The sequence below is a fragment of the Ictalurus punctatus genome, chromosome 5 (genome assembly GCF_001660625.3).
Source record: "Ictalurus punctatus breed USDA103 chromosome 5, Coco_2.0, whole genome shotgun sequence".
NCBI classification, from domain to species: domain Eukaryota; kingdom Metazoa; phylum Chordata; class Actinopteri; order Siluriformes; family Ictaluridae; genus Ictalurus; species Ictalurus punctatus.
The window spans coordinates 24,279,957-24,352,045 of NC_030420.2; the positions used below are offsets into that span (position 1 = coordinate 24,279,957).

The window sequence follows — 72,089 nt, forward strand, 5'->3', positions numbered from 1 at the left end:
GCAGGAAGTCCTCCTTTTAGTTGGCAACAGTTTTTTAAAATTCCCTTCTCATTACTGATCAGGTGAAATGCTATAAACCTCTTCTCACAAAAATGTGTGAGATTACTCTAACGCAGGGGTTCCCAAACTTTTCCAGGGCAAGGCCCCCCAAATGGCATTAACATTTGACCGAGGCCCCCCTTTTTCAAGATGTCTTTATAACACATTAAAAATACAGACTTCTGAATACATCCCCCTTTTTTAAACTAATAATTACATCTTACATCTTTACATTAGGAATTGATTGTGTGTGTGTGTGTGGTTGTCTGAGAGTGAGAAAGAGAAAACATACTAGACGGAGGGATGGGCACACCAAATTGTTGAGCCCCCCGGGCGCCCCATGGCAGCCCCCACGTTGAAAACCACTGCTCTAACGTAAAACCAAAGTGAATCTGGCGTGTGTCGTGTCTAAATGCAGGTTATACGCGACTGAAGCTCACAGCACAGCCAGAGAGGAAGTTGGTGTGGATCGAGCCGCTCTAACACACCGAGGAGCCGCACACACACTCTGAGTCTAACACAATCACACGGGTTTACCATCTCATACAGCGACGAACCAAAATAAAACCGAAATCTTCTTTACGGTGTCGGTTCGGTTGCATTTATAAGACCTTTGAAACGCGAATTTAAGACATTGTAATGCTATTCAAGTCATACATTACAGAATTAAGGAATTTAAGACTTTTCAAGGGCCCATGGAAACGCTGATTTAATGTAAAGTTAATTAGACGTAATGGAACAATACCTAGATTTTGAAGTTGTTAGCACTTAAAAGTATTGATCTAAATGAGCTTGAAATGCATACTGGGGTACAAAAAACAAACCAACCACACAGTATTTCAAGTAAAAATTTTGCTGGGGAAAATCATAAATTTGGGCATTTACAACCAAAGTATTTTAGGTCATATTGCTTAATCTTGCACTATATTTGTAAATAAATGCAGCACTTTTGTTTTGTTTTTTTTACATGATAATGCTGTAAGTTTTTGTTCTGTAATATATTCTTTGTCATGATGTTTTAATATAAAATTTACATTTGCTTTCTATCTAATAATTCATTTGTAATCTTATAACATGATTAATACGTTTTCAATTTAAAAAACAAACAAACATGCCATCTCATTTTAGAATAAATTCAAGTGCTGCTGAGTATAAAAAGAGGTAATAAACATAAGGAAATGTTTCAGTTTAGACTGTATTTGGGTCCAAAGATTGATGGATACAAACCAGTGAATGTGTTTCTTATGATTTTCATGCGTTTTTATTTTATTAACTTTTGTCATTTTATTTTTGTGAGGATTACAAATGCACTTTTTGCAAAGGCAGGTGACTCGTGACTAATTTAAACATCTAATGAATGATTTAGTTTTATCTTTTGCGATCTATGTGTACAGTACTACTTTGTTCTTATCTTTATAAACCTTTTGAGTCTTCAACAAATTAATAGTTTAAATACTTCTAAACCTCAACACCAAGGAACACTTTCTTTTGTTGATTGGGTCTGATGGTGTTTCTGTATTCAGTCTGTGGTCAGCAAGGATTTCTTGAATAAAACAAATCAAGAAGAACTCTTTGCCGTGGTCCACTCTTATTTAGTCCCACATTTCTTTGTTGATTACAACAGGTCTTAAATGATATGTTTAAAATGGGAATTGCAGTCTATGGAGGTATACAGTTGCACTGAATTACAGCAGACACTGGGCACTGCTAGTTCATTAATAGATAGATAGCTACAATAGTAATAAAAGTGGTTGTAGTGCAGGTGATCATAAGGTGAATGGAGGTGTGGTTTCGTATCCCACTTCTGACACCAGATTTTTAGAGACAAAGGAATCTCAGATTATGTCCTCCAGTCCTCTGTCAGCCTTTTATTTCTCTTAACTCTTAGTTCTGTGCTATGAGCAAGAAAATGTGATTTACCACAGAGTATTCAGGCCTGGGATGTCTCTGTGAACAGCATTGTGTCGGTGTGTGTTCATTTAGACCCCCCAGGCCTGAATACTCTGTGGTAAATCACACTCGAAACACGATTCCACTGTGCTACTGTCTATCTCAGATGAGACCAAGCCCAGAGAAGTCAGCCGTGCTTCAGGACAGTGTTGATGTATGGCTTCTGCTTTGCATAAACTTGTATGTCTTGTCTTGTCTTAACTTGTATCTATAGATGCAGCGTGAATGGAGTTGACTTACAAAGGTTTACCAAAGTACTCCCGAGCCCATGTCAGGATATCCATTACAGACTCATGACGGTTTTTAAGACAGTGACGTCTGAGGGATCGGAGGTCACGTGCATTCAGAAGTGGTTTTCGGCCTTGCCCTTTATGCACTGAGATTTGACCGGATTCCTTCGGATAATCTTTTAATTATATTGTGCACTGTAGAAGGTGAAATGCCCCAAAGCCTACCGAACCTCGACCCATCCTTGCTCTTGAAGGACTAGACCTTTTTTGGAGGCTCCTTATATACTATGATTATATACTATACTATATACTATAGTATACTTATATACCATGACTACAATTGCCTCACCTGTTTCACATCACCTTTCTATTTCAACTTGTCATATTGCTATTAGTCCTAAATTGCCCCTGTCCCAACTTTTTTGGAACGTGTTGCGTGCATCAATTTCATAAATGTTTACCCTCAAAAACTATGTAGTTGATTAGGTAAAACATCAAATACCCTGTCTTTATATGTTTTTTGTTTAAATACAAATCACCCCTCTTCATTTTTATTAGCATTTTCCATACTGTCTCAACTTTTTCATTATTGGGGTACGTAGCATAAGCATGAAAGTTGAAGCGTTTGAGCGTACAAATGCAGAGATGAGACAGCTGGACTGAATAAAGGACTAAAGCACTGCTGCACAGTGGTCTCTTTAGGTACGAAGTACAGACTAAATCCCACTGGCACCACAATCAGCAGTCAGTAGAACTGCACGTTGATGTGGATGACAGAAGTTTAAAATAAACAAAAGTCCACCTAGGATTTCATTCCAAATTAAAATCTTGTACGCAACTGAAGATTCGTTGAAGATTAATTGCAAAGATTAACATGAAGGGTGGATTTTTCCTTTAATATACTGTAGGATAAAATCACATTAGGTTCGCTTGTTTATTGCAGTATAAAAGGAATACACTGAAAGCCAGGCTTTGAATGTTATCTTTATCATCCCAATTAAAAATGTGAAACAGGGAACATTTTACAACCATAATTACATGTACAGTAGCCAGTGGACCCTCATGTGTCTGTGACAAATAAATAAACAAGTATTTTGGTTCGACTTCAATATTGAAAGAAAACATTTCCATAGTGTGGTATCTTACCATTTCATATTCATATACAATGAAAACATGCTGGTTTTCATATATGTAAAACGTTTGCCCATGGCTGATGCAATATTTGAATCTCATAATCAGGAAATGACAAGTAACCACATCTAACACATATTTTAAGGCTAGGGTTACACACTATAAGTGACACAAAGCACCAACAGGGTTTTCATTCTAGAAAATAAACTAAATTAATTGATCATTATGAAGCATCATGTAAAAACTCTTTCTTAGTAAACTGTACCACCCTTAGCTACCAGGTCAAACACACAAGAAAACGGCAATTTTCTTTACTTTGATGTAAAATTATATGTTTTCCAAAACATATACCCCCTTTTTTTATTATTAAAATGACTTATGAGCCCTTTTACCATCATTTAGATCCCATCCCTGATCATTTTGCTAAATCTCAGTATTATAGTGCTTCTTTTTCATTACTGGCTGGAAACTGTTAGTTAGTTATCTACATAATGTAAAATCATTAACTGTGCAGGCTGCAGAAGTACAGAATATAAAGGTTGGACAGATCAGATCAGATTTTCAGCACTAAGAAGTCAAGTGCTTGAAAAAACATTTCACAGCATGACTGAGGTCAAAGCCTGAATTTCAGCCTTCGGTGATGAGGAAATATGAAACACAAATACATTTCATTGATGAACTTAGTAGCAAGCTAAAAATCTAGGCATGAGGTACACTGTGATTCAGATCATGAGGTGCTATTTGGTGCTCTTGCGTGCATGAACGAGGTATCCCTTGGCTTTGATGATGCCTCGGCTCTTGACAATGACGGAGTAGCGCAAGACCCAGTCGAGCAGCCAGTCTGCCACCTGCAGGTCCTTGTAGCTCTCCTGCATGGCCTCCTGAAAGCCTGCTGAACTGAGGAGCTCTACACACAGCCAGGAACAACCTTAGTTAGTGTTATACTGTAGAAGATACAGGACACTAAAGGCATAATGACATTTTAAAATTAGTTTTTAGCAGGGTTGCACTGATACAAATTTTTTTTCAGACCAAATACATGTTTTTGGTACTCATAGATACTGATGATGATATTGACATTTAAATCAGTAACCTATTTATTATTCAGTAAGGCCATAACAGGACATTTTATTGAGCTCTTGTTAAGATTTACATAGTGGCCACGAAAAACGCACACGTGGTCATATACCTAGACACCTATGAAGGGCAGTAGCTAGTTACATTATTTTCCTTGGATCCAGTAGGGCTGCAATGGAGAAGAGCGCGTTTTTTTAGTTTTACTTCAGAAAAACATTTCTGTACAACCCCGGATTATGGTCGTTCTAAACCCTGCTTTGAACCCTGGGTAGAGGAACGTTTCACACTTGTAATTTAGAACTTGGGTTATTAACCCTGCTCCGAAGCAGGATTAGGACCGATTTTGCCATGTTTAGCCCGCATTGCGGTGCCAAACATGTACAGTGTCAAACAATGCAGTGTTAGAATAATACGAGTAGATGCTTAGCAACGGACACCCAATCAGAAATTGAACAGCACATGCCGCATATCATGTTATTTATCCAACCATGTTGACAACGCATATATGCCAATAAGAACGTTAACCCAGGGTTTAGGACTGTACTGTGTGAAACCTCAGATGAATACCCAGGATTAATTGTTAACCCCAGATAAAGTATTAGCAGTGTGAAACGTGAAACAAGATAACCCAGGATTCTGTTTACCCGGGGTTTAGAATGACCCAGTGTTAACTATTTCAGATGTCAAAAGCCCTTCTGTAGACATTTTATGTCTCCTAGCTGGCAGGTATTGCAGCAGGGGTTTCTCCTGTGTGTTGCAAGTTGTGAACTCCTTGAGTTTTATGTTCCAAGTTATTTTTTATCAGTGTGCTTATAGGAAGGTGATGTAGTACCTATTCTTGATATTTTTTAAGTCTGAATTTGCTTAGATTGCCATTATTGATCATAAATTATTTCTAGATCATGGTCATTTCATGTCGTCTTTTCATTACCGCGACAATGTACACTAGACTTACATTGCATAGTATCACCTGGTTTGGGATGTTGGGATCAGAGCACTTTTACGAGAATCTTCTCAAGCTTGTAACCTTAGTGTTATTTTTGACACTGGATGCACATATTAAGAGTATCTCTAAATCTGCATTCTATCACCTCAGAAACATTGCCAGGATTAGGCCTTTCCTCTCACTGCATGATGTTGAAAGGCTTATTCATGCATTTATTACTTCAAGGATTGATTATAGTAATGAGCTTTTTATTGGCCTACCCACACAATATATTAGATGACTACAGTACATCCAGAATTCAGCATCACGTACACTCACCAATACTCCTTCACATCAGCACCTTACTGCCGTGTTTTGTAATTTGCATTGGCTTCCGGTTCAATCACGTATTGATTTTAAAACGCTCACTTTAACATATAAAGCTGTACATGGACCGGCCCCTTCTTACGTTTGTGTCTTAGTTACCCTGTATACGCCTTCTCGTTCTATCCGTTCTGCTGATTCTCTCACTCTTCAGCAGCCTTTTTGCAGACTAAAACCTATGGGTGAGAGAACTTTTTCTTTTGTGGCCCCTAAGCTATGGAATGCACTTCCTTTTAATACACTTCTTTTCCACATTAAGCACTTTTAAGAAAATGCTGAAAACCCATCTTTTAAAATAGCTTATACTGATTAATTGGATCTAGCTTTTTTTTTCTAATAAGACGTAGAGTCAATTATTGTTTGTTTAATAAAATGTATTATGTATAAAATGTATAATAATAATAATACTAATACTAATAATAATAATAGTAAGTGCAAGCTGTTTAGAGTAGTGAATGTCTTAATGCTCCTATTAAGTTATGGGTCAATTTGACCCATTGCCACATTTGAGATGTCTGAAATACTCTCTGAAATATGTCTGAAATCTCTCTTTTTCTCATTTAGGGTCATGAACTTATACGCAAATATTTCTTCTTATGGCTTGTCTCAGACAAGTAAAAAGCACAGCTTCATAAATGTGTAGTGTTTAAAATTTTCTTCCACAGCCTGCCAAAGCAAGCAGCACCATTATGTCTAATCTTAAAGACACATATTCTTATCTAGGCCATGTCCTATAATAAGATGAAGAAAATGGAGGCAGGAAATGGGTGTTACCTTTGGAGTCATTGTGTGTCAGCAGCTGGATGTCGAACTCTTTAGCGAATGCAGTGAGGTCAGGAGGCATCACACAGCAGGAGGCCAGATTAACCTGGTTACTGCTCGGTTTAACCTGAACCGCAACACAGGAAATGTGCATACACAAAACTTGGACTTAATATTATGCATAAAATGACACCAGTAACATCAGTGAGGAGAAAACATCCTTGTAAAGGGCCAACAGGATGACTAAAGACAGAAGCTGACATTCCCTCAATAACGACGCATCTTCATGCATGAATTTATTTATTTTTTTACTTTTACAGGAAAAAATCCACCCTGAGCGACTTCCATGTTATCCTTTATAATCAACGTGATCTTACAGTAAATTTATTTTAAGATTCTTTTATTAATATGTTGGTCCTGAGGAAACATTTACTTTCTTAAACTACCCGACTGTGCTATTCGACTACCCGCTAATAATGATGCCAGATGGAATTTCTATTCTATTCAAGTCAATTTTATTTATATAGCGCTTTTAACAATGGACATTGTTACAAAGCAGCTTTAGAGAAATACATAAGCCCTAAACAGTACTGCATTCTGGAACTTTGAGTCCAACGTTTGCTGTCTTCAACATGTGTATTTGACTTGATGTGACGATGTTGGATTTCTCATCAATATGACACTAAACGTAGTTGAAAAATGGTGAGTGACAAAAGCAGCTCTTTTGTTTGGAGTAGCTTGCAGCGAAACCAGACCGTTATTTATTTATTCCTTTTTACATTGAAAATTTTCTCCTATTAAATGCCACTGTATCTGCACAAGCAATGAATGTCGTTTTGACACAAGCATGGTGCACAACTGCCAACTTCTCACGGAAATAACAAAAATACAACACAAACCAACCGGTTATCACCAGAATTACTAAACACATCCCAAATACACTATACGTCCAAAAGTTTGAGGACACCTGACCATCACATCCAAATGTTGGTCTTCCCCAAACTCATGCCACAAACTTTGAAGCACACAATTGTATAGGATGTCTCTGTATGCTGTAGCATTACAATTTCTCTTCACTAGAACTAATGGGCCTAATATACAGTGTGTTTCATTGTGAATTTTTAGTTTAAGTAATTACACAATGCATTTGTACGCTCTCCACGTCTACATAGTTACAGAGTACAGAAGATGACACGGTTTGATCATTTGGACCCATTTGCTCTATAACACGGTAATTCTGATCTTAAAAAAGCCAGCACTACAAAAAAAAAAGCAATACCACACTGTTCAGTTGGATTTTCAGTTCCTATATGTTGACCACTGTGTCTCAGATGACTACGCACATTTATTTTCCACAACGTGTACAATGGTCAACATGTAGGAAATAAACATCATAAACTACATGTTGTAATGCTTTATGGGGCAGCAGGGTTAAGTTGGGGCTTTGTAGCCTATAAGAGTTGGGTGTAGCTTATATTTGTGGGATCTCATCTCAAATGTGGTCACTGTATATAAACTCTATATCCATACAGAAATGGACAGCCTGCAATGCTCTTCGTGTTTTGTTATGCAACTGTGTATTGCATAATGATGCATACAACTTATTATGGTATTCATTAACCCCTTAAAATTCTTCACAAAGCTCTGCTGTAGTCTTGCTCTCTACCCCAATCAATTGTGACATTGTAGTAGTGGTTTCCATGCATGGCACTGGCGTACACAAGGGTTAGTTTCCTGCACTAGCACATCAATGTGGATTCCCAAATGGAGTTCATTATGAGCCTGGAAGGGAGTTAAACTCATTAGGAGGATCAGGTGTGCAGAAAAATAGGTATAAGAGACAGGGTGTTCTACAGGGTACTTACAGTTATCCTCAGTAAAAATGTAGTATTTTTAATGACATGGAAATAGCAGTTAAATAGCTTGGAGACATTTTCAGTGTTATTTCCATACACCAAATTTGAAAACATAAAGGCAAAATTGTCTATTTGCGTATGCTATAGTGAAAGAAAATCTATCCTTATATTATGTGTGTGTGTGTGTGTGTGTGTGTGTGTGTGTGTGTGTGTGTGTGTGTATAAAACTTCATCCCATAAATGAGGGTTTAAAAAAGATTTTGAGCATAGTGAAGGGGTATCCCAAACTTTTTGGCCAAACAACCACCGTGACCACCCTACATTTTTTGAAATTCCAGATTTTACAAGTTGGGACTTGTAAGTTCATATCCATTAAATGTTTCGGCATGGTTTTGTGTTTGTTTTCTTGTCTTCTGTTGTTAACTAAGTCAGAATCACTCAATTCTGTCAGGGAACTAGTGAGGGTAAATGGACAGGGAATTTCCATCCATCCATTTTCTGTACTGCTTATCCTACACGGGGTTGCGGGGTACCAGGAGCCTATCCCAGGGAACTCAGGGCACGAGGCAGGGGACACAGTGTACTGGGGTCCACCCTGTCGCAGGGCGCAATCGGACACACCTTCATAAACCCATTCACACACTACGGACAATTTGGAACTGCCAATCAGCCTATAACGCATGTCTTTGTACTGGGGGAGGAAACTTGAGTACCTGGAGGAAACCCAAACTCTGCACACACAGGATGGAGGTGGGATTCAAAGCCCCAACCCCGGAGGTGCGAGGCAAACGTGCTAACCACTAAATCACTGATAGCGATGATTTTTTTAAAACAAAAGAGGGGATTCTTATCTCATGACCTGTCTGTAAATCCCAAAGTGGTGTCAGAAGGACCCCTGGTATAGTGAGTCATTAGCAGTGAAGCTTTACTTTTGGCTGGAGTCACATTTGTATGCAAGTTCAATAGCAGGTAGCTAAAACCAACGCAATTTTAACACATGCCCCTGCCTTCTGCAAGTGACCCTGCATTATCCAGTGTATTAAAAATAAATAAATAAATAAAGCAAAAAAGCTAGGGGAAAAAAATTTAATGACTCTAAATTAAGTAAAGCCTAAAAAGCCTCAAATTTAAAGCCATGTCAAATGGAACCTAAGACAATTCAATGCTTCATTCCCTCTGCGATTGGTTTGAAAATGTAAGATATTTTAAGGACCCACAGACACCCTGACTTCAGGACCAGGGTTGGAAACCTCTGCAGCAATGATAGCTGGTCACGATATTAGATGGGAGAGTTAAAATATAATCTCTATCAACAGCTCAGCAATGCAACTATAAGGGTTGACCAATGCATTATAACATGAGGTTTCACTGATGGCATAATAAGAATGTTGTGACCCCCACATATTCTCTCTCTTACCTGTGCCCAGTTGTACAGCTCTTCTAGCTGAATCTTGTCCAGGTCTGAGGTGCCGATGGAAGCAGCTTTTTGGCTCTGAACGATTTTTTCCAGCTCGGCCCACAGCGGTTGCAGGTGAGCCAGGGTCAGAGTCTCACCCTCGGGCAGTGGAGGAGGTGCAATGATAACTGAATCCAGCTGAGACACACCTAACGACACGCACGCTGTGCAACAGAGAGAAAGCAGCATATCATATTTACTACTGCATTATGAAAATAAGCCAGCTACTGGTATACACAGTGGCATTCAAGCTATTTTTTTTTTTACAAAGCCACCATACACTGGGCAAATTTCACCTTGCCTTAACACTACATAAAATATGACCGATATATTTACACATAAATCTTCACTGACAGTAACTGATGTAAAACCATTCTAACAGTTATCATATTTTCATAATGTCTTGGTCATGTTTCAGTTGAATCACATTTTCATCTTTTAAAACTTTCCATCAGAATTCTCTGAAATTTCTGTTCTTGCAGCCAATTCTGTTTAAAATCAAAACCGTTAGCAGGTTTTTAGTAAATGTAGTCAATTTTATATATTTAAATGTTCTGAGCGAATAGTGTATACAGTTGAGGGCAAAAATTTGCACCTCCATTGTTTTTACATGTTGGGGGAAGGTAAATGTTCCTTTATTTTCCAATTTATCTCAAAAGCAACATTACAAAATGTTAAAAATTAAAAATGGATGACTCCTACATCAAGCCAACCATGTAAAACGAAGCATAAAATCATCAGGTAAATATTGATGAAACGCCGTTTTTGTAGTAATGAAGGAAAATCTGTAAAAACCTAACACACTAAATGAAATGTCTTCATCTGCATTTTGTCCTAAAGGTGTGCAAACTTTTGCATTAAAAAAATGGATTTTAAAAGTCGTAAATGTTGAAGTTCTACTGAATAACCACTGGATAAACCTGCTGAGGAAAGGAGAAATGCCAAAATCTTATTAGTCCTGGGTGTGCTCATTGTTAGTGAGCACATTTTAAGGTAATTAAGTAACTTACGTCTAGTTTGTAAACATTATTTGTAAATCTTGGACCCATAGAAAAAAAAACTGAACAGTTAACAGTGGCTTTAGCGGGCACTTACCCATGTCCACTGCATCTTTTATCGATGAGCAATCAGACTCAGTGAGAAACAGCTTGACTGAGGAGAAAGAGGAATCAGCACGTGATGACAACAGGCGCACAAACAACCTACTACAGTGTGTGTTCTTCCATAAAGCACGGATGAAACGTACTCACCAGACACCCTCAGTTCCTCTCTCTCCTCTGGTGTGATCAGTTCTGTATTCTGTGGGATTGTGCAGTCCAGAGCGCTGGGCAAATCCTGCTCAAGTTACACAAAAGAGAGGTTGAACAACAGCTCCGTTATTGTTCCATAATTACTCGATTCACTTATCTCAAATACTTAAGTTAATCATTAAAAAACATGGCCCCCATTCTTACATGTGCAAACATGACTTTGTGTCAATAGCCTGTAAGTGAGGAAGGTCTCATTAAACCTTGGCATTATGTGGGTTAAGACCATTAGAATCTTTTAGTCAAGCACCCGAAGGCAGATCTGCTGAGTGCTGCATGATGGAGTCTGAGCAAATACATTCAACCCTCACATGACACACTGTTCAATGCAGTTCAGTGCAGTGATCGTTCTTTGCTGACTTCATAACTTCGCTGTGCTTCATAACTGACATTTAGTAGACTGCCTGGTTAAGATTTAAGCTTTAAGCTTCATGTCTTTTCACGTTTCAGAATGTGTAACCAAGCTGTTTTTGTGTGCAAAGACAAGCACAACAAATCACCCTCACATGCGAAGATGAAGTCAATGCAAGCTATGCAACACAACCTGATTTTCTAGTCAATCACACAGTATATAAAATAAACCCTGCAACTCTCTTTTTATTTTTGTTCAGTGTGTTTACGGTCGTCGTGTGTATAGCGCACTTACTATTTCGGGTGTTTCGGGTAACGTCGCAAGCCACTCGCCAAGTGTTCCTCGGATGCAATCTTGAAGCTGAAGAAGAAATGATATAACGGTGAGCAGGAGTAAAGTCATAACTGCAAGGTGACCACTAAACAATGCACATCCCCACTTGAGTAATTCTCTAGTTGTGTAAGGACTAGTTAAATTAAATTTAAAAAAAAAAAAAAAAAGAAAAGAAAAGCTGGTTTGTTTTTGTTTTGGGAAACTTTTCTCACTTTAAAGTCATAAGAGTAGGACAGCAGGAGTTATTGGTTAAATCATTGGTGGGAGCGGGGAGGGTAATAATTTCAGAAACTGCTGATTTCCTGTGCTTTTTCACACACACAACAGTTTCTATAGTCTTCATCCGTCCAGTTCGGTGAGGCTGTACCCACTATAGCCTCGGACCCTGATGTGGTCTTCTGCTGTCTTTCTGCTCACCACAGTTTCTGTCAACACAACTGCTGCTCACTGGATATTTGGTCTTTTTATCTTTTTTTTTTTTTTTGGACTATGGAGATCAGCAGTTTCTAAAATACTCAAACCCAACGAGAGTATAGTAAGTTAGATAAGTTAATTACATATCACATATTTCCACATGCTAGAAATCACAATGTGTACACACGCAGAATGATCTCCAGTGCTTAATAACAATAATAATAAAATAGTGGACTGGTGTTTGGTTAATAATCGTAAAGATATCATTTTACACACAGTTGCTCTTCACTTGGAGAAGACCTGACGATGCTGTCAAGTGTCGTGACGTCACCAGAGGAAACAAGCGACAACATTAGAAACCGCCTTCACAAATAACCACGCTAGCGTGTGTATCACCACCACACCACCTCACACCGTGTACAGGCCTAAAGAGAAGTGGAGTTAAAACGTTTATAATTCTTTAAATCTCACGAAGAACAGTTTTTTTTTTTACCTCCTCACTTTGCGAAGAAGGACATTTCTTAAGCCGTGAGCGGTTCACTACGTTCCCTGTGTGCAGCTTCAGAGTCGTAGCGTGATCGAGAAACAACTTCACGTTGGTACTGACCTCCATATTCAGCAACCTACACTGATTATGTTGCAAAAAATATGGCCGTGGTACTGTCTTCGTGCTATTAATAATGTCAGCGTGGCTCCACACAGCAGCGCTCCGTTGTTTGGTATGACTTTGCGTTTACGGTTAGCGTTGAGTTCATTCAGAGAGAATGAAAGCGTCAGTGAGCCTGCAGAGCGCAGCTGAAAACCCGGAGTGGATCACAGCAGAACGCAGCTGAAAACCCGGAGTGGATCACAGCAGAAAACAGATGAAAAGCAGGAATGGATCACAGCAGAAAGCAGCTGAAAACCCGGAGTTGACCAAAGCAGAAACCAGATGAAAAGCAGGAATGGATCACAGCAGAAAGCAGCTGAAAACCCGGAGTTGACCAAAGCAGAAAGCAGATGAAAAGCAGGAATGGCTCACAGCAGAAAGCAGCTGAAAACCCGGAGTTGACCAAAGCAGAAAGCAGATGAAAAGCAGGAATGGCTCACAGCAGAAAGCAGCTGAAAACCCGGAGTGGATCACAGCAGAAAGCATATGAAAAGCAGGAATGGATCACAGCAGAAAGCAGCTGAAAACCCGGAGTGGATCACAGCAGAAAGCATATGAAAAGCAGGAATGGATCACAGCAGAAAGCAGCTGAAAACCCGGAGTGGATCACAGCAGAAAGCAGATGAAAAGCAGGAATGGATCAGTCCAGAGCTCAACGGAAAACGCCAGCTCTGGATCAGAGCAAAAACGCACTGGGGCAGATCAGAGTGAGGAACAGTTTATACAACTTTTGATGGGTGTGTCACATTTTGCAAAGTCAGCATGAGGCGGCATAATCAGTAGATAATGAAGCTAGATAAGTATATTAGCAAAAAAAAAAAAAAAAAAAACATTTAAAAAAAGGATTTACTGAATAGCCCAAATAATATTATACAATAATATGAATGTAACAAATGTTTAATAACATTACAGCAGTATAAGCCCTATATTAACTTTATTAAATCTCCTTCATGATGCACATGATCAGGTCTGACATTCTAAGGATTAAATTCTACATTGTATATTAAACCACTTTAAATAATGGAATGACTTTTTAAAGACATTTACAGTACAATGAACATGTGAAATCCCAGAGTAGATATTTATAGAGTAACTATTCCTATCTAGTAAATGATGAATTTCCATGTTTATACTTATATGTAAAACAGAAATCCTTCCAATACATAACCAAAGTGTGTTTAGAGTAGGGATGTCACGAGAACCGATACTTTGGTACCAAGTCAGTACCAACATTCTTAAAATGTGACGGTACTTGTTTTTCTGCAGTAGCCTTCGTACCGATTGTAACAAAAGTACCGAAAGTACTGAGGTTGCGATTCTTCCGGACCTGACGGGGGCAGCAAATACGTGCAAGTGTTTTAGTCAGTGTTTTAGTCAAGTGGTGAAGAAGAAGAATGCCTACAAGCACACAGGAAAAACTACAGAAGTTTAGCTTAGCTTAACAAGTTTAGCTCCACCACGACTCGTTGATGGGAAAGCTAGTATTGATTTCTGGTGTGCAACCGATGCTATCGTTCATTTCAAACAAAGCTAGGAAACACCTGTATTTGGAGAAACACCAGAAAGACGGTCCTATATTATATTTGTTTTATGCAGCTGGCATTGTGGCCGTGAAACAGCTAATGTTATGCTCCATGTAATGTTAGCGATAGCCAGATATTTGTTAACGATGCTAACGCATTGCGATGTTATAAACTACCTCCGAATGGGCCACCATGCATCACCATTCAGCCCGTGTCCTGTCAGCTAAATGTAGCCTCATGTCACTAATAATTATTCAAATGTTCATCCTTTTAATAAATCGTTTTGGCATGCCACCATATCAGTGAATTTAAACTAATGCTTGCATTCAGAGTATAAGGTGTGTGTGCGCGCGTTTAGGAGTGCACCTCCGGAGACTCCGTGTTTGATAACTAAAATACCCTCTCCCTCTCTCTCCCCCTCTCTCTCTCCCTCTCTCTACCCCTCTCCCTCTTTCTCCCCCTCTTTTTGCCAATATCAGCCAGTGGAGGATGTCCTCCTGGAGAGTTTTTTAATTTTATTTCTTAAATTTTATTTTTATACAACACCGTGGTATCAACTTTGGTATTGAGTATCGTGTACTTTTGGTGGCACTGACTACTAGATGTTTGCTATCATGACATCCCTAGTTTAGAGTTTAAGTGACTTTAGTCGAGGATTTTAGCACATTTTTTCAACACATTAACATTACCATTATCCTTAATCTTAGAGTTTGGCCATTATTGTTGTACAATTAATCTACTGTATATCCAGATTCCAGCTTATACATATTGTGATGGGTGTGTCACATTGTGCATAATCAGCATGAAGTGGCATAATCTGTACTAAAATAACAAAGAAAGAAAGGAAAGGAAACTAGATCAGTATAGTTTCCTAACATAAAATACATTAAAAATAAGTCCATGTACTTAATAACCCAGATTATATTATACATTAATATAAATGTAATACATGTTTAATAAGATTATTTAGAACAACTTAGAACTATTAGAACTTAGAACTAGATTATTTACACTCTTAGAACAAATGTGTTCAGAATTTATGTGGTCATTTTTTTTAACACCTCTGTGTCTAGTTAAGGACAACACATTTTGTGTTGCTTTCAATCACACATGCTGTGTGTTAGTACATTTCCACACAAAGATGTGTTAGAAAATAACACAAAAATAACAAAAGATATGTGTTTATAAGTTCCCCCCTACCATTATCCTAAAATGCAATTTGTTTGTATGCTAAAATTCTACTAAAATGCTCACAAAATAAACAAACAATTGCATGAAATTCAGGTGACATTTATTTAAAATCATTTAAACATTTGACATATGTAAGAATTGGAGTTGAATCTTCTTACAAATCTCCCTGCCATCTGGGAAGACAAGAGTCTCACCTCCTTACATTTGAAAAGCCGTAAAAGAGCAAAAAGTGTGTTGGTTAGTTGTTAGCTACAAAATATGTACAAATGCCTTTGGGCTTTAACTGAGAAATTGTGTTACAGAATCCCAAATGGTGTAATTTTAGAAACGTGACCTCCTAATGAACAAAATGGTGCTGTAGCCTCACCAGGAAAATCTGTCTAACTTGTGAACATCTATTTTCCCTCCTTTAGCACTTCACTGGGAAACTTTTGCACAACCTAATTAAAGTAAACCAACATTACAGATATTGTAGAAACCATTTATTAATTTTGTTGTATTATGACTTGTATTTCTATAATTGTGTGCCCTCTGTAGGTGAGGTGATGCCTGAAAATCCCAGGTGTTGCTTGTTGAATGGTGGCCTGCTGGGAGCAGGTGAGTCTTTAGAACTTCACCTTTGTTTGTGTGCTGGACGTTTGTTGAATTACTTGTAGTTGTTCGGCAAACATTGCATTTTTTCTTTCAATTACTTAAGCGGACCCTTAAATGAAAAGCCATTCAGTAATAAATACATAAAATTAACACAAGGTTCTAGTTCTTCACAAGGTTAGTGTGACAAAAAGAGTGGATGGGGTTTAGTTTGTAATTATTTCTGTAGTGACTATCCTTAAACAAATTGTCCATTTAGTCATCTCTTGGCCTGAGTGTTGTAGACTCTTCCTTTGTTTATAGATCCATTATCCACAAGGTTTAAGTTGAATTCCATGTTGTTTATTAACTTCTTGATGTTACAAATAAAATTGAAAGAAAAAATGCAACGTTTGCCGAACAACTACAACTAATTCAACAAACGTCCAGCACACGAACAAAGGTGAAGTTTTTTGTTTTAGCCTTTTCAGATGAATGTCATGCCTGAAGAATTCTCTTCAGTCTGCTCTTCTTAAGCAAAGTAGCCCCAAAGAAATACATTGGCAGCAAGTAGAATGATGGCATTGATATTGCAAACATTTCTCCAGATGGGTTCCTCTTCAATGCTAGTCAGCTTTTTCTCCATAGCCAGCTGTTCCTCTCTGCTTAGCTCTGGTTTGGGAGCTTCAGACAGTCCACACAGCCACATTCCCACTCGTCTCCACCACCCAGTCCTTTCCATCTTCACCTCCGGGTCAGAAGCAGGGGGAGAGTGTGCTGATGAGGGTGAGGCTGCCCACGGGTCCTCCAGATCTACACGCTCCTTCTTGCTATGTCTTGTCCACCAGGTTAGACGGATAAGCTGCAGAGTTTCAGGTGTACATATGAATGTAAGTTTCACTGATGAACATTAAGGTGAATTATATGACACTAAATCAATCAGCAAGATAAACAGAAGTGTGTGTGAGCGAACGTCTGTATGTGTAAGAGTGAGTGCCTTACATGTTGCTCTGGAATAGGAGAAGTGCAGAGGCTGACTGCTGTAATGACTAGTGCTGTCAGTAGGAGCAGTATAAGAGCAAAGTACAGGTAGTGCACATCTTTCAGCATGGGAGGTCTCAGGTCCTTCTCTCCACAGGAAGGAGTACCATAGCCAAACTCCATTACCATGCGTACAAGACCAATCACCAAACCTACCATCAGCCCCCAGAATGCTCCCTAGACAGTTAAAAAGACAATTAGCAAGCACAGTTCACCCAAGCTTTAAACCACTAAAACACTCTACGTTGAATAATTAAATGTTTTAGGAAATTGTAATGGTGTAGGCACATCTACTCCTCACTCATCATTACAAGTCCATATTTAACCGACCCAGACATTTAATCATGTCATATTTTATCTTGAGAAACAAGATTAGATTACAATCAGAATAACTGAACTGATTTGGAGTCAGCTAGCTCCACTCAGAGCATAGGGATATCGAGACCTTCATGACAGTACTGGAGGATTACTGTGGGAGGAGATAAAAAGGGTTGCTCTGGTTTTATAAGATAAAATGCCATTTCCCTTATTACTAGCGTCTAGCATGTTTTAATCCTTTTCACTGGAACAGTCATAAAGGTATTTTATGACAGTGTTATTTGTATTGCAAGATCAGTTCAGAGATCATGATACAAATTATTAAATAACAAATTCATGTCATCCTACTACTGTCTGGCATCCACCAAACATGCATGAGTGTACCAATCCTGGCCATGTCACTGCAGTGTTGGGGCCATGAGCAAAATCCTTAACCCTCAACTGCTCAGTTGAGTTCTGTCTTAATTTTAAGTTGCTTTAGATATATATATATAAAATAAATCATTAGCCAAATGAGTGAATGTAAATAAAAACTTCATAAAGAACACCAGGAGGTACTAATATGCATGCACTGAATACTGCTGTACTGTAGGTAACATATCACTAAATTAATTTGTTTTTCAATCAGTATATTTACAGGCATGCTGAGAAAGCCTGTTTTAAATAGAAAAAATGTGAATTTAGGACAGATTTAATTAAAACATTTAAGGGTTCTCCACAAGGGGCAAACAAAGAAACTTATACTGTTTTAAATTACACAATAACTGAAGTCTAATTGCCTCACAGTATGACAGACCTAGTGCGAACCAACCACAACACTAATCAGTTCAGTAATACTGAGTGATTTCCCACTTGTTCGTTTATGCGACCCCAGAAGATGGCCATCAGGAAGACGGCAGTGATCGGAGGGGCCAAGTAACTGGTTATGGACTGAATGTAGTTGAACAGCTGTCCACTGTTGGCTGACTGAATAACTGGAATCCATAAGATGCTCAGGACCACCAAGAATAAAATAAATACCCTGTTGGTGCAAATCAGAACAAAATGTCAAAAATAATAAGCATAAATATTTTAGCTGGATCTTGGAAAAGTATCATAATGTCGGTTATGTAAGTTATATGAACAACTGAAAAAAAGGAAATGTTTTATGTCAAGATTACTAATTGTTTCATTCAAAGCATGCTAAAAGGTAATAGTTTTACAACTTATTGGGTCCAACTTATATAAAATGAGTACTTACTTGACCTGAATGCCAGTATACAATTATTTAAATCTCAGACATACAATATTATTCAAAACACTCTGACTAAACATGATTATTTTTCCTTTAAAGAACAATTGAGAATGGTCACTCCATTTTAGACCTCATCCCACAGTTATTTTTCTAAAATGGAGCACAGTTTGAGGAAGCTGCATGCAAAACTTTCACCCCTTGGCGTATTAATACGAAGCAAAATTGCATAAGGGCAATGTTTGTACCTGCCCACGACCATGAGCTCATTCTCAGATGCCTGCCGTCTCATACGCAGCCAAATGTCCATAGTGAAGAGGGTGCTACTGCTGTTAAATATAGAAGTGAGGGAGGACATGAGAGCAGCCATCATCACTGCAATCATCAGGCCTCGCATACCTGCAGGGAAAAGAAGGAATGTATATTATGCAGAGCTTGCTCACCTTGTTTAGTAAAGGAGTTTCAAAATGCCTTTAACCACATTATGGTAAGGTCCATGTACACTGCACAAATTAGTTTTTGTTTCAAAATGGAAGTACAAAAACCTTAAGAAAACCTTTTTTTTTTTTTTTTTTGCACACAATAACATAGGAATTAATACATTTTTCAAAAGGTATTAAAAATATAAAATACTGACTAGTTTTGAAGTTTTTTTTTTTTTTTTCAAGGTCTAGAAATTCAATGTTCATTAATTCAATTATGAAAATAAGCTCACTCCATACATTTCAGTATGAATATTTCAGAGTTGACCTGAAAAAGAACAATTAGACTATTCTACAAGATTTTCCCTGATTAGGATATCTGCTCCTTTTTTGTTTGTTTGTTTGTTTGTTTGTTTGTTTGTCTGTTTGTTTAGAATTAAAAACAAAAATGGTATCAGTTTATGCCGAAAATAATTTTAGGTGATCAAAGTATTCTTAAATCTGTAATATTCTTACAGCACCTGGATTATGCTGCTGTTTTTGTCTGCTGTCTCCTTTACAGCCACTCTCTTGATATTTTTCAATAGCATGCAATGATTCAAATTATCGGTACTTCAGGTATAATAGCGTTCTTTAATCTATAATTTTTGCTACTAGCTACCCAATCTGGGTTTTTCCAGACTGTTCATTACAATAAAGCAGAAATGAGGAAAACAAGCAAAAGAGAACATTAATACGGTGTAAATGTTATTGCCTAATATAACCTCAGTGTCATTCCACGTATCTGTACTGCCTCACAGTACATACAGCACCTCAAATGGACTGATCATATTTAAAGAAGGATAAAAGGGAAGAGTAACCATACCTACTGGCATTAACTCCACCACCAGTTTAGGATAGGCAATGTTGGAACATCCCACAGTAGCTCCACATATCTTAAAGCACTCAGAAGGATCCACACATCCCACTTCATCTGTTTCATGTAAATGCACCATCATGTGGGTTTAGAAGAGCACATCATAAATCCCATGTTATCTTGGAGAGGGCAATTGACACAATGCACTTGAGATTTTTTGACCTGCCTGGGTAGAGTGCTCTGCTGATCATTCCTGGCATGACGATGAAGAACATGGGGAGGATCTTCAGGTAGCCACCCAGCACTGAGCCTCCTTTAGCATGTGACAGGTTTTTAGCAGAGAGGGACCTCTGTACTATCACCTACGAATGACCAAACAGCAGCAGCACAGGGAAAAGATACATGAACAGTAACTTTAACATGAATTACCCTTAGCTGAGGCAGCAAATGTGAAAACCATCAACCTATCCATCACAGTGATCTCAGAAAAATCTAGACGTATAAATGCACTTAATTCACTTACTCTGGGACATAAGGCTCCGTAATAAGATCCTTCTTCCAGCTGGTTCTTATTTGTCCAGCCCTTTTTTAAAATCTAAATCTTAGATCCATGAATTAGTATTGATTGATTGTGACTGAGTTACCTGGTCAGTGCACCACACCCATGTAGCCAGCACGGTGAGCCCAAAGAGCAGGCCAGGCCATGGCAGATCACCACTGACCGGGTCACGGAAGATGTGGAAGGCGTCAGGGCGAGAGAGGTGACACGTAGTGTTAGGAACAATGAGAGAAGGTACAGCTTTCTCATACTGCTCCAGCAAGCCCTGGTACCAGCCCACTTTATCAAATGCTGGCAGAGAAAGAATGTACAGGGACAGAAATGAGGAACCGAGAATGTGGATGAAGTGAACTTACTTCACATGCAATTTTGCTAACTCTGCTGAGAAAGGAACTTTCCACTGTGAAGTCTTCATCCTTCATTCTGTCATTAATGTGCCACAGATTCATAGCTAACTTAGAAACAATATTTAAATTGAAATTGGATTATTCATATTTAATTACCTCACTACTGTATTTTACTGTATTTTAATGCATTATAAGATCAAAGAGTAGAAAGCAGGAGGTAACTACAAAGTATCTGTAAATGTGGAGGTGAAATCAAATGAGATCATTAAATAAATGTGTTTTTGAGGAATACAACAAGCAATGGGGCATGCTGTTATAGGAAAATAATCAGCAACAGCGTGGTGTGATGTGAAGTTACTGTTATCCAAAGTTGATTATTTTCCTATAACCGCACACCTTGAAAGTGTTTTACTCCTCTTATATCACAGCAATTTGTCAATGTTAACAAGTTTTTATTTATTATTTACAGTTACGTTTAATATTCCGTGAAACAGCTTAGTTCCTATAATCACTTACATTATAGCAGCTATAAAGAGTCAGTGCTAAATCAAACTTTCTCTCTCTCTCTCTCTCTCTCTCTCTCTCTCTCTCTCTCTCTTCAAGTGAATAAGAAAAAAGTACCGCTTGTCATGTTACCAAAAAACAGAAAGTCCTCCATCCTGAAGACTTTCCCATCTCTGACTGTTACAAAGCACTGCCCCGGGGACTCCTTCCAAAAATCGTCTCCTCACAGAAAACTTTATCATAACAAAGTTTACACGAGTTGCTGCTGTTATAGAAAGCCTTCTGACCAATCAGATTTGAGAATTCCCCAGTCCTGTGGTATAATTAAAATGAGATTACACTTGTTAACTTAAAATATTTACCTATGAACATGAGAACAAATGCTCCAACTACCATGATGACAGTCTGCAGAGCGTCAGTGTAAATCACAGCTGTCAATCCACCTACAGAAAAACATCAGCAATCAATCAGCAGTCATCTGCAGAAAGTCAGTTAGAGTATAATGTGGTGTTTATTACCAGCAATAGTATAGAGTGCTGTGACTGCAAGCAGCACTACAGTGGAGAGGTACAGGTCCCAACCCAGTGACACCTGAATGAATAGCGCTCCAGAGAAAATGTCTGTCTGGCAAGAGCAAAGTGAACAAGTCAGGGTGCATATGTGCAGGGTTCTTGTAGATCTAGTACAAAAGTCTGGAATATAAAGGCACTCATTTCTAGTCTTGGAAAAGTATGGCGTTTCAGAAGATATATATATATATAGATTTTTTTTTTTTTTTGGGGGGGGGGGTATATTATGAATATGAATATTTTGTTGTCAGAGTACTATTAGAGGAATTATAAAGCACGTAAGGTACTGTACAGTATATAAGGCAACCTCCTTAATCATATTATAGAACATAGAAACTCTGGAAACGCCTGATGTGACTGATTAGCAATTAGCAACAAAAAACACAGCTTGTACTGATTTGGCTGTGAATCTAACATGGTTTTAGTGTTCTTAGACCCTGATCTGTTTGTACTAACATGAGGATATGCTTTTGATGGAATGTAAATTTCATGTCAATGAAATGTACATCATTGTTGCTTTATGTTCATTAAAACATGCTTCGGCCTCTTACTGATATCTTGGTGAAGATGTAGAGAATGAGAGACAGAACACTCATGTAGATCCGAATGCGCTGGCCTCCAAACCTCTTCCTGAGATATTCAGGCATGGTGACGACTCCAGCGGAAATGTACACAGGCACAAAGAACCAGCCCAAAGCAATGAGGACCCATGCTGCCTGTTATAAACAACACAACATTTTCCACACACCACACACTTCACTGTTGTGTATTAAGAATGGATGACGTGTTTATTGCTTTATAGAGATATGCAGAAAAATTGGCCGACACCTCAACGTAAATTATAAATATATAAACCATAAATACATTCACCAAAATGATGTGGAAATTGTTTTTATTTACTTTCTTACTTTTCCTTGGTTGCATTCAAAGGTCACATGACTAATACCATTCCCTCACACGTATTTAATAATCACACTTTGATCAAGTAGTTGAACAGCTACACGCCATAAGCCTAATCAAGTTCAGTTTGTCATAAGACACCGGCTGTCAGAATGTCCATGATGCTTCATCGCCACAGTCAGAATGGTGTCTTTAAATGCAACTTTCTCACTTTTCATTTCTTGGCGTAACCATATTTTTTTAACTGCTAGAACTTTACTGCTGGTTGAGATACAGTACGTGCAAAAAGAAAAAATATTTTGCGTTATATAGCGTTCAGAACTCTACAATGTAGAGCTACACATTAACGTCCTAAAGTGAAAATATTCAGGACTTACATTCCACTCAAATCCCCCCACAGCGATTCCCCCTGCTGCCCCAGTGCCTGCTAATCCAATGAACAAGCCACTGCCAACATTACTGGACATCAAAGAAGCTCCAATCTATCAGAAAAAAACAGCCAGAGGTCATATTTTCTCAAATCATTCAGAAAACATCCATTTTTAAACTTGATTATGTTTATTATCCATCCAAATGAGCAATATCTGAGTGACCAGCTTGTATCTTTGTTTTGCTAATCTTTCTGCACATTATCAATGTTAAAACTTAACCAGGAAATAGTTTTTATCTCTAGTGCTTTTATTAGTTCTATCTTAATTTCAGATGGCCATGTCAGATTAACAGTACTAGAATCACTTTCTTCTGCACATACTGTATACAATACATTTAAAGGACTCAAATAAAAGCACTGCAAATTGGCACAAAACTGGAAAAACTCACTGGCCACCATGTCATGGATCTGCCTGCTAAGAAGTATCCTCCAATGGTTCCCTTGTTGGCTCTGACAGATGACTTAAAAATGAATTAAACTCATTAGTGGCTACATCATCAATTAAAGAGAATATGACTCCTCTGTATAAAGACCATAAACAGTTAACGTACCCATATTCCCACTGCTAGCACAAATATAAAGTAGACCACCACAACCACAATATCAGCGATCTCCAGCGTAAACTTCCCATTCTGTCCCGACTCGGCTGTGCCTGTCACCAGCTCAGGTGCAGATGTCATTTTAAAAATGCCATAGACAAAGAGTGTGAACTTTGAGGCTAGTGCTGATTCAGTGAATGATTAATCATGCTGTTATCACAAAATGTTGAGAACTCAGCGTATTAGTAATATATAAACCAGAAGCACAGGTGAGAAAATCCTCACACAAGGATGTACAGAGACCTGAATCAAAACACTGACCAGCCCATCTGCCAGAGCCTTCTCACGGCTTCTTTTTCAATGCTATGTCAACAGTCATTTACAACCCCAGTTCCGAAATAGTTGGGACGCTGTGTAAAATGTAAATAAATATAAATAAAAACAGAATGCAATGATCTGTAAATCTCATAAACCTATATGTTATTGACAATAGAACATAGAAAACATATCAAGTGTTTAAACTGAGCAAATGTACCATTTTAAGGAAAAAATAAGGTAATTTTTAATTTGATGGCCGCAACACATCTCAGCAACACATTATTGACAGGGGCAATAAAAGGCTGGGAAAATAAGTTTTAATAAAAAGAAACAGCTGGAGGAACATTTTGCAACTAATTAGATTAATTGCCAACAAGTCAATAACATGATTGGGTATAAAAAGAGTATCTTAGAGAGGCAGAGTCTTTCAGAAGTAGAGATGGGATGGAATCTGGATGGAAGCATATGTTGCTCTAAAACCTGCATGTATCTTTCAGCATTGATGGTGCCTTTCCAGATGTGCAAGCTGCCCAATCCAAAGGCACTGATGCACCCCCATACCATCAGAGATGCAGGCTTTTGAACTGAGCACTGATAAAAAATCCGGATGGTCCCTCTCTTTAGTTTAGCGGACACGGTGTCCATGGTTTCCAAAAAGATTTTAAAATTTCGATCCATCCGCCCACAGAGCAGTTTTCCACTTTGTCTCAGTCCATTTTAAATGAGCTTCGGCCCAGAGTAGATGGCAGCGTTTCTGGATCATGTTCACATATGGCTTGTTCTTTACATGATAGAGCTTTAACCAGTATTTGTGGATGGCACGGCGAACTGTGTTCACAGACAATGAGTTCTGGAGGTGTTTCTGAGCCCATGAAGTGATTTCCATTACAGAGTCATGCCTGTTTTTAATGCAGTTCCACCTGAGGGCCTGAAGATCACGGGCATGCAATATTGATTTTCACCCTTGTCCCTTCCACACAGATTTCTCCTGATTCTTGGAAACTTTTGATGATATTATGTACTGTAGATGATGAGATATTCATAAGTCTTCACAATTTTATGTTGGTGAACCTCTGCCCATCTTTACTTCTGAAAGACCTTTTAAGATAAGATACAAAGAAACATAATTTTGTTGAAAGGACAAATTTAATTAGAAGAAAACATGGAAAAACTCTACTCAATGAGGTCATTAAGATGGTATATATCATGTATACATGAGCTATGATTGTGTCAAGGAAGTCGCTTTGCAAACTGACTTGGCTCTTGTTACTACGGTAATAAAGTCTAATCTCTTTTTGCTATAAAAAAAAAAAAAAAAAAAAGATTCCATGATACTTGCTGCACATTTTTCACAATATAAATATTTTAGGCAGCAAATTCTATCAATTGCATACATGAGAGGGTGAGAGAGAGACAGAGAGAGAGAGAGATTGAGATTCACTTCTATGGTTTTAAGAAGCTTTAATGATTTGATGATAGACAAAAACATAACAGCATAAGTTCTGTACATAAGTTCTGTAAAACAGCATACACATGCTGAATGAAGCAAGCCAGCCTGTTCATGTTTTTTTCCAGAACTTGCTGTAGTCCTCCAGTTTAAAGTCATCTTCAAACTCATCATCGTTTCGTTTAACCACTCCCCTCTTAGGATCCCTCTTTCGGATCCTGGCCTTTCTCTCCTCCTCTGACAGACTTGAAATGTCCACAGGCATCTGAGACAGAGACAGAGACACACACAGAGAGAGAGAGAGAGAGAGAGAGAGAGAGAGAGAGAGAGAGAGCAACCAAAACATTATTGGCACTGGGATTTTATGGAAAATATAGTTTTGTTATAGCCTTTTCATACAAAACCAGAGACATTTAATATCCCTATCACAAGGAAGAAAATGGTCAAATGATATGATATTAATAATAATGTAATATGTGTTAATCAGTCCCTCCAGGATTTTGTGTTCACAGAACTTCAAGCAAAATCAGATTCAATGGAGTATTCGGAGGAGCTTGCAATTTTTCAAAATTACCACAGATTTGGGCTAAGACGCGTCAAGTGACGTCATCACAACGTGCATTCAGCCAAAGCCTTCTCTGATACACGTGCGTTGAACATGAGTACAACTAAAAGGTCTCATTTACCAACAAGCATCACTGCGAAAGACACAATTTCATGCAATTGCAATTTTGCCAAAATCGAGTAGTTTTCCAACAAAAAAGCACAAAAATACTCTGCGAGTTGCATCGCAAATTTGGAAAAAAGCCGCAGTAGAATCAAGCGTTTTTGGCTGCAACAATCACAAAAAAACAACTCTGACGTCGTGTACAGACTAGGGATGTGCGCTACGACTAATCTGACTGACGTTTAAACAGAAGTTTTGTAACCGATTAGTCGACTAGTCTAAAGTAAGCAACCCCCAGAAGAGAGTCAAAAACGTGTGTGTATATATGATCCATCTAAAATAATTATTCTATAAATCAAACAGTCAAATCCCATAATTAATGTCCAACAAGCCGGTGTTATTGCTACATACTCTCTTCTCCATGGGCTCTTTCATATTCTTGAGCATGTTCTGATCATTTTCCACCCTGGTATTGTGTATTCAGGCTCGAAGAAGTGCATCAATCTTCAGAAGCCTTCTCACTCAACAAAATGGGAGATCTAGCATGTCCCTTTCTGTCATCTCTGAGATAAGCTCAGTTATTTTTTCAGAGCGGACAGGATCACAGCGGCGGCGAGTTGAGATGAATGACGCGATGGGCATTTGATTGCTTCGGCTAGTCTCTCCTAATCAAACACAGACGTGCCTGTGCTGAACATGGTTACGCATGGCTCCAGTGGAATTATTACATACCAGTTTGACATGACATAGCTTATAAGACTTTTCTGTTCAAAATACCCCCACACCATGCTTGTCTTTCGAGTGGCCATTTCTGAGATCGCCGCAACTGACACGGAGAAAACGCATGTGAGGTAAAAACTTTTAAAAATTAGTTTTCGCTCCAGATACACTTTTATAAATAATCTATTATTTTTTTTCAAATGTTTTACTTTTATAAAGTGGTATTTTAAAAAAAGTTTTTATAAGTAGCATTAAAATGACTCATTTGAATGATAAAATCTTGCGTGTTTTTTTGTGTAATCGACTATTGTTTTCAACGTCAACTAGTAGCAGCTGTCCTGTAACAATGTAATGAGATTCTAATAGTGAAACAATCTACATCACGGTAATATTTATACACATTATATAAAACATGGGCATCTGCTGTTTGTTTTGTATTTGTGTACATTTCTCTGGCAGTTATTATAATATTAAAGATTATATATAAAGAATATTTTCTGTTTTAGGTCATGTGATCTCAATTCTCTTAAACCAACACTTTTTGAGCCTGTTTGAATTTTTCAAACCTTAATTAAGATTTAAAGTAAATGTACTGATTACTCAGACACTTTAATTAGGCCCATATTCAATATATTAACTAGAACATGTATAAGGGGATGCAAACTTTTGAACTTGTTAACAAACTGCTAACTGAACAGAACTGAGGTAATTTTCAGGGCATGTATTAATACAGTTTGAGCAGAAATACATTAAATTCTCTTCTGTGTTTAAGCCTTAAAATAGGGGTACATAATTTTTCCCCACCCAGAAACTAAGTGGGTGCTATATTTTACTATCTTAAACCACTGCACTAACCATTATAATTCTCCGGGGTTCTTTGTATCTGATATTAATGGTGGAGCCGTCTGGACGCACGAGCAAGACCGGGTACATGCGCTCATATTTCTGTCTGCTGCAGCGAACCACAGAGCAACTGTTGGAGTTTGACTGAGGGCTTGTGGTGTGAATCGAGGACACAGCAAGTAAACATCTCTGAGATATCACCTCCTGAAGACACCTAAAGTGGAGGAAATGTCACAATTAAACATAAACATACAGAAAAGGGAAACATGAACAGTGTATGGTATCTTGGTGTTGTTAAAGGGATAGTTCATGCAAAAATGAAAATTCAGCCATCCAAACCAAAAGAATTTCGTTTATGCAGCTCAGTTTGTGTACACAACGTGCGCTCTCGCGAAACAACGGGACCCGGAAGCGCTGCTCTGTTTACAGCAGATGAAGAGGGATGCTGTACACAAACTCACATAGAACAATCTTTGTAAAGATGTTTGCAGATTTCGACATAGAGGAGGACTTGCATGTTTTCGTTCGCTCTCGCATAAACACAACACGTGGTTCTCTCATGAACACGTGTCAGAGTTCTTAAGACTTCATTTTAGGTTTTTTTGCATACACAAAGCATACGTATTGCTTCATAAAATTGGGATTAAACCACTGGAGTCACATGGATTACTTTTACGATGCCTTTATGAACCTTTTGTAGATTGAAAGTTTTGGTTACTGGACTGTAAATGGAGGGACAGAAGTCTCCCAGGTTTCATTAAAAAGTCTTCGTTTGTGTTCCGAAAATGAAGGAAAGTCTTACGGGTTTGGAATGACATGAGGGAGAGTATTTGATGACAGACTTTTTATTTTTGGGTGAACTATCCCTTTAATACAGAAAGTATGTACTAAAGTGAAAATATAATTCTAGAGTAATACAAAGCCATTCTTTTGGGTTTTTATTTAAATACAGGGTCTTTCATAAGTCTCTATACATAGGGGAAATTAACACTTTTTTAGCAAAATGTCTTCCAAAATGTTTCATACTTAGTTTATATTAAAGTGTACTTTTATTTTATTATTAAACATAAGGTTATATTTTCAGACAGCCTTTAAGAATGCCTTTGACAAAAGAAGAAAGTATTGAAATCACTCTGGTCACTCTGATCATGGCTGGATCAGGAAGCTGTTGCAAGGTTCCGATTTTAACAGGAAACATGGCGAGCACATGACACTGTTGTGTTGTAACTTATTAATTCAAAAAGACTTGAAGTGTTGCAGACCAACCAAGAAGTGGAAGTCCACGAACTTTCACTAACGAAGGCACAACCTATGTGGTGCTGGCAAACATAGCCCCCATGTATGGAGACTTTTGGGACACCCTGTAGTATACTGTCTAAACTGTATGGATGCAGTTACTTTCTTTGTATACTGAATGACTGGAAACATCTGCATAGGGGCAACATTTGGTCCTGAAGGAATCAGACCTGAGGTCATACTTCCTAATGTTGTAGTAAGTATGGAATACAACAAAACAGTCATTATTTAACTATAAAAGAACATTCTCTTACACCACAGCAATTTACCAGTGAGTATACTTTTTTATTAATGAAACAATGACAGTGTCCTTTATTATTAGTTTATATTATGTCATATAAATAACATTTAATGTTGTGAAATGTCTATGAAACAAATTAGTTCCTGTTACAATTACGCCAATAGCAGCTATAACCAAAGCATTACCAAAGCATTCGGGCCCACACGGTCAGACTGTATCACAGCTTCCTCACCCAAGCCTTCAGACTCCTCAATACTCAGAAACTGGACTGACTGACACACACACACCCCCACACACTCTCTCTGAACTGAAAACCATCCCACTCCCACTGTGTCCTGTGTTGTTAGCACACATTTGCACGTGCACTTTATGTAAAAAAAAAAAAAAAAATGTGTAGATCTTATTTAGTTCTGTGTCGTCTCATGTGGTTAGTGTGTTATGTAGCACCATGGTCCTGAAGGAACGTTGTTTCATTTCACTGTGTACTGTACCAGCTGTATATGGTTGAAATGACAAATTGAACTTGAAATAGTTCCCCTCACAAGTTTCTCATTTTTCCTCTCAATTGAAGTTAATAATAATACTAAAAAAAGGCAGATGATCATTTTAGAAAGAAACTGGAAAGCCTTCAGTCTTTCCCTTGGTGAAAAACGTACAGGAACAGTTTTACCGCTAACTGTAACAAAGCACTTACACTGGAGACTCCTTCCATAAGGGTGATATTAATGGGCTAATAACTAATGCCAATTTAAGACTTGTCTAACGTTTATTAAAAGCATAAACTTCACCTAAGGACTATTTGATTAAAATGCTGTACTATTTCACGTACGTAGGTGAACAGCTGTTTAAATGTAAAATGTCAATAATTATTAGTAATGTAATTATTTGTTAAACATATGAAGTGTACATTTTAATATAAGTGTGAGCATTTAGCAAGCTAAATCTTTATTTCTCTCTGCAATGTTGGAGGCATAAAAATGCCAGCGAGTTAAGACTTTACCAATGCTTCCTTTTTAACTACGATCTTTAGCTACAAAGCTGATTAACTCGCATTATACTGTCACTGACACTGTGGGCTTGTTAGCGCGCCTGTGCTAAGCTAACCCGACTAACAGTGTTTTCACCGGTGTTTTACTACTCACCTGAACATACTCCCATGATACGTCTGTATTTTATTCAGAGCCATATTTACAACTTTAACCTGCGCTTTTTTATCTCCTACATTTACAGTTAAAAGTTACAAATCCATACAGAGGATGGAGAAAAGGTCAACACACAATCACACGTGAAGTGTTCGCAGAATTACTACCGTGCAGAAACAAGTGGCAAGACATGTCATGGTTCCTACAGCTTCATGCACGTTGTAGTCTGCTTATTGAACAATATAAGGAATTAAATGCGATGTATTAAAACACATACTTGCACACTAAGTAATAAGAACCACAGGGATTTTTACATACTATATATTACAGAAATATGAGTACTATTTAAAAACGTAACTTTTGAAACGTTCATTATATCTGCTGTCGTTTTAGTGACAGTGCTGTGAAAAAGTATTTGAGTTGTCTTCTGTTTTTGTGTATAGCTCATACTAAATAGTTTTAAATCTTCAAAAGAAATACAACATAAAACAAAGCAGCCTGAGTATACACAGAATACAGTTTTTATTTATTTATTTATTGAAGAAAAAGAGAGAAAAAAAAGTTATCTAACACCTATTACCAATGTGAAAAACTAACTGACCCATTAAACTTAAAATCTGTTTGTGCCATCTTTAGCAGCAATAACTGCAACCAAACGCTTCCGATAACTGGAGATGAGTTCTTTCACTTACTTCTAGGACTAGGAGCTACTCCTATGCTTTGGTAGTCCATAAGTGGTTCTCATACGTATAACAACTGTCACTTTTTTTTGACTAGATATGCTAGGGATAGGATATGCATACATGTGTATTTGGTTATAAGAACTGAAATCATTTTCAAAAGCACAAGTGTCAAACAAAGACATTTCCCCCTTTATTTTATTTTAGTAACCACAGTGGGAGTTTTTCAAACATGAAACTTTTTCATGAGAAGACATTTTGTGAAGTGAGTTACAGAGGTGTAGTGTATTTGAATTTTTTTAAGTGTGTGTGGCACAGGAAACAGTAGTAGGCATGATTACTTTGTTGTATTTCAGCAGTCTCTCTGCTTCTCTGTGTCCAGAGATCAGAGCTCCCTGCACAGTCCCATACAGAGACTTTATAGCTGCTTCTCCAGCAAACAAAACTTGAAGATCCTATAAGGAAAATAACTTAATTATACTTAAATTATTTCTTAATTGACTGGAGGACATTTTCCAACTTCCCCCTTACACACCCTTCCCCTGTTCATATTTGAATGTACAAATGACATGTCCTCATTTTGCTTAATGATGAATGTCAGTTTATACTCAATTCATCCATTTTCTGTACCACTTATCCTACTCAGGGTCATGGGGAGCCTGGAGCCTATTCCAGGACACTTGGGGAACAAGGCGGGGGACAACCTTCAGAGGTGGCAACCCATCACAGGGCACAATCGCACACACATTCACACACCCATAGCCACACTACGGACAATTTTGGAAATGCCAATCCGCCTACAGTACATGTTTTTGGACTGGGAGTCTGGACCGGAGTACCCATAGGAAACCCCTTGAAGCATGGGCAGAACATGCAATCACAGAAATCAAACTCCCAACCCCAGAGGTGCAAGGCAAATGTGCCAACTACTAAGCCACCACGCCACCCCCCAGCTCCATACAGTATAACAGTGTAATGAAGGGGTTAATTTTCATTTTGGCATTCGGAACATATGGCAACCCATATCACTATAGAAAAGTAATGTTACATATTCATTGAAGTTTACAGTTTGTACTGTAATGACCAACACCCCCCCCCATTTTTCAAATACTCTTTCAGGATAATGTAGGGAATATAGAAGTGGCTTTTACCTTGTTTGGGTACTTATTGCCCACTAAAGACTGTGCCAGGACATCCATGTCCAGCACATCTACACCAACAGGGAGAAAACTACAAACACCACGTGTGAAGCAGTTATTACGCCACTCTCTACACAGAACTGTCTTTGGTGGAGGAATATGTGGATTTCCTAGAGAGAGAGAGAGAGAGAGAGAGAGAGAGAGAGAGAGAGAGAGAGAGAGAGAGAGAGAGAGAATAAGCATATTCCTTTTATAAATATTCATTTTCATATATTCATATAAACCCTTTTAAATTTTGGGATGGACGTAATATAATGTAAGTCTACCAGTAAACATCCTGATATGTTCAGTGATGGCACTGGTTAACTCGTTCTCTGGCATGGTCTCAATCAGGTCAGCTACATCCGAAGGACACCAACCAATTAGAGCATTTCCAAACCTAGAAACCAAAACCAGTATTGTAACATATTTGTATATTTGAATACCAGCATTGTTAGCTGTTTATCATAGTTTTCTTTGGGTCTCATCACAGTGAACAGTTCGAGGTGTTTCCACCACTGAGCTTGATCGGTGTGCACAGATGTAACAGAGTCATCGTCACAAATAAATTTAATATGACTGACATCATTCTCCCAGAAAGCATTCTCATATTCCAGAAAGATCTTTCCAATATTGCCAAAACCCAGTTTATCAAACGCCTCCATCTTCTTTGCTGAAAGACTCGGATTGAAGAACGTGGCTGCTTGAGCTTTCAGGCAGCCTGTTGGAGAAAAGAAACTCTAGTCTGTTTAAAGAGGCATGTACAATGTATGCTTTCTGAAAATAATCTTGTAAAAATGTTATACTGCAGTGACTCTAATTCTTATGCCATTTAGGGTAAAATTAGGATTCTTGAAGAAAATGGATAAATAAATAAATTAATGTATAGTTTCTAAATGTAAATTTACTCTGGAATTAAATATGAACTTTAACATACATACATAAACATAATAAACATATAAATATATAACATAAATATAAGTATATCATGAAAGTGATCTAACTATTTAAATATTTTGTCTGGATTATAATTTAACTTAATATAAATCACAGTTGCATGTTTCTTATGCTTCATTTGAGAATGAACGAATTTATTAATACTTCACAAAAAATATCTATTGAGTCAGAAGTCATTTTAAGTATTTTTAAATAGAAGTATATCTGAACTATATCTATATATATATATAAGAAATAGTATATCTACACTATATCAGAATTACAGAAGGTACACTATACTGTTAAAAGTTTTGTGACACCTGACCATCACACCCATACAGTATGAGGGTCTTCTCGAAACTGCTGGTACAAAGCTGGAAGCACACAATTATAGATAGAATAGAATGTCTTTGTATGCTGTATAGAATTACAATTACATTACAATTTCCCTTAACTGGAACTAAAACAGTCATAAGGACCAGTTTTAGCATGACAATGCTCCTGTGCTCAAAGCAAACTCCATGAATACATGGTTTAGTAAAGGTTAGTGTAGAAGAACTCGAGTGGCCTGCACAGAGCCTTGACCTTGAACTGGAATGCTGACTGCATGCCAGGGATTCTTGTCAAATATTACTGTCCGACCTCACTAACGCTTTTGTGGCTGAATGACTACAAATTCCCACAGCCACGCTCCGTAATCTACTGGAAATTCTTCCCAGAAAAGTGGAGTCTGGTATAACGGCAACTCCATATTAATGCACATGGTTTTGGAAAGGGACGTTTAGCAAGCACATCAGGTTGTGATAGTCGGGTGTCCACATACCTTTAGCCATATAGTGTATATGTGATTGTTCAAAAGGTTTCAATTAATTTTCTATAACAGCAGTTTTGACAATAGTGCTGGATGCGAGACAAACCACAGGATTATATGGAATATTTTATATGTTCAAGATTAAGGAGGATTAATTTGTTCCATAAATTTTCCAAATTTACCAAAAGATCTCCAGTGTCAGCAGTTTGTAAGAGTCAATTTTCCACTACAAAGGAGGTTCAGGAGGTTTCTCTGTAATATGATGAGCTGCCTTTTTGTCTTCTTAAGAGACAGGGAAAAAGAAGCAAGATGGATTACATCCAGTGTAATATAATATACAAAACTAAAAGAAAAAGTCCATACATATGTGCAAGCTCAGAATATTAAATTGGCTTTAAGAAATGGAAAAACACTAAAATACTGGCTTAAACTAAAGCTACCAAATCATTTTGATCAAAGGAAACAGAGACTGCAGAGGCATAACTTTGGATAAACTACTCACCAAGAGAGATGGTGACAATTACATGATCTGCCAAAATCTCATCTCGATCTTCGCACACCACACATACAGGTTACACCTGGCCTTCTTTACCACAGAAAGCACCATCCCACTTAATCTTGCTCACTGCTTTATTCAGGAGCAAACACTCCTTAGGGAAATCCTCCACTAATTTTTCCACCATTTGGAACATAAGCCTGGGATAGAGACAATAAGTAGTAATAAGTAACAATAAGGGGTACAAAATGTAGCTGTTATTAGGTTTTCGACTGAGTAAGAACTTTTGTGATCTGATCAGTGGACATATAACATACCCTTCCACATTGAGATCTTCCCCCATGTTGATATAATATTGCCATGAAGCCAAAGAAACATTATGAAGGTCTGAGGCACCAATATGAAGCAGAAACTGTTTCCCAACTAAAGAAAGAATGCTCTGCACTACCATCTTCTCATCAGCTTTATACATCTCAATGAGCTCCTGTGCTTTCTCTGCAAAGTGTTCTCCTATGCGTTTCCCAATATTACCATAATACCTCATTATTCTTTCTCCAGCCTCGTATACATGTTCGCTGAAATCTTCATCAACTTTGCATCCGGTGCATCTGTAAAATATGCTTTTGCCTTCTTTAGGTACTTGGCTGAGGAAGCCAGATGTGGCGCGTGAACGTGAATAAGCTGAGGTAAACATGACTCCGTTTGATTTGACAGGCAGGCGAATTATGTGATGTGATTGGTTGACGCAACAAATGATTACGGTGACACCGCCCACTTATTTCTCCTTTCAGTGGACTTTAGTACTGCGGCAGGTGACAGCTTCGTGCACAGGTATTTCATAGAAGCCGGAGCTCAAGAGAGAAAGACAGGCAGGGAAAAGGAAGGGGAAAACTATCAACCCACCAGCAGACACACGCAGCTTTAACACAGCTGTCACCACAACGCCATTATAAGGACCAACACTGCTGTTTCTAACATGGTGCAAACTCCATGTGATTTTCTGTTCAATGTTACACCTATACCCATTGCTAAAACATGATCCAGATGGATGAGGTGAAGCCTGTTTGCCAGAGGATATTTTCTTTGATTGAGTATCAATGTTCTCAAACAATATAATCAAATAATACCTCTTCTACGGAAAAAAAAAAAACCCCGCAAAAAACCCAATAGAAAATACCACACAGTACAAATACCATTACAAAACATCAGCTAACCATTAAAGACATTACCATTACCATTATTGGTCCTTAACGGTATCCACTAGACATAACATAAAATAACAGCAATATAAGACAGCAAATTACCTGGAGAGACCCACAGGCACCATTACAGTTTTCATTAAAACAATATAATTCAACGTATAACTATTAGAACTATTCTAAGAGGGTTCATATTGGGGGGTCAGCAGGGACATTTAAATATGACTTGCCTCACAACCCAATGATATTTTATCCAATCATATTTTGTGATCATAACCTTTGTGTTAAGATAAGGCAAGTTGGAAATGAAGCTTTTTGGCTGAAAAATGTTTACTCTTGTGAATAGTGTTTATTCACTAGAGGGCGCAAAACCCCTTTATGATCACAGATGTAAGTCAATGGTGTGTATTATGAATGTTAAAAAACCTTTTCAGTACCAAAACAATCTACCTGAAAGAGCCCAAACTTTTTCAGATGATTAATTGTGATTGTGTATAATTTTAGCTGCAGTTTATATTTTCTTTCTTTTTGTCAGCTATTCTTATAACACAAGTGAAGCATATACGTTTGCACAGTATATGTAAACTTTGTCTGAAAACAAAATCTGAAAAGCTTCAAAGTCTGGAAGGAGTCTTCTTCTATGCTTGATCTGAAACAACATACACAGAACCACATTTGTTGCTTCTAGTAGCAGATGCCTGTATGTTTCAAATGCAAGAACAATAACACATACTAAAATTAAAACTATTGCTAATATTACTTGGTTGAATTTCTTTTTTCTTTCAAATATAAACCTCTTGTCAATCAATTTCAGAAGACACAAATGTCATTTCAGTGTACATATCCTGGGCAATAGAGAAGATGCCTTTGATGCCTATTTCACTTTTGTCATGGCTCAAGCCGACCTTCTCTGAAGCCAGATTCGACTGAATCGCTGACCTTACTGTGGCTTCAATTTGTCATCGGGATAATTTATCATTGTTCGGTGGTATAGTGTCTCAGTTTCAGCGGGTTTTAGCAACAGGGGTTCAGAGAGACTTGGCCATCAGGCAGGTGAGTGCATGTGATAAATGATGGCTGTAGGGGAAAAGAGACTCAGCTTGTAACCCACAGATGGTGGACACAGAACAGAGAGACAATGGGATGGGACTAGAGTTCACATTGTTTTTTGTTTTGTTTTTTGTTTTTTCACTTTTTGCTCTCAATACTACTTATAAAGGCAGTCTCATGTGCGTGACATACGCTGAAATTTAAATTTACTGAGATTTCAGAACATTTCAGAATTTCAATTTGTCATACTGAAAAGTAATCCCAAATGAGTCATATACATGTACTGTGAAATATCACATAGCAAAAGTGAATTGGATATCTCCAAATGATTTGTAATGTACTGTAGAATTCCACTAGGAGCTTGTCAGGGCAGGACTGTCCATGGGTAACCACACACACACACACACACACACACACACACACACACACACACACACACACACACACACACACACACACACACACACTATTAAGCAACAGACAATTCTGTGTGCATTCTACTTATTCAATTTATTATTAGTGATCCCCAGCACTCACACAAGTTCCAAGTGGCTGAAATGAAAAGCAGAAATTACAGCAGGTCCTGGACAGTAAGTGGGTGCTCTTCTCTCCTACTCCAGTACATAAAAATGTACCAGCAACAATACGACATTTGTGTTGCATCTCACTGGATCCATTGTGAGGCTTCCTCTCATCCACACACACACACACCCACACACACACACACACACACACACACACACACACACACACACACACACAGACACACAGAGTGGAGACAGCCTTGCCACTCATGTCATCTGCTACAGTCAATGCATCAATATTTGCAGCTCCAATTAAGACATGCTGTAGAGAAAAGCTAGCTTGTGTGCTTGTATGCTCACTCATACACTCATTGTGCTCCCATGAAGCTGTGTGTGAGTGCATGGAATCAGATGGAATCCAGAGACGCCACACTACTCGGTCTCAATTTCTCACAAAAAGGAAGGACTTTCAGTGATGACCAGAGCATGTTAACTACAGTGCTGTGAAAAAGTATTTCTTCTGCTTTTGTGTATATCTCATACTAAATAGTTCTAGATCTTCAAATGAAATACAACATAAAACAAAGGCAACCTGAGTAAACACACAATCTATTTTTATTTATTTATTTCTTTTTTTATTCAAGCAAAAAAAGTTATCCAACACCTATCACCAATGTGAAAAACTAATTGCACCCATAAACATAAAATCTGGTTCTGCCACAAATTACCAGCAATAACTGCAAACAAACACTACTGATAACTGGAGATCAGTCTTTCACTTACTTCTAGGACTAGGACTTTGTCTCGCTGTATAATCCAGTTGCGCTTGAGTTTCAACTTACAGACTGAAGACCGGACATTCTCCTTTAGGATTTTCTGGTAGAGAGCAGAATTCATGTTTCCTTCCATTATTGCAAGTTGCACAGGCCATGAAACAACAAAGCATCCCCACACCATCACACTTCCACCGCCATGTTTGACCATACAGTAGGTATGATGTTCTTTTTGTGGAATTCTGTGTTTGGTTTCTGCCAGATGCAGTGCGTAATTTGTAAATCATCAGGTCCTGGAACAATAAGATGGTGGTGATGTGGCAGATCATTTGGTACGCGAAATGTCCTGGTCCCTGAACTTACAAACACTTAAAAGTGCTTCTAGAATCTCACATAGACAACGATATTCAATGCTGATAGGTAGGCCTATGTAATTGATCACACTGGTACAGCGACATAACGAGTTTATAGCAGTGAGCATTTTCAGTACAAAGGGAAACATTTATGGATTGCACATTCTATTAATTTACATGCTGTCACCTCAGTTAGCTACAGAACACACTTGCCCAAAGCATGTCGTAAACAAAGCTACTTTTCATACAGTAGGCCTACCTACAATAAACTAGCATTAACAGCACAACAAAATCATGAAAAAGGCGTTTTACCTAATACAAAATATTCCACAAAGCTGTCATGTCAGTGTCCTCCTCCTCTTCCCTGTGTCCCTCATGTATCCATGCGCACAAATGGCTCAGGATTGAACTTTGGAAGCGGTGGACCCATGATGCTCAAAAACATCAATGACAAAATTGTGGGGATGAGAAGGGATACACGCTGCGAGCTACAAATTAAATTCATTTGGGAGAAACCTTGCTTGCGCTACAACTTTAGCCAACAACTGCTTCAGTCCTTCTGGAACGTTCTGTGTATTGAGTCCCTGTACTACCTAAAATCCTGAACGGCGTGGGCTGTTAACTTTATTTAATTCAGACAGTCAATCTCACTTTAAAAGCCATGCGCAGGTTTACAACGTTTAGCCTCATAAGCGTTTCTAAAAATCTTCCACAATCAGGCTAGCATTATCACTGCTAGTCATGGGAATGGTCACCAAACTGCGTCATCAGTGACCTGCTGCCGCTTGCTCTCCTGTATACTTGCCTTTTTCGTATTTTGCTCCATTTTTGTACTGTCATTGTTTGTGTCCTTAAAAAATGGTGTTAATGATACCTGCTTTCTTTTCACTGTGACACACTCTACAGTGCATGCTATGTTATTATAGGCTTTGCTTTGTGACAACAAATTCAGGTGACCTTTGAACTTGAAATGATTACTTCAGCATTTGGGCGCTGAAGACACCGGTTGGTTAAGTTTAGCAAGCAGAATTTTTCCCCATTCATCCATTATGTATTTCTGCAGCTGCGCAATTGTACGTGGCCTTCGTTGCTTTATTTTGTGCTTCATAATGCGCCACACATTCTCAATCAGAGGCAGGTCAGGACTGCAGGCAGGCCATGCTAACACCCGCAATCTCTGCTTAAGCAACCATGCACTTGTAATCCGGGCAGAATGTGGTTTGGCGTTGTCCTGCTCCGGATGGCAGCATATGTTGATCCAAAATGTGTACATATCTTTCTGCATTAATGGTGCCCTCACAGATGTGCTTAGTTACCCATGCCATGGGCACTGACACGCCCCATACCATGACAGACGCTGGCTTTTGGACCTGACGCTGATAACAGCTCGGATGGTCCTTTTCTTCTTTGGCCTAGAGAACACGACGGCTGTTTTTTACAAAAACTATTTGAGATGTTGACTCGTCACACCACAAAAAACTGTGCTACTGTCCATCTCAGAAGAAACCGAGCCTAGAGAAGTCGGCAGCACTTCTGGACAGTGTTGATGTATGGCTTCTGCTTTGCACAGAAAAGCCTTAACTTGCATCTGTGGATGCAGCGGCGAATGGTTTGACTGAGGTTTACCAAAGTATTCCCGAGCCCATGTCAGGATATCCATTACAGACTCATGACGATTTTTAAGACAGTGACGTCTGAGGGATCAGAGGTCACATGCATTCAGAAGTGGTTTCCGGCCTTGCCCTTTATGCACTGAGATTTGACCGGATTCCTTCGGATAATCTTTTAATTATATTGTGCACTGTAGAAGGTGAAATGCCCCAAATCCTACCGATTTGTCTTTGGGGAATGTTGTTGGATTATTCGCTGACGCATCCTTTGGCAGATTGGCGAGCCTCGACCCATCTTTGCTCTTGAAGATTAAAAAAGATGCATGTCACTTAACGTCTACAGTGTTACAGTGTAGGCTGTAGGGAAGGTGGAGTCTGAAAGTATCTTTTGACCTGTTCAACCCAAGTTCAAATCCGCCTTTTGCCGAACTCGCTCTTCTCCCTTTTCTCATAACATATCAGATCAAAAAGGCATTTATTTTCAATAAAAGTGAAGAAAATATTTGAAAAGTGGAAATAAAGTGCCTAACGACTGTTTAATAATAAAGTGTTTATCGGTTAGGGGTAGGTGTAGGGGGGGCTTTATTGTCCTAATTAGGTGGCATCCATTTAATAATTTTACTTAATACAGTCATTTACACTCTATGTTATTACTGCATCCTGTTAATGTACAACAATACTGAGGTGCAAATAGTATCCGCCACTATTTATGAGTATAAATAGCATCTAACAACTATTTGCACTTATTGCAAAGAACTGCTACTTTTAAATAGTGTAAATAGAATGTATTGCTATTTATTTTCACTTAGTGTAAGAATATTGCTAACAAAATTCTATATGCTAATGATATTATATAATAACTATCGCTATTGTCACTTACTGTGAATAGAACATATCGCTATTGTCACTTAGCGTAAATAGAACATATCACTATTGTTGCTTAGCGTAAATAGAACATATCATTATTGTGGCTTAGTGTAAATAGAACATATCACTATTGTCGCTTAGTGTAAATAGAACATATCGCTATTGTAACTTAGCGTAAATAGAACATATTGCTATTGTAACTTAGCGTAAATAGAACATATCATTATTGTGGCTTAGTGTAAATAGAGAACATATCGCTATTGTCGCTTAGCGTAAATAGAACATATCATTATTGTGACTTAAAGTAAATAGAACATATCACTATTGTCGCTTAGTGTAAATAGAGAACATATCGCTATTGTCGCTTAGTGTAAATAGAACATATCATTATTGTGGCTTAGCGTAGATAGAACATATCACTATTGTCGCTTAGCATAAATAGAACATATCACTATTGTGGCTTAGCGTAAATAGAGAACATATCGCTATTGTGGCTTAGTGTAAATAGAACATATCGCTATTGTCGCTTAGCGTAAATAGAACATATCGCTATTGTCGCTTAGCGTAAATAGAACATATCGCTATTGTCGCTTAGCATAAATAGAACATATCACTATTGTCGCTTAGCGTAAATAGAACATATCGCTATTGTCGCTTAGCATAAATAGAACATATCACTATTGTCGCTTAGCGTAAATAGAACATATCGCTATTGTCGCTTAGTGTAAATAGAACATATCGCTATTGTCGCTTAGCGTAAATAGAGAATATACTGCTATTGTCACTTAGCATAAATAAAGAACATATTGCTATTGTCACTTAGCGTAAATAGAGAACATATCGCTATTGTCGCTTAGCGTAAATAATGCTGCCTTCAATAAAAAGCACACTGATATTGTTTTAATCTAAACAGAGTGATATAACTCTGTTATCGAGCTGGCTGAGGACTGTGGGAGTCGTGCTAGTTCAAAATGAGTGAGAGAAGTGGTTGTGGTAAATGCAAACGAAAAAGAGGAGAGGTAGGCATCTTTCTTAAGATATGTGCCATCTATTCAAACGGAGCCAGGAGGAGAATCAGGGTGAAGAGTTTGTGGAAGATGACGAGCAAGCTAACCAGGGACTGGAGGAGGCAGGTGTTACTGTAGCATTGCAGCACAACCTGAGGCCGAGACTAGCAGCGCACAGGGGATTTATCAGGTGTCTGACCCGGCATTCTGGGGGCAATCAACGAAGATGCTCGTGCTGTCCTTATCGAAAATACTAGTGGCTTTATTTTCCATTTGATATCAGATACTTTCATGTTTTTAGTCAAGCTGACCTATGCTGTTTGCATCCAACAAGACATGCAACACAACGCATCTTTAATGGAAGCTTTTTAAAGCAATAGGGCATTATTGCAGTCAAGATCCAATGCCAGAACTTTTATCAAAAGCTAAGCAGGTAAATATTTTAGTTATATATCACTCTTTATGACTGAACCCATGAGTCAAAATAAACCACTCAACATGAGAAGAGCAAGTCGCTATGTACTGTTACCCTGAAAGTGTGTGTATGTACAGTATAGGAAACACGCATGCACACACACACACAGACACACAGCAAGCCCAACACGCGTGTGTACACCGCATCGTGCGCACGTGAAGGGTCGCGGGCGGCGCTGTGGAGGAACGCACGTGCAGCATCTCTGCATTCCCCTGTTCCGGTGACAGACAGAGAGGAATAAGCGAGCATCCTCACATTCGGACTATCTGACACATCGCTGTTGTGTGAGTGGATGAGTGACTGCGGCGAACAGAGCCTATTTCACACACTGTTTCTGCTCTTCTTGTGCGCTCTGGGTCTAACAGTTTTGGGTTGTATGCAATCGGCGCTGTCAGGACCCCGAAGTCGTGCTGCGCGGAAACGTCACAGTAAGTTCAGCCAAAACGAACTTTTTGTTTTACTACCATCTCTTAATTTAACCCCTTTCGTTGCCCTCATTATATCAGTGTGGACACCATTCATTGCATATCTCTGTATCTCAAACTGTTTTTTAAAATAATAACTGCATTGTATATCAGTATTGCAAACTCCATAGAAGCAATGGTTACAGTTCAGTAATGTCTACATTCCATATCAGCATTGAATATCAGTATTTGTACTTTAATGAAATTCAGTCTGACTGTATTTCAGTAAGGACTGCATTGCATTTCAGCATTCAAAGTTTTTCAGGCACAGTGTAAGTGTTGAATTTTAATGCAAGTTAATTAAACAAATGATGCACATAATGGCAGAATCACTTATTGACTTGATTTATCCCCAAAGAAACATGTTTATGCCAAGTAATGAGTGATATATAGTAATGAGTAATGAGTAATATATGTGTAAAAAGTAAGTAATGACAGAGAAACTTACTGTCAGTACTGTTTGCCTTAGTATCTAAACCATACATGATTAGACTTGAGATTTCTGCATAGCTGTATTTATTACAGAGGGTGTGCTTGTCAGAATTGTCATGCGAATTGCAGTATATTACTGAGTACTCAGTACAGAAATGACATACCACTTCCAGGGTAACAGGACATAGCCATTTGCTTTTCTCATGTTGAGTGTTTAATTTACTCATTGGTTCAGTAATAAAGAATGTTTTATAATTAAATATTGACCTCCTTAGCTTTTGGGTCTGTAAAAAAAAAAGCAGCTTTGTTTTTTTTTTTTTTTTTTTTTTTTTTTTTTTTTTACAGAACCCTTTGGAGCAGCCTCATGTACCCTTGATCAAAGTTCTGGCATTGGATCTTGACTGAAGTAATTCCCTATTGCTTTCAAAAGCTTCCATTAGAGAAATGACAATCTGTCTGGCCAAGTGACCGAGACTTTTTTTGAACCTGATCCGAGCTCAGTTTAATCTGACTTTCACCCTCTGAGGGCATGCATACTACAGATAGATAGATAGAGAGGCATTTGTTGCACTTGGTTGCAATTTGGGGTTCTTGATGGTGTGGTGAGGTAGAGATATGGAGCGAGACATGAGGAGCCTCTGGCAGTATTTAGACTTCAGTCTTACCACAAAATTAAGGTATGCTGGCAGCATTCTCATATGGTGTCTATCATCATGCCAAAACTCCAGCAAAGGCATGCACACCCAATCTGCAATCACAGGATCAGCAGGTCTTGATATAGTGTTTCCTACTGAGTAATACTAGGCAGAGAACAAAAGAGTGCAATAGCTTGTGTGTGAGAGGATTAACACTGGGTAATACACTCCATTGTAGGTTTTTTTGTCTGTTTTTAAACAGTACTGTCATCACTGATACTTTAGGCTTAGGTTTTGATCTGATAATTACCTTTTTCCAGCCCTGCTTTATCTTGGTCAGGGTCAAGGTGGATCCAGAGGATGGGTTGTCAGTCCATTGCAGGTCACCATGTGCATCCATACTTAAACACTCACTCAAAACCAAAGGCTTCTTTTTATCGTACAACCTACCTACTGGCATGTTTTGGGAGGTGGAAGGAAATTGGAGAACCTGGAGGAAAACAATGAGGAGAACACTGAAACTCCGCAAGACAGAAATTGGAGCTCAAGACCCTAGATTCAGCATGCCTTCATTTATTACTTTAAAATACAAATAGCTTTAAATGTTACATTTGTTTTAGTCAAAGTTTATTGACTGAAAGACAGAAGCAGCAGTTGGCTGATTGGATAGCTTATTCATCTTGTCTTATCTGAATTCGATTTGACATATTGATGATGTACTATTTTGGTATAAGGTAGTAATCAATACTAGATGAACTGATTGCTCTGTGTTTGTATTCGTTTGCCTGTTTGTTTTCCCCTGAACAGTAAACAGTGAATGCCACGTTGTCTGCATTTTTATATTATTTATGTTGGGCTCAGGCAGTGGCATATGATTTTTAGAGGTCATGTTGTGTTGTGTTCTGGCAGAGTGCACTCTGAATGCACAGACAAACAATAACTGTATAATGGTTATTGTCCTGAGTCAAGACACAGCCAGAGATCTAGTGTTAAGCAGGTTAACCAGATACTTTAACAATCAACTAAATCTCTTGTAGTAAGTGCTAGTAATTCTAGTATGTAATGACTATAAACCATTGAGTAGTTTAGTATTAATTAAAGACCTATAATAGCATTGGGTTGGATTCGTTATATTGAGGCATTTCTGTGATGTAGCAGGTAATGTTCATGGTTTACAGCTCCTGAGCTCAGGTTACCATCTATGTGGCTGTGTTTCATACGTTCTGCCCATATTTGCATGGGTTTCCTCAGCGTTCTCTGGTTTCCTTCCACCCCTCAAAAAACATGCCAGTGTGTGGATGAGCTACTCTAAATTGTTACTAGGAGTGAAAGAGTGTTTGTAAGTGGTATAATCATGGCCTGTGATTGACTGGCATCCCATCCAGGCTGTATTCCTGTGCTATGCCTAAGCTTTTGCCAACCTTTTAGAGTTCCGCATCTTCCTGCAGAGTTCTTAAAATGTCATGTTTGCATAGTTTATTGCAAATAATTGTCACAAAGATGTAGCCAGTTTAAGGTAGCAGTAGAAGAGGCTATTGAGAACAATAGACCAAGTTGTGCATTTTCACGTTTGCAACTACAAAATTAATGTACTGTTTCTCTAATTCTGAGATTTTAATTTGACTCACCATCATATATTCTTAATCTAATTATAAACTATTATCTAAAGTTCCATTGTAGACACAGACTACTGACATCTATACAGAAACAGTAATTACACTGTAATGTGTATTAGCATAACAAGACACAAGAATCTCATGCTTAACATCTCTTGTATATTATGCATGTAACAAAATTGCATGGTCAAATGCATGGTCAAAATTCTCTACCAAATACCCTTTGTACCTGGGGCCTCTTGCCAGTGTTTACTGTAATGGCTGCAATGGCAGAAGAATCTGGCCACATGCTTGTGAGGATGAGTCAACAGCTGCCAGAGAATGTGGGATCAGGCCTGGGCTGTTTGGCCTTGTACAGGCCTGGCAGGCACATTTTAAAAGGAGAAAAAAACATTCTTCTCTCATTTTATTATCTGTAGTTAACAAGAGAAACTGAAACCATCTATAAAGATAGGTGCAATGAAAAGAATGGAGAACTGGAATTGTGTATAAACATTCGGTATAAAATTGCATCACTATTCATTATCACCTAATTAGAAAATTGCCTTGGCCACTATTGATCTACTTTATGGGTGAAACCACCTTAAGTCACAGGCCTGCATGCTTCTTTTTATACCTTTAATTATCTCATGTTTAACTGAAAATCATCAGTGCAGTTGTAGTTGTCATAGCTTGTATGAAATCAGCAGTTATCTGGCTCATTGCAAAACAATCAAAGAGACAGAGCAAGAGAGAGAGAGAGAGAGAGAGAGAGAGAGAGTGGTGCCTGTCTCCTCTCCAGCTCCCAAATGTCGACGCATAGGTCAAGTATCTCTTAAGCTGGTGTAGGAGTGATTGTAGTGGGGAAAAATGTATTTACCTGTTACCAGTGATACTCAGAAGCACAAGTACTTCATAAAAGTAACTCGTCAATGTCTGTTTATATTCCACACTGTATCTTCAAAATCCTTAAGTTTTTTTGTGTTTGTTTGTTTCTTTTTATATTTGAATGCATTTGAAGTCACACCTTGGTGTATAGGTGACATAGGTTAGGCTAGTGTGATGTGGCCCAATGTGTTACCAGCCCAAAATTTGTTATTTGTTATTACTTTTATCCTGCAGCAGTTTGCCAGTGCTAACGATTATTCATTTATTAAACAAAAGCATGTCAAACATTTTATTAATTTATAATTATGTTAAATGTATTGGAATGTCCATAAAAGAAGTTAGTTCCTGTTATCACGTTGACCAAAACATGCAGCTTGTCATATTACCAAGAAACTGCAAAGCCCTTCAAACTGAACACTTTGCCTTTTACCATGTCAATGATTATACTGTACATTTAAAAAATCATTTGATGTGGACCATCCACTATAGAACGCCCCTATAGAAAGTGTTAATATAAACTTGGCACTACTGTCCAAGCCATGCTATTACAGAAAATTAATCAACACCTTCAAACCAATCAGAATCTAGCATTCAACAGTGCTGTGGTATAATTCAAATTAGACACTGCCATAAATTATAAGGCAAGACAGTATACTGGCTGAGAAGAGTGAATCGGGTGTGATTCTTTTTTATTTAAAGAACATGGATCTATCAAAGTCTGATCTTCACAACACATGTTTGTTGAATTGTATCATGGCATGAACAAAGGAGATTTCTGAAGACCTCAGAAAAAGAGTTGTTGATGCTCATTAGGCTGGAAAAGGTTACAAAACCATCTCTAAAGAGTTTGGACTCCACCAATCCACAGTCAGACAGATTGTGTACAAATGCAGGCAATTCAAGACCACTGTTACCCTCCCCAGGAGTGTGGACCTACAAAGATCACTCCAAGAGCAAGACTTGTAAGAGACCACGAGGTCACAAAGGAGCCCAGGGTAACCTGAGCAACTAAAGGCCTCTGTCATGTTGGCTAAAGTTAATGTTCATGAGTCCACAATCAGAAGAACACTGAACATCAATGGTGTGCATGGCAGGTTTGCAAGGAGAAAGCTACTGCTCTCCAAAAAGAACACTGCTAACCGTCTGAAGTTTGCTAAAGATCACGTGGACACGCCAGAAGGCTGTTGGAAAAATATTTTGTCTATAGGTGAGACCAAAATACAATTTTTGGTTTCAATGAGAAGGGCTATATTTGGAGAAAAGAAAACACTGCATTCCAGCATAAGAACCTTATCTCATCTGTTAAACATGGTGGTAGTATCATGGTCTGGGCCTGTTTTGCTGCATCTGGGCCAGGACGGCTTGCCATCATTGATGGAACAACGGATTCTGAATTAAACCAGTGAATTCTAAAGGAAAATGTCAGGACATCTGTCCATAAATTGAATCTCAAGAGAAAGTGGGTCCTGCAGCAAGACAATGACCCAAAGCGCACAAGTCGTCGTACCAAAGAATGGTTAAAGAAGAATAAAGTTAATGTTTTGGAATGGCCAAGTCAAAGTCCTGACCTTAATCCAATAGAAATGTTGTGGAAGGACCTGAAGCAATCAGTTCATTGAGGAAATCCACCAACATCCCAGAGTTGAAGCTGTTCTGTACTGAGGAATGGGCTAAAATTGTATTCATAGTATTAATGTCAACTAATTACAGACTTTCAGGAAATCACCCAAGCTCTACAGCTATAAATACACCAAACCTTTTTTAAAAATAGGATTAGGCAGTGATATGGAGTCTGTAATGGATTATAGTGGAACTAAAGACATTTTCTAGAATGAGCTTGATCAAGACTTTATAGTAATGACCCACCAATACAGATAACATTGTTTTTTGTGTCTATGTGGATGTATGTGAGCCTTTGTAGGCAAGGACATACAGACATTTCCTTAAATGTGATTAACATATAGAAGGTTATCCTGTCAAGAAATGCAAAATGTGGCTTTTAAGGGAATTGGATCGAACTGACGCACGCACATATATATCAACTACGAGTCCATTAGTTTCCATTATCTTCATCATCATCACTTCTTATCATGTAAGGATTAGGAAAAGTCTGACATGCTCCAGTTACTGGTGACTAGTGGGTGAAGCACACATTAGTGTTGCACAAATCTAGTCCTGAAGGACTCACTTGTGGGAGCTGTGTAATACATTTGTGCATGAATATTTTTTTGTCCCTGTTCATTGTAAGTTAGACAGGAGAGAATAGGGCAAATTCTGCAGATCGTCACATCACTTGGGAGGCTGTCAATCTGTAATATTTATTACTTACATGACTGTCTGAAGTCTACTAAAGTCAAATAGCAACTACTGGAAAAGCAACATTGGCTAATCAAATTACTTAGTATTCAGGTAGATGGCCAGCTTAGGTAATATTGCAACAGTTATTATTACTAAATTAGTATTTCGTTTATACAATTTGGTTGCATATGCATACTTCAGATTTTTTGTCTATTTAAGGCTGTAAATAGCTGTACTAAGATTTAAAACACAGTATTGTATTCTGATTTTTCAGCCTTAGTTAGTAAGCCTTACCAGCATTAGCACTACTATCTGTCTGACTGTGGATTGGTGGAGTCTAAACTTTATAGATTTTTTTTATTATTTTAAACCTTTTCCAGCCTAATGAGCATCAGCAACTCTTTTTCTGAGGTCCTCAGAAATCTCCTTTGTTCATACTATGATACACTTCCACAAACATGTGTTGTGAAGATTTCTTTACAGATCCCTGTTCTTTGATAGATCCCATTGATTGAAATCACCTGACTCTAATCTGTCCATCCATCTTCTACACTGCTTATTCTTCAGGGTCACGGGGAACCTGTAGCCTATCCCAGGGAGCATCGGGCACAAGGCGGGGTACACCCTGGACAGGGTACCTGACTCTAATTTTACTTTCAAATGAACTGCTAATCCTAGAGTTTCACATACTTTTGCCACTCACGGATACTGTATATAATATTGTATCATTTTCCTTAATAAATAAATGATACGTGTAATAATTTTGTCTCATTTGTTTAATAGAGTTCTCTTTGTGTTCTTTTAGGTTATAATTATGCAGAAATATAGAAAATTCTAAAGGGTTCACAAACTTTCAGGCACCACTGTAGGTCTTGTACGTGGTTTTGTAGACATGTGATTGTGTCTTGTTATGTCTGATTTTGTAAAGTCATGCTGACTCAAATGACTAGTGCAAATTTAGTTGATTTTCCAGCTCTAATAGACATATTAAACCTGGTAATGTACTGATGGGTTGACTCAGGTGTGTTAGAGTAGGGAAATCCCCCAAATTAGATTGACTCCTGAGCCAGACATGTGCACTGCCTGCCTAATGTGTTTATTCAGCAAATAAATTTCCTAGTAATTGAACATGAAGATATTTGAGCACAAATTAACTTCTATTCAAGATATTACAAAGTTTAGTTAAAGATAAAGTGGTACTAATATTAATGGAGGGCACTGTATTTAATAGGTATTTCCAAAATCATTTGAAACTGTATAGAGTAGCAGACAATGATAGTTCATAGTTAGTGAACTTAGTTGAGGGGTTTGTTTAAGATAAGCTTCTATAGCAGTTTAAAAGGATAGAGCTTTAGAAGGATGGAAAATAGATTTTTTTTTACTTTAGAAAATTTGAAATTCAAAGGTCAAAATTAAATGTGGCCTGAAGACATGGTTTCATAGATTGTTTGTTGATTCAATAGGGGTTAATTGTTTGTTGTTATTCTTTTGTCTTGGGCCTAAGATTATTAAAATGGTATAGCATAAAATAATTCAAATAAATATGTCCACTTGTCTTAACATGAAGTCTTTTATGACACTTACACTGGTCATGTGATTAGAAGAATTTAAAATATAATGTTACCTCCTGTGACCCTGACCCTGGTAAAACAGATACTGAAGATGATAGAAAAGTGAATGAATGAATGAATGAATGAAAGTAATTACATTACAGTAATGAGTTACCATGTTATACCATGTTAGCCCCAACACTGTTCAGCACAACAGTGTGTTATATAACGAGCACAGCTGAGACACCAAAATAACTAACAATTTCCTGCCACGTTGTTTACATCAGGCTTCCATAGCCTATGTTCTGCCGTATCTGCATTTGCTTTTATATATTCTTGTGATTGCATGGGGCTCAAATGAGCAAAACCAGTAGCAGTGAAGAGTGTGTTGGGAGAAGATATTCTATCCAAACCCTGCTGCTAACTAAATGACACTTTTTGAAATGAGGTTAATGGTTCTGTTCTTGGTGACGCCATATAACGCACATTTGTGGGGCTTTCCTTGATCTGATTCTGCTTGTTAAGGGTTAAGTAATTACCTGATGAGTTAAATCAGGTGATTTATATGAACATGCCATTATAATGTCTATAAATTATCTGTGCATGTGATGGATTATGAAATTGGCTCTGTAGTTGGCAAGAACATTGGATGAAGCATTTCTGGGTGCTAAGGTGAAATTGTCCACTAGCGCGCGCACACGCACACACACACACACACACGCACGCACACACACACACACACACACACACACACACACACACACACACACACACACACACACACACACACACAAACACATACACATACACACAGAGCGTTATCTAATAACCATAATGGCCACCTTGCACATCCTGCCAAGTTATAAGAAGACATTCTGCAGCTTCATCTCATTTTTAATGCAATGGTTCCTCTGCATTTTTGGTGGTCGAAAGCCTGTGTTTAAAATGATTTGTGTCAGTGCATTGGGAAGGTTGGGAAATGAAAGCTTTATTTCTTTGACTTACAAGCTAACAGTTCCAAACATAATATGTCTTATGTAAAAGAAACCTTTTATTGATGTGACAGCTGAGTGCCTGAAGTGCGGAAGAGAAACACAGTAGAAATACAAACCTGTCAGAATCCATCTGTTAGACAGACAAAAGCTAGTTTGTAAAACGATTAGTGTCTAGCTAAGGACCAGCAGTCTGTAATTTAAATGCTGTCAGCAGGAGCTCACGTGCAAACCTGCATAGACAGATAATGAAACACACACAAACACATGTCACAGTAGAATTTTAGGCCATTTAGCATAATCATGGTGGTTCAATCCCTAAAATAGCAATTGCTGAGCTTTTACAACCCCAATTCCAAAAAAGTTGGGACGCTGTGTAAAACGTAAATAAAAACAGAATGCAATTATTTGTAAATCCCATATACCAATATGTTGTTCACAATAGAACATAGAAAACATATCAAATGTTTAAACTGAGTTAATGTACCATTTTAAGAAAAAATAAAGTCATTTTGAATGTGATGGCTGCAACACGTCTCAAAAAAGTTGGGACGGGGCAACAAAAGGCTGGAAAAGTAAGTGTTACTAAAAAAAAACAGCTGGAGGTTCATTGGCAATAGGTCAGTAACATGATTGGGTATGAAAAGAGTATCTTAGAGAGGCAGAGTCTTTCAGAAGTAAAGATGGGCCAATCTGCCAATCTGTTGACCAGTCTGTGAAAAACTGTGTCTATAATTTGTGGAACAATTTCAGAATAATGTTCCTCAATGTAAAATTGTGAAGATTATGAATATCTCATCATCTACAAAACATAAAATCATCAAAAGATGATAGAAAGAACACCTCCAGAGCTCATTGTCTGTGAACACAGTTCGCCGTGCCATCCACAAATACTGGTTAAAGCTCTATCATGCAAAGAAGAAGCCATATGTGAACATGATCCAGAAATGCCGCCGTCTTCTCTGGGCCAAAGCTCATTTAAAATGGACTGAGACAAAGTGGAAAACTGTTGTATGGTCAGATGAATCGAAACTTGAAATTCTTTTTGGAACCCATGGAAGTCGCATCTTCTAAACTGAAGAGAACTTAAGAGCCTTTTTGTCAGCGCTCAGTTCAAAACCCTGCATCTCTGATCTGGGTGCATCAGTGCCTGTGGAATAGGCAGCTTGCAGATCTTTAAAGGCACCATCAATGCTGAAAGGTATATACAGGTCTTAGAGCAACATATACTTCCATCCAGATTCCATCCCATCTCTACTTCTGAGAGACTCTGCCTCTCTAAAATACTCTTTTTATACCCAATCATGTTACCCACCTGTTGTCAATTAACCTAAATAATTGCAAAATGTTCCTTCAGCTGTTTATTTTTAGTAACACTTACTTTTCCAGCCTTTTGTTGCCCCGTCCCAACTTTTTTGAGATGTGTTGCGGAAATCAAATTTAAAGTTACCTTATTTATTTATTTTTTTTTACTTAAAATGGTACATTTCATCAGTTTAAACATTTGATATGTTTTCTAGTTATATTGTGAATAACATATGGGTTTATGAGATTTGCAAATCATTGCATTCCGTTTTTATTTAGATTTTACACCGCGTCCCCAGTTTTTCACATATTTCTCTTGCATTAGTATTCAGGTGTACTTTGAGGGCATGGCAACTTTAAATACCCTGAGCTCACCTTTAAATGTCACTGCTGTCTACACTTCAGATAAAACTCCCAGCTTTTCATGTAGTTTAACCATTCTGCATTTCCTATGTTCCAACTACTCCTAAATAAAACATCGTTCTTTTTCACCTACACCTAACAAAAACAGCATTTAACATGACTGTAAACAATCTAACCCTTTTTTAGACTCCGGGCTGCAGGCCGTGTGAAGAAGACTGTATGTAGTGGAGGATCCACCATGAAGCACCTGCCCATCTCTAAATGGCTCAGGCAGCTTGGTCTACCGCAGTACTGCACACTATTTGATGAGGAATATGATGGAGTGGAGGTGAGATGCTCAAAGCTACATGTACACAGGTATACACATTCTGTGCAATCTTTATGAGGACTATACAGCGGTGAACTGGCAAATTCCATGACTTGGGCCATTTTGCACTCATGTTTCCTATTGGTGTAAAAACCTTGAATTCAACTGCTTACACTTGCCATTGCAATTTACAGTCTTCACATCCTTATTGAAATGGCAGGTTTTTGTGATGAAAAGTCAGAAGATAAATCAAATAAACAATACAATATTTTCCATATTTAATAAGACCTTGCCACCACCAAAATTCAAGAGAAAAACAAATCATACAAAACAACTGAATCAAAGGGGAAAATCCATGGTTGTATAAGTGTGCACATCCTTTTATAATGCATAGATTTTATATTCTATTTTATACAGGCTGTAGCTGTATTCAGTTAGCCAGCTGTATTCAGAGTTAGCCATGGCCATTAGGCGTATAAAAAATATCAAAGGTATTGGATGAATCATGAAGCACTGAAAAGACTTTAATCAATATGTGGAGAAAATGTGGCAGCACAGGGACATTGCCAAGATCAGGATAACCCTCCAAAGTTGATGGCAGGACATGGAGAAAACTTACCAGGGATGCACATGTCTGGGCTATGGGGTAGGATAACAAGATGGCAGCAATTTCTCCCAAAAAAGTACATCCAAGCTTGTTTACATCTTACAAAATATATTTACAGTCTGATGAGACAAAGGCGGCATCCTCAGGCCTTGATTGTAAGGCCCCATTGATAAGGCACACCTGGTATTAACATTTGTCTCGAGTGATCCGATCACAAGTGGACAGGTGAGGCATTCACACCTGGCATTCCGCTACATTTGTTTTCAGGAAGAAACGTCCCACGAATCCTAATTTATCCACCTTTATGACCTTTTTCATACATTTTGCTCACATGCTCTGCTAACAAAACAAAAATGAACGGGAAATGAGACAGCTACAAACTACAAACAGCAGCTGCTTTTGTCTCTGCTGTTATAGCATCATTAACCAATTTCCAAACAAGTCTTGTAGTGATTACATATTTTATGTTGTCTGGGATGCACTGAGATGCATTCAGGTTCACACTAAAAATGTGATGTGTCCTCGAGACACATTAGACCCCATTCACATCCATACATCACATCAGGTTGCATGTTAATGATAGGTGTGAACGCCCCAAAAAGATACGTTTGGCAAAAAGACAATACAGCACATCATCCAAAGAATACCATACCTACTGTGAATCATGGTGGTGGCAGCATCATACTTTTGCTCTGCTTCTCTTCAGCTGGGACAGGGTCTCTAATCAATGTTGATGGGATAATGACCAGCTCCAAATATTAAACTATTTTGGCACAAAACCTGCTGGCAGTGTCAAAAAGCTGAAGATGAAGAAGAATATAACCTTACTACATGATAACTAACAGAAACACACATTCATGTCAACCAAGGAATGGCTTCAGGCAAAGGAAGTCTTGGAATGACCCAGATCCCAGACCTCAATCCCATAGGAAACCTATGGAATGACTCAAGAAGAGTTATGCAGATGAGATTCCTTGGCAATGTGAAGGAGCAACTTTTTTTGTGTAAAGAATAGCAGAAGAAGCAGATTCTAGGTTTGTGAAGCTAATGGAGACTTGTTTACAAATATGTACTGCTGTAATAAATACAAAGGGTGCTACCACAGTGTATTAGTAGGAGGCTGGACACTTATGCAGTCTGGGTGTTATTTTTTTCTAATAATTAGATTTCTTTTTATTCTCTTGAATTTTGTTGGTTGTAAGGTCACATTAAACTAAAAATTGTTGGCAGGATTTTATCTTAATTTCTGGCTTTACATCACAAAAACATTCAATTTCTATAATGGTCTGTAAGGGTGTGATTTTTATAATCATGTTTGTGCCTAAATTCAACCATGTTTGGCTCAGAATAATATGAGGGATTGAGTTGGTCTGGAGCTATCCAAAGATCTTAAACACTAGCAGGTTTCATACAAACTGTAGAGTTGGAAGGTCTTATCTCTCCATCCAGCTCACACGCAAACATGCACGCACATATGCAGGCTAGGGAATTATATCTTTACGAGGGTTTGCTATTTATTATCAGACCCTGGAAAGGTTTAGCTATATTTCTATGCTATCTCTAGAGAGCTTAGTACTATCTTACCCCAGTATGAGTGAAATCTGCCAGCAAATCTTTGTTCAACATGATTAAGTCCATCCGCAACCAGCACTTAAGAATGACAGACATGTTTTACCTGTCTGCTTAATCTTCATTCATCTCATCGTAACCCTGAGCTTAACATGTACAGCGAACTCTCACTCACTGTTGGAATGCGCTGTTATGATGATGGAGTCATCCAGAGATCGTAAACAGTAGCAAGCAGCAGATTTGGCCTACCTCATGTCGCGAACACACACACACACGCACACACGCAAGCACTTGCTTTACTGCTCTTTTTTGGCATTCACTGTGTTTGGCATTCAGAGCCCATTCCACCCAACCATCATTGAGACAAAAACACAAGTGTTCAGGTTCAATGAGTTTGTTTGTTTTGGCAGTGTCAGGGCTTGAAATAAGAAGAGAGGTTCATGCTCAGGCCCAAGAAGGAGATTTATAGTGAACGGATAATTGCTGTTACATTGATGTGAAAAAAAAAAATCATATGCTGTTGGTGTTCATAGTTATTACATCTCAGGATGTTTTCACACTTGGAGAGAAAACTAAAGTCCATACCCAGGATAAATTCTGGACTCTGGAGGTTTCAGAGAGGGTGTCATCATTGCAGGTTTATTTTCACACAAGTGAATTTGTACCAAACTGTGGCTAGATTTCACAAGCCAGTTCTACTGTATTCACAATTGTTGCCAAATTAAAGAGCAAACATCCCCTTATAGTTCATATCAATGCATATTTAACTGATATAGCATTTATTCAATTAGTGTTCAATGGTTTGGATGAAGCTGCCTATATATACAAAAATAATTCCAATTTTCAGTTCAGTTGTAGTTACTTGTGTTTGAATGGCGTCTTTGCTCCATGTGGTGTCTTCTGTAAAACACAGCTTGTCTTCTCCTGGCACGTTGGAGCTTTAAGTCATGTTAATCAACACTTGGAGTGGATCACTTTCACAAATGGTGCTGTCCACACCCAAAGTTTACTTGGAGAGAACCCCAGAACACAGAGTGGTTTTAACTGGACCCAGTGACAGCTGCTTCATATTAGATGGCAGGGCTAAAATTGAATATTTATCAGTAGATTGACAATGAAACTATTAGAATAGCAGAAAAAGGTAAACAGAAACGTTGTAACCCTTCATTCAAACCAGAAACCATTAAATGTCCTTTTGTGTAATCTGTACTTACATTAGATAATGTGTGCTTAGTCTATTTGTTTTTAGTTTCTCTTCCACAGGCATTTTGGGGGGAAAAGATGAACGAGTAAATAATCCAACCCAATTATGTTCTTTACACCTGTGACTGTGTAGAATACAGTTCTCAATCACTGCTGTCGTCACTGTGACATAGAGATCAAATCTAGGGGATGTTTCACTGTGGAATTACCTGATATGACCGCCACTGATAGGCTGCATTATTCTACACTCTAGAATAGGAAGAAATCAGCCCCAGCCTTCTTATTTTTCTATGTATTTTTCTATGTATTTTTCTTACAAGCATTGTTTACACTGTTGCCTTTGCTCTCACAAAAATCCAAAATATTCCACTTTAAGACATTTCTTAACTGCAAATGATCTGATGTGGATGCCAAAAATTCAAGGTTATATTGATGTTTTTTTATCTTTAAAAGACAGGAGGTCTCTGCCCTGCTAGCACATACTAGCTGTCTAACCATGTTCAAAAATAACTTGCACAAAATTTACTGAACTCTCAGAATTCCTAGATAAATACTGAAAATTTGTAAATGTGCTAATTTGACTGACAAATTGTGAAAACAATTAGGGACCATGTTGACATCATGTGCAAACTAGGGAGAAGAAACAACACTTAAATGCAGTTTATTAAAAAACGAGTTATTATTAAATAATTATTCATTATTTTGGTTTCATAAATCACACATGTTTCAATTAACCTATTGACACTAGCTTGCCCTTTCCGGTTTTAGGTAGAAATTGCACATATTGCATACTTCAAAGACATATTGCTCACTTGAAACACCTATTCAATTTGTCATGGTTATGCTGGATTTGGCACGGAACTACGTTTCCCACAGGATCATGTCACATGACTATTTGCACCTGTTTCACGTTTTGGTTTAATTGAGCACTAGTATTTAAGTCACGTCTTATATAGCACTAGGTGTCTAGTTTTTGTCTTTCATTGTCGGTTTTTGTCATGTAATGCTCTCTAGTCCACGTATGTCACATTAGCTTGAAACCATAGTTCGTGTTTTCTTGTCTAAGTTTGCATTGTCTGTGTCGTTTGTTTCTCCTTATTAAAATAGTATTCTGAATTCGTATCCGCCTCCTCTGCAAATCCCTGATGTACTTGTTGATCCTGTTACTGTATCCTACATCAGAGTGCACATTTTTAGTAAATTATTGTCACAGTGCAAATGAACACAGGTCAAAAAATAAAGGGCAATTGTGAAAACAGGCAAAACATGTAAAGCCTCGCATCCTGCTGAGTCCTGCACTAAGTCATGGGTTTTGGGGGGAAAAAAGGGAAGCAGGGTTTTTTTTTTTTGGGGGGGGGGGGGGGGGATTATCCCTAGGCAAGGCTGAAAGATGGTTCACTCGGTACTCTTGGTTCCTCTCTGTCTGAGTCAGAGGGCTACTTTTAGCAGGAGAGGTCATGTTTGTCAGCTGCTGTCTGTGCTGCAGTTAGTCACTCACTCTAGTCAATACAACCTGTATTTTACCTTTGCTTATCATTTCTGACAAATGACACTGTTTTTTTAATGAAAGTCTTTCAGGTAGCATTGAACAAGATGTCAACTCTTCTTGTTGTTCCTCTTGCCCTTCTCCGTCTTCTTTTAATTTGTCACTTTTTCTTCTAAATAGACTTCAGTTAAATGCAGAGCCTGAGCAGTAAATTTTGATTTATTAGCCTCTACCACCTGGCTACCACATATACACACATACACACACACACACACACACACACACACACACACTCAGTCCATATTTAAACTGAGGACCAGGTGGCCTGTGTACAGTGCCCTCGTAAAAATATTTTCTTGGCTTAACAATTTACAGTAAACTCTCTGAATAACCGTTTACTGTCCTCACCACAGTTTATCCAGAGACAGTTAAAGTAGAACATTTTTAAAACACAGCTAACTTCCAATTTAAATGAAAAGCTTCTATTCACTGACAGCTAAAGGTTTTGTGATTTTATGTTGCTCGTTGTTAAACTCTAGATAAAAGCATAGCTAATTTATGCACGTCTTATCACTTCTGTAATGAATCTGCAGCACCACACTGCAGACCCTGCAAGAAGCAAAGCGCCAATGTACATTACTGATCCATTACTGCAGGAAGCAGACATGGAGAAAGAAGAAAAGCAGACACTGTACCTGTCTACAAATAAGAATGTGTACTGTTTGTACTAACAAACTTGACTCCTGGTTTTAAATACACAGTAAAGTAGCAGTATCTTGCTAGCACATTTTGCTACTAGGTTTATTTACACAATGCAATAGTTTCCCAGGGCAATTGCTAACTTGTTAGAAACTTTTACTAACTGTCGATGTCAGTTACATAGTGCTGAGAGGAAACATTAGTTAAAACAAATTAACTAGCTAGTATGCTAGTTAGTAATACCACAGTGTTGCTAAAATACTATGCTGTGTAAACAGTACAGTAAGCCAAAGAACTGAAAAAAGGCTAGTGGTGATTTGATTGTGTACAATTTTATGGCGCAGCTTTGCTTACTTATTTCTTATGGAAATAATTGTCTTATGTGGCCAATTTAACCAAGCACAGCATGTGCAGTAGCTACTGGATGGTTAAGAGAAGAGGTAGAAGCCTGTGTAAGATTAATGACAGAGAAAAAAACATTCCACCAGTTTCTTGATAGCAACGTGAAAGTGATAACTCTAAACTAATGTATTACCAACGTTCTGTTGTGGAATCTTGAAAAGCGATTTGCAGTAAAGACGGATCATGACAAGGTCGTTGTTTGGCCTGTGATAAGTCCAGCAGTAATGAGTGCTGCTGCTAATTGGCTAAACAGTAACTAAGAAATATCAAACTTTGGCCACATACTGAAATGCTCAATCTGTCTAAACAGTATTCTTCATCTTGAAAACCTCAAATTGTAACAAACATATATATATACAGTACACAGAAAAAGTAGTGAGAAATTATACTAATTAAAAGTATAGCTCATGTGTCAAAATCTTATTCAATTGAAGGTGGTAGTATCCAGCCAAAATGTACCAAAAGTAAAATATATATATATATATATATATATATATATATATATATATATATATATATATATATATATATATATATATATATTCTGTTAAATATCTCAAATATTGAAAAGTAAAAAGTAAATGCTTTTAACTAATGAAATGAAGTAATGTCATGTTTTCATGTACAAACTAACCTTTATTACTTATGTAAAACTGCTCTAAGCAACTATTCTGTTTTCCTGAAATCATTCAATCTTTATAAGTTACCTGTCTATATGCATGACTGACACTGTGCAATTTGCTAATTATTATTATTATTATTTTTAAATCATGGAAATACCCCCAATATTTACCATTCACTAGCCAATTATGTTCGCTATTAGAATCAATGTTAGTCTAACCTGGCATTAGCAAGGAAAACAGGCTTAGTTCAATATAGGCAGTTAATGTTAGCAAATTAGCTAAACATGCTTTTTCAAATTAGATTGCGTTCATGTGTTCTATGAAAGCAATGGAGACACATCATTTTATATGAATCTTTGCTTACTCCTGATTATTAAAACATTTTACTGAGGTAGGGCCAGGGGCACTCAACCTCAGGTTCGACAGTACAGTCCAGTCTATCAATATTCAGATGCACACAGATAGCTACAATATAGTGTAATACATTTATGTAGCTATACAGCTATACAGTACCCTCTGAAAGTAAATGGCAAGGCCAATTCTATTTTTTTCCTTTTTTTTTTTTTTTTGCTATATACCGAAGGCCTTTGGGTTTGAGATCAAAAGATCAATATGAGACAGTGGATCAGAATTTCAGATTTCGTTTCCTGATATTTACATCTAGACATGTTAACGTAGAACATCGCACCTTTTGTTTGAGCTCGCCCATTTTTCAAGTGATCAAAAATATTGGAACAAGTGCCTGACAGGAGTTTCTTGTTGTCCAGGTGTGTCCTGTTAGATTCATTGCTTAAACAATTAATAGCTCTGAATGTCTTCTTTTGGTTTGAACCCTGGGTTTCACTGTATTTGTTGCTAAAAAGGATAAACCAACATGAAGATCAGAGAACTGTCTATGGGAGAAAAACAACCCATTTTGATGCTGAAAAAAGAAGGAAAATCAATCACTGCCACTGCACAAGCATTGGGCATAGCCAGTACAACAATTTGGAATGTCCTGAAAATGAAAGAAACCACTGGTGTACTAACAACCAGACAAACAACTGGTTGGCCAAGTAAAATAACAGCAGTTGATGACAGAACCATTGTGAGAGCTGTGAAGAAAAACTCAAATACAACAATCAGTGACATCACCAACAAACTTCACAGGGCAGGGGTGAAGGTATCAAAATCAACCATTTGAAGAAGACTTTGAGAGCAGAAATATAGAGGCCACAAGATGAAAACCACTCATCAGCAGTAAGAATCAGAAAGCCAGAGAAATAATAAGATTAACCTCTATCAAAGTGATGGAAAGGCCAAAGTATGGAGAATGAAAGGATCTGCTCATGATCCAAAACATAGAAGCTCATCAGTCAAGCATGGTGGAGGTAGTGTCCTGTCTTGGGCTTGCATGGCTGCTTCTGGAACAGTCTCACTAATCTTTACTGATGATGTAACTCATGATGGTAGCAGCAGAATGAATTCAGAAGTCTACAGAAACATTCGGTCTGCCAATTTACAGAGAGATCTAATTGGGGGCATTTCATCATGCAGCAGGACAATGATCCAAAACACACTGCCAACACAACAAAGGACTTCATCAGGAGAAAAAGTTTAGACTGGCCAAGTCAATCACCAGACTTAAACCCAGCTGAGCATGCATTTCACCTCCTGAAGAGGAGACTGAAGGGAGAAACACCCCAAAACAAACAACAACTGAAAGAAGCTGCAGTACAAGCCTGGAACAGCAACACAAAGTAGGAATATAACAGTTTTGTGAAGTCAGTAGGCCTTTGGCTTGATGCAGTTATTGCAAGCAAGGGATATGCAACCAAATACTAAGTGTTATTTACTTTAAACTACTGTTCCCATAATTTTGCTCACCTAAAAATTGTGTGATATACCACCAAAGATGCTATATTCTAAGTTATTTAACACATGTATATGTAAATATCAGGAAATGAAAGCTGAAATTCTAATCTATCGTCTCATATTCATCTTTTGATCTGAAACCCAAATGTCTTCAGTGTACAGCAAAAATAAATAGAATTGGCCTTGTTGTTCCAATACTTTTGGAAGGGACTGTAACTGTACTGTGTTGGATGAGATCACAGCGAATGACAAATTGGCACGATTCTTGATAGTTTCTTTTTTCTACATTGATGAACTTGATTGGATGCTTTAAATAGAAATGGAGTGAAAGTGATTTTTTTTTAAATGGAAATATAATTAAGTATGAGTACAGGTGTTCAATTTCAATAACACTCAAGTAAAGTATAAATACCCCCAAAAGTGATACTAATGTATATTAACGATGTACAATTATGTAAGCATTTTCAACCCTAGCATATTTATTTTTATTATACTCATACAAAGTAGAAAGTAACACTGTACAAGCCTGAAATTATGGAAGTATCAACAGTAATCACCAAAATCTGGTGAGTCGACTAGCATTTTCATACGCTAGGTTATAAGGCAATAAAAAGACTTAATAATTTCATTGTCCAGTGCTTGTGAAGTGTCTCTTATCAGAGTTGACTGCACAGAAACCGTGTGAGTTGCATGTTGGATTGAGGCTGGTTTTAATCATCACTTGTTAAATGCGGCTGTGATCTGGGAAGAAAGAAGATACACAATGGACCCTTACCAGCACAGCACACTATCTGCTCCTTCTGTCTTTCTTTTTCTAACCAAACAAGCCTGAAAAAACAGAACATGATGAAAGCGCCTGGGGAAAATGGCAGAATAGTTGTTGATAGCGAAGATTCAGCTGGGTTGTGATGGGAGCTCATGGAGCTTGTGAGATAAGATGCACAATGAGGCTAATGCAGCATAAATCTGTTTCTCCAGCATAAGATCAACAGCACCTACAGCTCACTGCACCATTTTGCTATGACTAAACCTACAAAGACAGCGTGGGACCAAGTTCAAGTCTTTTCACACATAATTTTATGATGAACTTCAGCTTGGACGTTAATTTGTATTAAAAAAAAAAAGTTGTGAGCTTAGTACTTTTCAGAATTCATAATTTTAATCCAAGAGTGTTTAATTGATTCAACTTTTTTTTGGATGTACAGCTGTTTGTGAATGAGTGTGAGGCATGTGCTCTGTAAATGCTAACCAGCAGAAAATAGTTCAACCACCTACAATTAAACTTCTCTTGTTTTGTCTCACCAGGGAACAAAGATAGACAGAGTATTTCATAAACAAAGCAGCAATCTTTTTTCCCTTATCGCAGTCAGCAAGAATTTATTGTTGTTGGAACTCAGAGAGGCAGGACACATGGAAGTAATGACAGACTACTGGCTTAACTTACATATTTAGCAGTGTCGATAACAGTGATCAGGTGTAAGTGGTGCATGGTGCCAGGTAGACTTCAATAATACGAAACCATCCATTTATTCCCTGTAGGACCTGTTGCACTTTACAGAGTTGGACTTGTTGGAGTTGGGGATTCACAGTCGACTCCATCGCATCCACATCCTTTCAAGCATCCAGGTTTTGCAGGAGAGAGAGACCAAAAGAGGTCAGTGTCACCATCAGGCCAACACTTTTCTCTAATCCTGCCTAAGAAGGTAAGGCTATCCCTGCATCCCGATTCGTCTCCTTATTCTACATACTAAAAGTATGTACTCTTTTTTTTGTGTGAAGAAAAAGTACATACTTTTGAGTGTGTAGCAAAAGAGTATGCAAGGACTGGGACATGAAAACACATCATGTAACGGAAGAGAACACTGCCACTGTAAACAAACTCCTCTTTGCATTTCAGCTTTTCCTCTTATATATTTTCTACTATATCATTCAATTTGCCAGTTCCTTGATTTATTTTTCCACATTTTATTGACACCTCTCTGAAATGTGTGCTTGAATTCGGCAAAGCAAACCAGTACAAAACGCAAGACATTGTGAGCAATATTAGCTAAAAAATCTACCAGAAATAGTAGACCATATGGGTACCTTTTGGGATGCTTATTTCAACATACTACAATTTGGGACATACTGATTCTCATCTCGGATACTATTTAGTATGGATTGTATGCCAATTGAGATGCAGGGTATATATGTGTTTCCACTGTAGTTACCTTCTTTGGAAACCTCAGGAGCTTCAGGCACAGTTATTGGGTTGGTGGGTCAATTGCTGACTGCAAACCACTGGGTTGCTGTACTGGAGCTTAGAGGAAGCAAGTGTTAGTCTTCACCCTCCTTGGTTGGTAGCTGTATAATAAGGGAGAGCTGGCTGGTGGGTGGGAATTGGAAGGTTACCAAATGGTTAGAAGTCAAACAAAGGATCTTTAATCAGCCCTGCCAGGATTTTGCGATTGCAGAAATGAATGCAATATCAAGGAAACGCCACAATATTTGGATGAGCTTGAAAATGTCTTAAATTATTGCAAATTTTCTGCAGATTTGGGCCAAGACACATCATGTGACGTGCATCGCAACGTGCATTCAGCCAAAGCCTGCTACGATTCACGTACGCCGAACAGGAGTACAGCGAAAAAGGCCTCATTTACCAACAAAAGTCCCTGTGAAAAACAATTTTGTGCAATTGCAATTTCATCAATTCAAGTAGTTTTACGCAAAAAAAAAGCACAAGAAACTCCTCAAGTTGCATCGCATGTTTTTTAAAAAGCCGCAGCAAAATCAAGCATTTTTGGCAGCAAAAATAACAAAAAAAAAAAAGTGAAATGTGAAATCCTGTACTGACTGTTTAGTGTGCTAAATGTAACTTTAAAAATAAATAAATAAAGTGTTTATGTTCCTCAAACTGAAATTAGCCTTCTAACTTAAATTAGAAATCTAACCTTCCAGAAAACAGTCTGGGTTCCGGGAAAGGTTCCAGTATTAGACATATGCCTTTATTCACAGTCAGAGTAAATCCATAACCATTTAGTAGTCTGTGTGTAAATGTGCCGTAAGTGAGCACTCTATGAGCCACTCTGAACACAGTCATATGATTAGGTGTCACATGATAGACTTCTGCATGACCTTGATTCAATGTGTGTAGGATAAAAATAAAAACTATTATAAACTTTCTTCCTCTTTTCCAGATCTTTCCTTCCACTCTATATCAATCTGTCTAATGACCTGAGAAGCGTATAGACACAAGCACAGCCCTCCCCATTCCCACCCAACCAAGCTTCATCCCAAAAATCACAGGCTAAACTAAACAAAAGCAGGAGTTATCATATCCTTCCCCGTTGGGATGTGTCACTGATTCCTCTCTCTCTGTCATTGTCATTCCTGCAATCTCTGTCTTTCTTCAGTTGTTTGTATTGGGCAGCCTATGACTATCATGGTGTAATCACTCCCTACAGGATTCCACAGAGTTTTTGTTGATATTGTTGCGGCCAGAAATGCTTACTTTTGCTGCGTCGTTTTTAGAAGTATGCGATGCGCAGATTTTTGTGCTTTGTTTATGGAGAACAACTTGAATTGGAAGCGAAATTGCATAATTGCATTTGCACAAAAGGTCTTTCGCAGTTATTTTTTGTTGGTAAATGAGACCTTTTAGCTGTACTCATGTTTGACTCTTGTGAATTGAAGAGGGCTTTGGCTGAATGCATGTTGTGATGACATCACATGACGCGTCTTGGCCCAAAATTACAAGCTCCTCCAAATATTGCGGAGTCTGCTTGATTTTGTGTTAATTTATGCGATTGCAACATCGCAAAATCCTGGATGGACTGTATAATGGCTGCATTAGTTTAGCTTGAAGAGGAGAGACAGTGTGTCTGTGTGGCCTTGGGGGATAAAGGATATGGGGATGTATCAGCAAGGTTTAGTTAAGAAAACTATCCAGTGGAGTGCAGAGTGTGTGTGTGTGTGTGTGCCTGCATTTTCCCTTGACGCCAGCTCAGCCTGCTCGGAGGTCTTCATCAGAGAAAAGTGTAATTAGGTGTTATGCTAGGATTTCAGGACAGAGCGGCATGAAAGAGATACGAGTGTGGAATTATGCAGCATGCTGGAATTAAGATCAGACAGAAGCCTAGTTGGCATCAGTGCCCGGGGAACACACAGTAACACTACACTGATGAGTTTACTGTCAACACGGATAAGGTGTCATGCAGGGGCTTGTTTCCACCCAATGTGTGTACGGCGCATTAACATGCACAAACACACACATACCCACACACATAGCTGTTAAGGGGCATGAAGGAGGACCAGGCACACGTTTGTAGATTTTAAACTCCTCTCCCCTCAACCTCAAACCTCACAGTTACTGCAGCCTAAGGGTTAGTGTTCTGTCTGTGTAATTAAGTCTTGCACACACACACACACACAAACACACACACACACACACACACACACACACACTGACATGCTGAAGCTTGTTTGCCTGCATTAAAATCTCCAAAGTTTTAGCTATAGCAGCTCGAGCTGCATTGACAGATACACACTTGTTGTGTTATTATTTGGATCAGTGCTCTCTAAAGGTTTCAGACAGATTAAGCACATATTATACACAACTTGATACCTTCTCTTAATTTTTCATTTTGCACACTATTTGTGTACAAAATTCCCACAACAATTTGAACTGACTCATATTATAAAAATCTCCACTAACCAAAAAAAAAAAACAACAACACGTTCTTCTTGTGTTTTTTTAGACTCTAAGAACTTGCAGGTGAGAAAATGTGAAAATGTGAAATCTGTACCTAATGCGGTTTCTGCTTATTTCTCACTGAATTGATCTCCGACACACTGGATATGTACTAAAGTGCATACTATCATTCTGAGTAGCTGGTCACTCCACTATATAAACTGTTATGTTGCGATGCACTATGTTAACTTACTAATTAATAAACCCGGTATGCAAATTGGGACAATGCACAATATTGTGTCTAGAAACTCAGAATAAGTATGAAGAGTCTGCAGAAATACAGAGAAATGTTGCAAAGTGGCAAATAGACCTCTTAACTCTATAACAAACCATTTGCTTATATTTTTCTCAGGCAGCATAGCAAACACACCCATGTTGGTTTGACTGCAAGCATTTACAGTCATTATTTCATGGTTTCATGACAAATACTTAATCAGCATGCTCAGCTTTATAATAGCAACAGATTGCAAAAGATTTCACAAAAGATTTCACCGATATTTGCGTGTATGAAATGCTTCTTCTTTTGTTGACAAGGCAAGCTAATGAATATTAATGAGCATCGGGCAATCTAGTTTATGAATGTTAATGAGTAGCGAGTAGTGTCAGTGAGTTGTAGAGGTTGAAAATGGAATATCACAAGAATATATTTAAAAAATTCGCAATTGTTTAGGAGACATATATGCCTGAAAATGATAACCTATAGGATCTTTTAACACGTATAAACCTCTAAAGAGACAGAACTCTGAGTTGTCTTCAAAGCTGTGCTTGTTTTTGTGCAGAGAGAGGACCGCTCTTATTGTTTTTCATGAGAACGGTCTGAGGAGTCAACAGGTGGTCTGACTGAACTAGCTTCAACACCTTTAACAGCTCATCCTGAATGCTGCTCCACCTAGCCTCACATCCTGTGAGAAATGCTAACGCTGTCGACACAAAAGTGTCTTAGGAGCCGTGTAGAACAAACAGCTCCTGTAGCTTCCCAGGTGTCTTTGGATGGACAATCAGAGGTCAGCGTGGTTTCTGAGTCGACTTCCTCCCAAAACAAATGATAATGGCATTGTTGTGGCTGTTTCTTCATTCAAGGCTAACCACTACTGAATTTCCATATCAACCATAGTTTGGATTTTTTTTGTTGTTGTTGTTCACAGTGGATTTAAAATTTTTTTATCAAACTACTACGAACACCCAGGTGCATCACTGCGAATTACAAAAACACATCCAGATTGTGGGAACAGCTATAAATGTATATTAAACACACTCGTAAAAAACCAGTCATAAACAAAGGTATGTATTCAGTATGAGGAAGATCAAATTAGCTTACAGCGCAGACTAGCTCTTAACATGCAGCTTCGTTTTTTCAGTGCTATGTGTATGAATAGAGAGCCCAGCCAAGTAATCTTGGCTTGCATTAAAATAAGTGACTCATGGCTGTAAGTGTTACTTGCACACACTGATTAGAATTCATTCATCACTGATGGGTGTAAAATGTACCCTTAAAGAGGCACATGGAATGGTTCCTACCCTGCTATTTTTACAGATTGCAGATTTGTAAGCTTAAGTGGCAGCTTTTGCACATTGCCTGTCTTGTTCCAAAGCATTTCTGACCTAAACAAATGGACTAGGTGTATTTGGTCAAAAACCTAGCCTTTAGAAGCAAAGAAATGGATGCAGTGTTTAATTTGACAAACTGAATCAGTGGCTGCTCAGCAGTCAAGGTACTGCACTAATGACTGGGCAGTCAGAGAGCGGCTGTTAACCCTCTACTGCTCTAATACTGTGTTGTATTGTATCTTACTTGTGTGTTACTTTTGTTCAAAGTAAATGAATACGTGTAAAATCTGTCTTTTAGGTTGGATATTTCAAAGCATTAATTTAGTGGTCGGAATGTCATTGAGTACACCTACATGTTTAGTTTCGTTATTGTTAGTTACTGATCAATTCCGAAACATATAGTGAGTCATTTATTAATTTGTTCAGTCATGTTAAACTGAAAACTAAAGAGTCAAACTAAGAGTCTCTCTCTCTCTCTCTCTCTCTCTCTCTCTCTCTCTCTCTCTCACGCTTTCTCTCACGCTTTCTCTCTCTCTCTCTCATCTTTTATTTTTCGGGATGTTCCTTGGGCGTGCGGTTTCCTGTCGTCTTTACTGGCACGCTGGGTGTTAGGTTGAAAGGGTTCTCTGCCACTTCCAGTCTGGTTTCTTGTCTGTCAGGGTCCTAAACATAAACAGTTAGCTGCTGTTCATGTCCCCTTAAAAAAAGCCCTAGTGTTTTTGTGAATCAAGCATCCCTTATGGAAATATACAGAGTGTCCCAAATGTCTCAGTACATAGGAGAAATGAACACTTTTTTGCAAAATGTCTTCCGAATTTTTTCACACTTACATTATATTATATATATTTTTAAATTTCAGATAGCCTTTATTGAAGGAATTATTGCATATTGAAATCATTCTCATGGCTGGATCGGGAAGCTGTCGCAAGGTTGCGATGGACTTTAACAGGAAACATGGTGAGCACATCACACACAACAATGTTGCCAAACTTATTAACAGATTCAAAAAGACTGGAAGTGTGGCGGACCAACCGAGAAGTGGACGTCCACGAACATCCACTGACGAAGGCACAACCGAAGTGGTGCTGGCAAACATACCTCCCTATGTATGGAGACTTTTAGGACACCCAGTAGTGTACTTTACTACACGTTTTAATGTTTTAAGTACAATATATGTACAGTAAATTATATCATAGAATTCTAGGGTGTTCTATATAATTTTAATGTTTTAAGGAAATATGCACATGAAATCATAGAATACTAACATGTATTATTTTATATACTATGAAGTACTTTTTTTTGGACAAAAAAATATAGCTTTAAGTAAATCTATTATAGGTTTTAGCTTGATATGTAGTACACTAGCCATATGCTAAAGATACATGATTAAGACATGTGATAAAGCTGCAAGCCTGTTTTAAAAAATATTTGTTCGATGCTTTGTTTAATTATTCATGTAGCACATTTAAAGGAAAAGTTTCAGCCAAAATGCTGCATATATGAATTTGAATAATCAAAAGCTCTTCTCTACATATAAAGTGAGTAAGAGTGTGTTCAGGACACATTTCCGTATTTCCTGGATTACAATTTGTTTACATAAAAACATAACAAACAAATTAGTTTCATAACCATATCACTTACTGGCATGGTGCTGCAATGTAGCATTGCCACCTTACCACTTACACCTTATAGGGTCCCCTGTTTGATCATGAACTGCAGAGTTTTTGTCCATATTCTCTCTGTGTTCACGTGGGTGCTTTCTGGGTTCTCAGAGGATTAGATTCCTCTGCGGTAAGGTTGTAGGTGTGAATGAATGTGAGAAAGTGTGTATGCATGGTACCGTGTGAAGGACTGATGTTCTATCCATGATGAATTCTCCTGCATCGCTCCCAAGGTTTTCTGGGATTGGCTCCAGACCCACCCTCGACCCTGACCAGAATAAAGTGGCTACTTTATGAAGATGAACGAATGAAAGGTTGATGGTAATTCATGCTTTTACTACTGTCTGGCATTTACCCAGAATGCATGAGCTTGGTGCCCTTATCAGACTCATGATTGTACAGATCACACTGTGAAGGCCACTGCAGATACCTTCAGCAAGCACTCTTGTTTATTTGACAAATGTCACCTGTGGATGTAGGGTATTAGTCTTTAGAAAACAAAACATGGATAACAGTCATGGACTATCCAAGGCCATGTATGAGGACTTGGGTACTCAACATGCGAGCTGATATCACCCTCACTGGCATCCATCTTTTCAACTGTTCATTGAGTAGCATAGTTATCCTGTTTCAGGATCAGCCTGGCTTCTGACCATATAGGGACAACACATCTCACTCTGTCCATGTATCAGCTCTAAATGTGAGCTCTGCTGGCTTTTCTGTCCATCGCCATGGGCACCATGTGAGAATGGTAGCTAGGCATAATCCTGCTGACAGCACTGTGGTAATCTGAGAGGGAGGATGATGTTCAGTTATGTTAGTCATGTGAGCTGTCATTATTTCCTGGTGGAAAACATCAGCCATAAGGAATTTATTCCATCTGTATCACCATGAGGCACAAAGTCAAAGATAAAGTCAAGTAACTTCTTGTATTTTTACCCAAAGGAGGGCATATTTTGTTTGTTCACATAGATTAAACGAAAAACAGTTTTTGAAAACCTAATGATCGCCATTATAATGCCATAATAACTTATAAACATGAAAACAACCTGTAGATTGAATTAAGATGCTTGCAGTAATGATTTCCTTTACAGTAACTAAAATCTGATCTTAAATACTGTTTATTGTGAGGAAATGAGATTTACTCTCAACTGAAAATATTTCACAAAAATAACAGCACAGTTTACGTTTTGCGAACCGGTAAATCGCTCTTTCCTTTAGCTTTGGGCAGAGCACAGGAGACAAGCACGTACTGTGAGTTTCCTCCCTGGAATGAAAACACGCAGAAGGAGATGGTGAGAGACATCACAGGAAGCCGTGAGTAGTAGAAACCGACTTCCGCTCTTACTGTTCTGCTTGATTGACACTGAAATTGAGCTTTGGCAGCAGAAATGAGTAATCCAGAGCAGATAACAGATTTGAGTTAGGACTCAGTGTTAATTAGTGACAGGGAGATTCCAGAGGTGCGGTCTGCATAAAAGGTTTAAATAGAATTGTAGAATGAGAGTCAAATTGAATTATAGCACTAAAAAGGCAAGAGTTATCGATGTGCTTTTCCCATTGTACAATGGATACAGAAAGTCTACACACCCCTGTTAAAATTGCAGTTTTGTGATGTAAAAAAAAAAAAAAAAAAGATAAATCGTGTCAGATTGTTTTCCACCTTTAATGTAATATAGCAATCTTTTTTTGGGGGTGGGGGGGATGGAGCAAGACAATACTTAGAGAAAACATAGAAAAACAGCTCATTGTTGTTGTGGTGAAGCTTTATTTAACATTTTGGGTGTCTGTGCTTTGTAACAGTCAGAGGTAAATCTGTAACTTTAGGCTTTCCACCATGGGAGAGTCTTCAGGAAGGAGGACTTTGCATTTTATTTTTGTTTTATTAACTTCGAGAGAGGGGGAAAAAAAACAGAGGTTGTTGAGAGAATGACTGTTTATAACGCCTTCCATATAAATAAGTGATAATAGGAACTATACCAGATCAAATGTGACTATAAATGGTTGAATTGTATGAATTAAATTCAATTAAATATTATGATCAGCATGAATTATTTTTCCAATAACAGCACACCCCTTCATGTTTTATTCCTTATTCATCCTTTTTCAATATACAGGTCAAGCAATGGGAAAGCAATGTAAGGCAGGTTTTGATTTTTATTTAGACATGTTTTACATTACAGAAAACAGTGTAAAACAATTACACTGCATGTAAAACTTAAAAGTTTGAATGTGGCACAGATTGCTTTCTGTGGTTTAGAATTTAGTGAGAGGGCAGTGTTCCGTCCCCCTCCCTCATGCTGGAATACATTTCTGAGAGGTTTACTGGTGGACTAGCCAGGCGCTCTGGCTCTGCGTTCAGGTGCCTGAGGAGATGC

At 38.1% G+C, this 72,089-nt stretch overlaps 5 protein-coding genes across 6 annotated transcripts in view; 1 reads left to right on the forward strand and 4 right to left on the reverse strand.

Annotated features, from left to right (window-relative positions):
• Positions 1 to 3,190: 3,190 nt before the first annotated feature.
• Positions 3,191 to 13,242, reverse strand: gclm (glutamate-cysteine ligase, modifier subunit). Its single transcript, XM_017468676.3, has 7 exons — positions 12,710 to 13,242; positions 11,764 to 11,829; positions 11,061 to 11,145; positions 10,906 to 10,962; positions 9,772 to 9,974; positions 6,511 to 6,625; positions 3,191 to 4,257 (listed from the first exon to the last, which is right to left on the reverse strand). Exons 1-7 carry the CDS (start codon positions 12,827 to 12,829, stop codon positions 4,088 to 4,090), a joined length of 816 nt encoding a protein of 271 aa, XP_017324165.1. The 5' UTR covers positions 12,830 to 13,242; the 3' UTR covers positions 3,191 to 4,087.
• A 2,420-nt stretch (positions 13,243 to 15,662) lies between these two features.
• slc5a9 (solute carrier family 5 member 9) lies at positions 15,663 to 24,354 on the reverse strand. The gene is made up of 13 exons (XM_017468675.3): positions 23,878 to 24,354; positions 23,716 to 23,787; positions 23,274 to 23,378; positions 22,548 to 22,712; positions 21,946 to 22,051; positions 21,790 to 21,870; positions 20,662 to 20,867; positions 20,244 to 20,379; positions 20,027 to 20,134; positions 18,988 to 19,138; positions 18,361 to 18,529; positions 17,152 to 17,367; positions 15,663 to 17,011 (listed from the first exon to the last, which is right to left on the reverse strand). The coding sequence occupies exons 1-13, from the start codon at positions 24,004 to 24,006 to the stop codon at positions 16,682 to 16,684; spliced, it is 1,974 nt and encodes a 657-aa protein (XP_017324164.1). The 5' UTR covers positions 24,007 to 24,354; the 3' UTR covers positions 15,663 to 16,681.
• A 129-nt stretch (positions 24,355 to 24,483) lies between these two features.
• mrpl55 (mitochondrial ribosomal protein L55) lies at positions 24,484 to 30,719 on the reverse strand. 2 transcript variants are annotated; one of them, XM_053680357.1, is made up of 4 exons: positions 30,540 to 30,719; positions 27,873 to 28,074; positions 25,715 to 25,895; positions 24,484 to 25,281 (listed from the first exon to the last, which is right to left on the reverse strand). In XM_053680357.1, exons 1-3 carry the CDS (start codon positions 30,581 to 30,583, stop codon positions 25,743 to 25,745), a joined length of 399 nt encoding a protein of 132 aa, XP_053536332.1. In that variant the 5' UTR covers positions 30,584 to 30,719; the 3' UTR covers positions 24,484 to 25,281; positions 25,715 to 25,742. The 2 variants fall into 2 exon arrangements, with proteins under 2 accessions (XP_053536332.1, XP_017322530.1); XM_017467041.3 differs by lacking the exon at positions 24,484 to 25,281 and having other exon boundaries at positions 25,620 to 25,895.
• Positions 30,720 to 31,076: 357 nt separating this feature from the next.
• Positions 31,077 to 35,653, reverse strand: paox1 (polyamine oxidase (exo-N4-amino) 1). The gene is given in 5 exon segments (XM_053680356.1): positions 31,077 to 31,674; positions 32,371 to 32,528; positions 32,685 to 34,426; positions 34,647 to 34,840; positions 34,958 to 35,653. Coding segments are annotated over 3 exon segments (627 nt in total). The 5' UTR covers positions 35,335 to 35,653; the 3' UTR covers positions 31,077 to 31,674; positions 32,371 to 32,528; positions 32,685 to 34,370.
• A 27,679-nt stretch (positions 35,654 to 63,332) lies between these two features.
• The window catches only part of bcar3 (BCAR3 adaptor protein, NSP family member), a 69,596-nt gene continuing 60,839 nt past the window's right edge, over positions 63,333 to 72,089 (forward strand). The window contains exon 1 of the mRNA XM_017467895.3: positions 63,333 to 63,424. The gene's annotated coding sequence lies outside the window, so the exon portion shown is untranslated. The remainder of the gene's footprint in view (positions 63,425 to 72,089) is intronic.

What these genes read in the sequence shown, in the direction of transcription:
- gclm (XM_017468676.3), bottom strand. Translation starts at nt 12,829, where the DNA reads ATGGAGGTCAGTACCAACGTGAAGTTGTTTCTCGATCACGCTACGACT. An exon ending in CTTCTTCGCAAAGTGAGGAG is followed by an intron (nt 11,830 to 12,709) that starts GTAAAAAAAAAA and finishes TTTCTTCTTCAG; the next exon opens with CTTCAAGATTGCATCCGAGG. An exon ending in AGAGGAACTGAGGGTGTCTG is followed by an intron (nt 10,963 to 11,060) that starts GTGAGTACGTTT and finishes CTTTCTCCTCAG; the next exon opens with TCAAGCTGTTTCTCACTGAG.
- slc5a9 (XM_017468675.3), bottom strand. Translation starts at nt 24,006, where the DNA reads ATGACATCTGCACCTGAGCTGGTGACAGGCACAGCCGAGTCGGGACAG. An exon ending in GGGTGTGGTGCACTGACCAG is followed by an intron (nt 20,380 to 20,661) that starts GTAACTCAGTCA and finishes GGTCATTCGTAG; the next exon opens with GTGATAGTACAGAGGTCCCT. An exon ending in CTCCTATTCCAGAGCAACAT is followed by an intron (nt 17,012 to 17,151) that starts GTAAGGCACTCA and finishes GAAACTCTGCAG; the next exon opens with CTTATCCGTCTAACCTGGTG.
- mrpl55 (XM_053680357.1), bottom strand. Translation starts at nt 30,583, where the DNA reads ATGGCTCTGAATAAAATACAGACGTATCATGGGAGTATGTTCAG. An exon ending in TATCATGGGAGTATGTTCAG is followed by an intron (nt 28,075 to 30,539) that starts GTGAGTAGTAAA and finishes CCTCCACTTTAG; the next exon opens with GTGTCTTCAGGAGGTGATAT. An exon ending in AACCCCGGAGAATTATAATG is followed by an intron (nt 25,896 to 27,872) that starts GTTAGTGCAGTG and finishes TCTCTGTCTCAG; the next exon opens with ATGCCTGTGGACATTTCAAG.